The 71,049-nt window shown below is 43.1% G+C and overlaps 2 protein-coding genes across 4 annotated transcripts; both read left to right on the plus strand.

The window, feature by feature from the left end:
- The first annotated feature begins 1,115 nt into the window (after positions 1-1,115).
- Nono (non-POU domain containing octamer binding) lies at positions 1,116-27,158 on the plus strand. 3 transcript variants are annotated; one of them, XM_045140778.1, is made up of 13 exons: positions 1,116-1,244; positions 1,940-1,994; positions 6,838-6,891; positions 10,212-10,371; positions 12,106-12,299; positions 13,965-14,266; positions 18,831-18,926; positions 19,814-20,010; positions 20,946-21,030; positions 21,503-21,605; positions 22,459-22,498; positions 24,924-25,033; positions 26,155-27,158. In XM_045140778.1, exons 4-13 carry the CDS (start codon positions 10,221-10,223, stop codon positions 26,287-26,289), a joined length of 1,413 nt encoding a protein of 470 aa, XP_044996713.1. In that variant the 5' UTR covers positions 1,116-1,244; positions 1,940-1,994; positions 6,838-6,891; positions 10,212-10,220; the 3' UTR covers positions 26,290-27,158. The 3 variants fall into 3 exon arrangements, with proteins under 3 accessions (XP_044996713.1, XP_004661000.2, XP_044996714.1); XM_004660943.3 differs by lacking the exon at positions 6,838-6,891 and having other exon boundaries at positions 1,117-1,244; XM_045140779.1 differs by lacking the exons at positions 1,940-1,994; positions 6,838-6,891 and having other exon boundaries at positions 1,123-1,244.
- A 610-nt stretch (positions 27,159-27,768) lies between these two features.
- Positions 27,769-34,161, plus strand: Itgb1bp2 (integrin subunit beta 1 binding protein 2). The gene is made up of 11 exons (XM_004660942.3): positions 27,769-27,832; positions 28,085-28,134; positions 28,222-28,278; positions 28,357-28,499; positions 31,140-31,234; positions 31,851-31,909; positions 32,025-32,095; positions 32,193-32,292; positions 33,129-33,242; positions 33,476-33,538; positions 33,820-34,161. The coding sequence occupies exons 1-11, from the start codon at positions 27,769-27,771 to the stop codon at positions 34,045-34,047; spliced, it is 1,044 nt and encodes a 347-aa protein (XP_004660999.1). The 3' UTR covers positions 34,048-34,161.
- The last annotated feature ends 36,888 nt before the right edge of the window (positions 34,162-71,049 follow it).

Raw genomic sequence — 71,049 nt, forward strand, 5'->3', positions numbered from 1 at the left:
ACCCCTATATCCAATCCTTAGTTCTGCCAATACACAGTTCCTCATGGGTTAAATTCACATTTCAAGTTCTCCATGGCCACATGTTAGTCCTGAATGCAGGCAACAACCTTTCCATCATTGCAGGAAATCGTTATCAGTCAGCACAAGTCTAGGTCCTTGTGTACTCACATAAGGCGGTGCCATTTGAACTACTATGTCAGAGAGAGTATGAATTAATTTGTAGGGATTAACTACTAATACTTACAGGTGAGCCTTGTAATTCCTTGGTTAACTCACCCAGGTAAATTAGGTTTTACCAAAACAATGAAGGTCAGATAAGCTTCCTATGGGATACAGAGTAGGTCTGATGTGGAGACTACCACCACCACATCCGTGGTACTGACGACCAACCTGTTGAATCGAATCTTAGTACTGTTTGTGCTAGTAAGGTTCTGTGGTTACTATGGACATGAGGGCACTGGATACAGTTCTAAGTAATCACACAGAGATTAAGATGTCAAAATCCCTTGCTCCTTTCTATAACCATAACCGTTGTAGTTGCACTTCCCGGATACCCCTAGCTGCAGAAGAAATTGGAAAGATACAGAATGTCAGAGTGTAAGCTCTAACAAGGAAGTGTGAAAAAAGAAACATGGCGGGGAATTCTTTTTCAATAGCAAATGGCTAGACCTGCTTCATTGAATACAATGACATTGTTAGCCTTGATTCTTGCACAGGCGCAGTGCAGGAATCGTGAACGCACGCCTACGCGCGCATTTTCTCCTCTTTTCTCTCTCTTTTCACTTTCCTCCCCCCCCTTTTTTTCCCCCTCCTTTCCTTTCCCCCTCCCACTACTTGGTCTTTCAGTCTTTTCGTTAAGTCCTTTTACGTCTCTCCTTCCGACCCCCTACCCTCCAGGCCTGCTCCCCCTCCCCCCTTCCTTTTCCGTCTCTCTCGCGCACCGCTTCTTGAGCATGCGCAAATGCTACAAAGCCTAGCTCTTTGTCCCCATCTGCCGTTCACACGAACCCAAGTCTCTGGTATTCGGTAGCCAATAGGATCTAAGAAATGGCGGTAAAATGATTCCGCCTCTGGAGATAAACTTTGATTGGCAGTTCATTTAACCAATTGAGGCTGTAACATTGTATCCCTTGGGAGGCACTGAGCTCCGTCGTCTGGTTTCCGGCGGTCGCGCGCTCTTTTCTCGGGACGGTAGAGGCCGTGCAGCGTCGCTGTTACTTTGAGCAGAGAACTGTCGGTAGGGGGTGAGTTTGGGGACGGCTTGATGCTCGTTTTGGGAGGGGAGGGGGGTTTCTTGAGAAGATCGGCGAAGGAAGAGGCTCGGGCGAGCGTTCCTTGAGAGGATGTTGCTTGCTAGGCCCCATGAGGCCTTGTCCTCGCCGCCGCCGCCTCGCGGTCTCCACAGCCAACCCGCGGGGCCGCAGAGCTCCCAGCTCGCCTCGCGCGGCGCTTTAGCCCCGTTCCCCGTTTCCTTCCCCACCCGGTTTCTTTGTCCTACTCATCCCGGAATGTTTGCGGTGGGAGCAAGTTCGCGGCATTCCAGCCGCCCTGGGCCTAGGGTGTGGGGTCTATTATGCGAAAGCCCTGAAGTCGTGGTTCGGGGGGGAGGAGGAGGAGGAGGAGGAGAAGGAGGAGGCGCTAGGTTGGGACGCTCCTCCTTCCAAGCCCCGCGAGGCCATTAATTCAGAATGGGCAAGTGGGGCCCCTCGAGCGATGTTTCTTTGTCAAAACTCTTCGCTGGGAAGTTCTGCTAATTTATACCCCGTGGCCTTTGCAGCCAAGTTCTTCCGCGCCACCCAGCTTTTTCTCTTAGCTTTTCCAGCCATTTATGGCATCGCTTTTCTAAATGAAACTTAACCGTTAGGGCTTTCCTGCCGAGTATTTCCCACTTTGAGGAAGTCTTGCTGTAAGCTGACACCTTTTCTTTCTTTTTTAACAGAAGGCGAGTTTAGAGAGGACTGGGAGGCACTTTGTTGTATTCAATTGAAGTGAAGGTACGTAGAGGGGTAGGGTTACCAGATAAAAGTGCAGGGTGCTTAGCTGAAAAAAATCTCACAGAGACAAGTTAATTTTTATTACACATTTCGTGGTGCTTATGCTGGACCATTTTTAAAATATTTGAAATTAAAATGTAACTGTGACCTGTGTCTTTTATTTGCATTCATTTATTGACATCTCCGGGGCGCAGTGGTTAGATTTACACTGTATGTTTGTCCAGCTGCCTTATTACAAGAAAAGTCCTACAAAACTCTTAGCAAAGGACCATACTATGTATTTTACAGTTTCCATAGTTCCCAGGTGGCCATTTCAGTCTGGTAAATTTACACTAGAATTCTCCAGCATTGTTCACTAGATTTGATCTTTTTCCTAAAAATTGAGGGAAGCATTGATTTAGTTTTCTGTTATATTTGCTTAGTGTTTGGTCCTGTACCTAAACATTTGTACAGTTTAATTGATGACATTAACTGGAACACCCACCCTATATAGAAACAGGGGTGGTAGTTGCCTTCATGGACAAGTGCTTAATTTGTACCTGAATGCGAGTTAAGTGCTGTTTAGCGTTATCTCATTTAGGTCTTAAAGTAACCTGGCTTGTATGGTCAGTTGAAGGTTTATTTGCTGCATAATAGTTATGAGTTTTAGAGGTTAATAGACTGGATTCCATGGGTAAAGTATTTCTCTAGACATATGGTTTCCATATACAAAAATAACAATAAATAGAAGCACTAAATGAGATAATACAGACTAGCACATTGCTTGGATTTTAATGGTCGATAAATATCTGGCATTATCATTTGACTTGCAGACTATACTTTAAAAAGACAAAATAGAACTTCCCTTGAAATAAATGGTTAGAATAGCCTAACATTTTTGCACCTAACATTGGTTTTTAGGAGTTAGGTTGTATTTACTAGCAAATGTTGTAAATACAGGGTTTTAGGCCATGAAATTTTGCATGGATCTCCAAGATTTTGTTTTCAGATCAGATCTCATTCTGTAGCCTAGTTGGCCTTGAATTTGACACGGCTGCTACTGTCTCCAGAAGTTTGGGAATATGGAATGGTGAGACCAAGCCTGGCTTCTATAAGGATTTCTATTAACATGTAAATATAGGCTGGGCGTGATGGCAAATTCCTTTAATCACACCAGGAGGATCCCTGAGGCCAGCCTAGACTACAGAGTGGTTTCCAGGTCAGACAGGGCTAAGGTGAGACCCTGCCTCACAAAGAGTCAAGTGTGGTGGCTCTCCCCTTTAATTCCAGCACTTCAGTGGGCAGAAGTAGGTAGATCACTGAGTTCAAGGCCAGCCTGGGACTACAAAGTGAGTTCCAGGTCAGCCTGGGTTAGAGTGAAAAAACAGACATGTAAATATATGTTGTCAGTTCCTGAAAGTAATATAAGCTCTGGAGACTGGAGCCACTAATTCCTAAATAAAAGGCTTGGGGAAAATCCAAAAGGTTCCTTGGGTTCTAACCTGACATAAGAGGTAAGATTTAATAGGAGAAATGACCGTGCAGATTATGTGGTTCTGCTGTTGGTCAGTTTGGGGGCCATTGGAAGGGGAATATTTAATTACCTGGATTGGAACAGAAAAAAATAATTTATTCCAATGTCTACCCATCTCTGACTGTTTCTGGGGTGAACTTTAATTTCCTACTTTTAGATTTTTTTTGGTTTATTTTTATTTATTTGAGAACGACAGACAGAGAAAGAGGCAGAGAGAGAGAAAGAGAGAGAATGGGCGTGCCAGGGTCTCCAGCCACTGCAAACGAACTCCAGATGTGTGTCCCCCTTGTGCATCTGGCTAACGTGGGTCCTGGGGAATCGAGCCTTGAACCGGGGTCCTTAGGCTTCACAGGCAAGCGCTTAACCACTAAGCCATCTCTCCAGCCCCTACTTTTAGTGTTTTGTGTGTTTCGAAGTAGGATTTTGCTCTAGCTAAGGCTGACCTGGAATTCACTATGTAGTTTCAGGGTGATGTAGTGGTCCTCCTTCTTTGGTCTTCCCTCTTCCCAGTGTTGGGATTAAAGGCTTGTGCCACCATGCCCAGCAAGAGTCTTGCTCTCTTGAGACATTATGCCAAGTTGGCCTGAGAGGAGAGACTCATTCTACTATCTTAGCCACTTCAGTGTTGAGTTTATTGGCAGGTGCCACCACACCTGGATTTATGAGAGACTAGGATAAAACTCTAGACCTCATGGATGCTAGACAAGCAGTCTACCAACTGAGCCATGTACCTAGCCCTTAGACTTGAGAGAAAGGGGCAGAGAGAAAGAATGGACATGCCAGGGCCTCTAGCCATTGCAAATGAACTTCAAACACATGCGCCCCCTTGTGCATCTGGCTTACGTGGGTCCTGGAGAATGGAACCGGATCCTTTGGCTTTGCAGGCAACCACCTTAACTGCTAAGCCGTCTCTCCACGCTCCCTCTTTTTGCTTTTTCCAAGGTAGTGTCTTGGGCAGGAGAGATGGCTTAGTAATTAGGCACTTGCCTGTGAAGCCTAAGGACCTAGGTTCAATTCTCCAGGTCCCATGTAAATAATATAAGCACAAATTGGCACATGCGTCTGGAGTTCATTTGTAGTGGCTAGAGGCCCTGGCATGTTCTTTCTCTCCCACTCTCTGTCTTTAAAAAAAAAAAAAGGAGTGTCTTGCTCTAGTCAAGGCTGACTTGGAATTCACTATGTAGTCTTATGGTGGCTTCGAAACATGATTTTAAGAAATACACATTTGCTATTAAATTTTCTACATTTGAGCTGGGAGGTAGGAGGATCGCTGTGAGTTAGAGGCCACACTGAGACTACATAGTGAATTCCAAGTCAGCCTGGGCTAGAGTGAGACCCTACCTCGAAAAACCAAAGTAAGTTTAAAAATTACTTTGTGAGCAGAGAGACCTTGGTAAGTCAGGCCTTTAGTGCTTTTTAAAGACAATGAGGCACACAGAATATGTGCACACCAGGACCTCCTGCTACTGTAAACCTGTAGACATGGGCTGCTTTGTGCATCTGGCTTTATATGGGTACTATGGAACTAAACCCCCAGGCCATCAGGGGCTTGCAAGCAAGCACCTTTAACACTGAGCCATCTTTAGCCTCAATTTTTTTTTTTTTTTTTTGGAGGCAGGGTCTCTGTAACTATAGTTACAGGCTGGTTTCAGACTCATGGTAATTCTCTGCCTGCCAAGTCCTGGGATTAAATGCATGCGCCATTACACTGGGCGAAAAGCTAAAAGTAAGAAGCAAAATAAAAACAAAGCTAAATAGTAAAAGCAACCAAAACTGTGATGGTAGGGAATCATTTAGTAAGTTTTTGTATATCCAGGTGGACTTTATATAGCCATTTAAAATTCTTTTAACACAGAAATGATGAACAGCTGAACATCCAAAGTGCATTATACCAGTTACTGAAATGATAATGCATTGAAAAGCAAAAAAGGGAAATAGTGGCAAAATAATTTAATTGCAGATATGCCCAAAGCTTTATCTGATTACAATGGTGGAAAATTGGAAGCAACTTGTGTACAACATAGAAGGGGCTTGGTTGGCAGCTGAATACTATGTCTATTAATAGTAAAGGTTTCATGGAAGTTGTTGATGTATCATAAAGAAGGAAAAGGCCAAAAAAAGAGAGAAGAAATAAAGCCGGGTGTGGTGGCGCACACCTTTAATCCCAGCACTCAGGAGGCAGAAGTAGGAGGATCGCCGTGAGTTCGAGGCCACCCTGAGACTCCATAGTGAATTCCAGGTCAGCCTGGGCTAGAGTGAGACCCTACCTCGGAAAAACAAAAAAAAAAAAAAAAAAAAAAAAAGAAGGAGGAAAAGGTAGAGAGAAAAAAAGAAGGAAAAGTGTTACAGAATAGTTTCTAAGCTGCCATGGTGGCTCAAACCTTCACTTGGGAGGTTGAGGTAGGATTGTTGAGTTCAAGGTCAGCCTAGGTTAGAGGGAGACTTTGCCTCAAAAGTGTCACTCAGCCATTTCAGGCAGTTGAACAATTGAAAAGCCTACCAGTCAGCCACCCACATAAAGCTGGGTGCAGAAAAAGTGGTGCATGTGTCTGATGTTCATTTGCAGGAGCAAAAAATCCCAGACACATACAGTCCAAGCAAGGCAGAAGTATAGAATCACCGAGTTCAAGGCCACCCTGAGACTACATAGTGAATTGTAGGTCAACCTGGGCTAGAGCAAAACCCTACTTTAAAAAAGCCAAAAAGAAAAAAAGTATAGTCCCATATATTCAACTAAAACCAACAGTTAAGGCTTTATCACAGTTCCTTCATCTGAGAAGTAATTTCCTCTTGTGAAGATATAGAATGTTACTAATGCAATATTTGTAAAAGGGTGCTTTTTTGTTTGAGTGCATATCACATCATGTTTGTGGCAGTCAGGACAGCTTGAGTGTCTTAAACCTTGTTTTCAAACAAGGTTTTTATTTTATATTATTTTTGAGGTAGGGTCTCATTGTGGCCCAGGCTGGCCTGGAATTCACTATGTAGTCTTAGGGTGGCCTCAAACTCATGGCAATCCTCCTACCTCTGCCTCCTGAGTGCTGGGATTAAAGGCGTGTGCCACCGCACCCGGCACAAACAAGGTTTTAAAACATGCTTTATAGAATGTTTGTGTCTCATACCCATGAAAGAATACGTTTTTATTCTTTCTTTTCCTTCACATTACCACATACAACTAGGGTCAAGTGGAGGTCTCACAGATACCACATCTGTACACAGTTGCACTGAAACTGTTAAGTTGGCTTTTAAGTCTTCTCAAATGTAAAAAGGTTAATTTGGCTTTTAAGTCTTCTCAAATGTAACAAGTATTTTTTTTCAATATACAACTAGGGTCAAGTGGAGATCTCATAGAGACCACATCTGTAACACAGTTGCACTGAAACAGTTAAGTTGGCTTTTAAGTCTTCTCAAATGTAAAAAGGGTTTATTTTTTTCCCCAATATTTATTTACTAGAGAGAATGGGCAGGGTGGAGTCTCTAGCCATTGCAAGGAACTCCAGAGGCATGCACTACCATGTGCGGGTACTAGGGAATAGAACCTGGGTCCTTAGGCTTTACAGGCAAAGTGCCTAACTGCTAAGCCGTCTCCAAGCATTATAATGAGGTTTTAAAACATACTTTATGAAAGCAAGACTTATTCTCTCTGAATGCCAGGCTAGCTGGTCTCTGAGCTTCTGGGTGATTCTCTTGTCTCTGCCTCCCTTCTCACTGAAGGTATGCAGGGATTGCAGATGCTAGGGCTTTTACATATGTGTTAGAATCTGAATTCAGGTACTCACACTTGTATAGCAAGTGACTTTATCAATTAGGCTATCTCATCACACAATCTTCAGTTTTTAAGTGATGAGTTAGAAATTTCCCTTTTTCGAATTTCAAAGGGGAAAAAGGGGGAGGGGGTATTACCATGGGATATTTTTTATAATCATGGAAAATGTTTAATAAAATTGAGAAAAAATTAAAAATATAATTAAAAAAAAGAAATTTCCTTTTTTCCTTCCTTTTTGCTTTTTCCAAGGTAGGGTCTTAGTCTAGCCCACACAGACCTAGAATTTACTATGTAGTCTCAGGCTGACCTTGAACGCATAGAGATCCTCTGACCTCTGCCTCCCAAGTGCTGGGATTAAAGGCATATGCCACCATGCCCGGCTCATGTACCACTTTTTGTGTCTTGCTTTGCATGGGTTCTGGAGAGTTGAAGCTGGGATGGCAAACTTTCAAGCAAGTGCCATTAACCTCAAGAGCCGCCTCCTCAGCCCCCAAGATTTTCATTCTAAAATTGTCATCCAGTTGGGTGTGGTGTTATACACCTTTAAACCCAGCTCAGGAGAACTTGACTCAGGAAGAGCTTCATGAGTTAAAGGCTAGCCTGGGTCACAGAGTTCCATATCAGCCTAGGCTAGGCAGGGGTGAGACCCTGCCTCTAAAAAAAATAAACAGATTTAGTGGGGCACACCTTTAATCCCAGTACTCTGGAGGCAGAGATAGTAGGATCAATAAGTTCAAGTCCAGCCCGAGACTACATAGTAAATTCTAGGTCAGCCCGAGCTAGAGTGAGGCCCTACTTGAAAAACCAAAAGGAAAACAGTCATTTTTTAGCCTGGTGTAACGTACATGTTTATAATCCCAACATTTGGGAGATGGAGGCAAGAGTATCAAGGTTTCTAGGCCAGGGGCTGGAGAGGTGATTCAACAGTTAAGGCACTTGCTTGCAAAGCCTAATGGTTCAGGTTCAGTTCCTCAGTAACCCATAAAGCCAGATGCACAAAGTGGCACATGCATCTGGAGTTCCTTTGTAGTGGAGAGAGACCCTGTTATGCCCATTCTCTCTGCCTCTCTCTGCAAGAGTTCTAGGCCAGCCCCTGCTACATATCAGGTTTTATAAGTTCTATCCCTACCCTGGTCACTAACCCTAGTGAGATGCCTATGATATATGTTTTTTTTTTAATATTACTTAGGTAGTCAGGTGTTTATTTAGTGCTTACTATATCCTAATGAGTTAGTGTTTCACATTCCCATAGCCATATTCAGAGATTGGTATTTATTTTTTATTTTGGGTTTTTGAAGGTCGGGTCTCACTCTAGCTCAGGCTGACCTGGAATTTACTATGTAGTCTCAGGGTGGCCTTGAATTTATGGCAATCCTCTTTCCTCTGCCTCCCAGAGTACCAAGATTAAAGGCATGCACTACCACACCCAGCTTGTGTTTAGCTTTTTGAGATAGGGCTTCACTCTAGCCTAGCCTGACCTGGAATTCACTATAGAGTCTCAGGTTGCCCTCCAACTCCTACTTCTGCCTCCCAAGAGCTGGGATTAAAGGCATGTGTCTCCATGCCTGGCTGAGACAGATTTTTAAAATATATATTTATTGAGAGAAAGAAAAAAAGAATGGAGGTATGCCAGGGCCTCTAGTCACTGCAAACAAACTCCAGATGCATGTACTACCCCATGCACCGGGCATTGTGTGGGTACTGGGAAATTAAACATGGGTCTTTAGGCCTTGCGGGCAAGTGCCTTTACCAACTGAGCTCTCTCTCCAGCCTGGAGACAGGTATTTATCTGCTGCTTTATGATATCAGAAGAAATGAGTATAGAATTACTATATAATACATCATATTATATAGTATTAGGCCCTTGATTCATCCAAACCTAAGTCTGTTAAACGCACAACCCATACTTTCCTCACTGTTTATGGTGAACTTCCTTTGGATTGTGTTTGGTGTTAGAGAATAAGACTTGATGAGTCATCATGTTTCAATTTTGTTTTTCTTTTGCTATTACATTTCTTTGTCTTAGGTTGGCTTGGAACTCAGGATATACTCCAGGCTGACTTCAAACTCATAATAATCTTGCCTCTAGAGATCTGGGATTATGGGGAAGATGAGCCACCATGCCTGGCTAGCTTTTATTTTTAAAATGCTCTTTAGAGCCTGGCATGGGAGCTCACACCTGTAATCTCTGCACGCAGGAGGCAGAGGTAGGGGAATTGCCACCCTGAGACTACATAGTGAAATCCAGGTCAGCCTGAGCTAGAGTGAAACCTTACCTCAAAAAGCCCACTCCCCCCAAAAAGGCTCTTTGATGTGTAATAGCGCCAATTTTGTAGAAATATTTTTTTGAGACCAGATCTTAAATAGTCCAGGCTGGCCTAGAACTCAATCTTGCTTTCGCTTCCTGAATGTCTCAACATTTCAAGTGTTGGGATTGTAATGGTATATCACCATACCTTGCCAGAGAGTTCTTCGAATTAAAGTAGTTTTTATTTGAGAGCAACAGACAGAGAGAGAATGGGTGTGCCAGGGCCTTCAGCCACTGCAAACTCCAGACGTGTGCACCCCCTTGTGCATCTGGCTAACGAGGGTCCTGGGGAATCAAGCCTCGAACCAGGGTCCTTAGGCTTCACAGGCAAGCGCTTAACCTCTAAGCCATCTCTCCAGCCCATAAAGTAGATTTTTTAAGTCATTTTACAAAATGTGCCTACCCAGTACTACCTACTTGGTTTTAGGTTAAGTGTTATAGACTGAACTCGGAGCCTTGTTCATGTATTTTTAGATTTTCAAATTGTACTTCTTTGCACTAGTTGTTGAGGATAACCCATTGTTCGGATCAGGCAAAAGGTGCCAAAAGTGATTGAATGGCATACATATTAATTATCAAGAAAGTGACTATCACTTTGAGTATATTTGAATGTACACTTTTTCATTTTAGGGTGCAAAAATGCAGAGCAATAAGACTTTTAACTTGGAAAAGCAGAACCATACTCCAAGGAAGCACCATCAACACCACCACCAGCCACACCACCAGCAGCAGCAGCAGCAGCCACCACCACCCCCAATACCTGCAAATGGGCAGCAGGCCAGCAGCCAAAGTAAGTAGATGCTAGGTGATGGTATACAAGTAGGTTCCCTGTTGATTTCTTTTCTCTCAGGTATATGTGAATACGCCTTTATGGCTCACCATTTATTTAATGGGCAATATGATGAAAAGGGGCTGATCCCTGAAGTAAAGGGAGCCATTTTAGGACAACAGTAGAATATAACATGCTCTGCCTTATTGGCACAATGTGCTACAAAACAGATGGCTATATGTAGTGTGGTTTTTTCAGATAGTACTCAGAGAACATAGAACAAGTCTTTAATGCTTACTGGGGAGCTGCAATAACTACTAACCATAAGGCTTAGCCTGGGGCCTGTGCCAGCCCTTTTTAAATTTTTTTTTTGTTTATTTGAGAATGACAGAGCGAAAGAGGCAGTTAGAGAGAGCCAGGGCCTCTAGCCACTGCAAACGAACTCCAAACGCATGCGCCCCCTTGTGCATCTAGCTGACGTGGGTCCTGCGAAATTGAGCCTCGAACCGAGGTCCTTAGGCTTCACAGGCAAGCGCCTAACCACTAAGCCGACTCTCCAGCCCTATTTTTCTTTTTTTTTTTTTAAAGTTTTATTTTTTGTTTTTTCAAGGTAGGGTCTCAACTCTAGCCCAGGCTGACCTGGAATTTACTCTGTATTCTCAGGGTGTTCTTGAACTCATGGCAATCCTACCTCTGCCTAGCAAGTGCTGGAATTAAAGGGTGTGACACCACACTGGGCTAAAAGAAACTTTTTTTTTTTTTTTTCGAGGTAGGGTCTCACTGTAGCCCAGGCTGACCTGGAATTCACTATGGAGTCTCAGGGTGGCCTCGAACTCACAATCCTCCCACCTCTGCCTCCCAAGTGCTGGGATTAAAGGCATACACCACCACGTCCGGCTAAAAGAAACATTTTTTGAAAGAAATATTTATTTGAGAGAGAGGCATAAAAAAAGAGGGACAGAATGGGTGTGACAGGGCCTCTAGTAACTGCAACTCAAGACACATGTGCCGCCTTGTGCTTCTGGCTTATGTGGGTCCTGGGAAACCTGGGTCCTTTGGCTTTGTGGGCAAGCACCTTAACTGCTAAGCCAACTCTCCAGCTCTAAAAAAAAAAAAAAACAACAACAACAAAAAACGATTCTTTTGTTAAACTTTTTTGTTGTTGTTTTTCGAGGTAGGGTCTCACTCTAGCCCAAGCTGACCTGGAATTCACTATGGAGTCTCAGGGTGGCCTCGAACTCATGGCAATCCTACTACCTCTGCCTCCCGAGTGCTGGCATTAAAGGCATGTACCACTATGGCCGGCTAAACTTTTTTTTTTTTTTGACAACTTCCAAATCTGATTTTTTATTCAAGGTAGGGTTTCACCCTAGCCCAGGCTGACCTGGAATTCACTGTGTAGTGTCAGGGTGGCCTTGAACTCACTTAAATCCTTCTACATCTGCCTCCCAACTGCTGGGATTAAATCCATGTGCCACCATACCCAGTGAAAGAGGACTCTTTAAATTGCTTAATTTTTTTTCCTCTTAGGCTGGTAGCTTCTGTGTTGTGCCTGTCTTAGCTTGGTTTCTAGCCCATAGTAGAGCTGTTGAGAAGTTATCCCAGGTGTCTGCATACTGCATTCACATTCTAAGATGGAATTTGCTAATGAGTTGGATAGACTACATTGGGAAGTAGTGTTTGTCTTCTATATAGCAATTATGTTGACTGTGCTCTCTGAGAATTTGTGATTTTTCTCCCTAATTTTTCTCTCAGATGAAGGCTTGACTATTGACCTGAAGAATTTTAGGAAACCAGGAGAGAAGACCTTCACCCAACGTAGCCGTCTGTTTGTGGGCAATCTTCCCCCTGACATCACTGAGGAGGAAATGAGGAAACTATTTGAGAAATATGGGAAGGCAGGGGAAGTTTTCATTCACAAGGATAAAGGCTTTGGCTTTATTCGCTTGGTAAGCAGCTGTCAGCCTTGGGAAGGGGCAGGAGAGATGGCTCAGCAGTTAAGGCGATTGCCTGAAAGGTAGGAGAACCTGGTGAGTGATAAATAGGGAAAAGGAGGCAGTGGAAAGAGTTCTTAGATTGTGTTAATAGCTTGCTTTTAATAAAACAAAAAGTAGATTTATTGTCTTCTGTTTGTTTTATTTGGTTTTTCTTTTTTTTCTTTTTTTGTTGTTCATTTTTTATTTATTTATTAAGACTGACAGACATAGGAAGAAAGACAGATAGAGGGAGAGAGAGAGAATGGGCACGCCAGGGCTTCCAGCCACTGCAAACGAACTCCAGACGCGTGCGCCCCCTTGTGCATCTGGCTAACGTGGGACCTGGGGAACCGAGCCTCGAACCGGGGTCCTTAGGCTTCACAGGCAAGCACTTAACCGCTAAGCCATCTCTCCAGCCCTTTATTTGGTTTTTCAAGGCAGGTTATTGCTCTAGCCCAAGCTGGCCTGGAATTCACTATAGTCTCAGGCTAGCCTCAAACTCACAGCGATCCTACCTTAGCCTCTGAGCATTGGGATTAAAGGCATGCACTACCACACGCTGCTAGATTTATTTATTTGTTGTTTTGTTTTTCAAGGTAGGGTCTCACTCTGCCCAGGCTGACTTGGGAATTCACTTTGTCCTGTCAGGGTGGCCTTGAACTCAAGGTGATCCTCCTATCTCCCAAATGCTGGGATTAAAGGCATGCACCACCACACCCAGTTATTTATTTTTGAGGTAGGATCTCACTCTAGCCCATTCTGAGCTGAAATTCACTATATTGTCTCAGGCTGGCCTGGAACTCACAGAGATCTTCCTGCCTCTGCTTCTGCCTCCCTGGTGTTAGGATTAAAGGCATGTACCACATGTCCAACAAATTTATTTTTAACATTTTTATTTTTTGTTTATTTTTATTTATTTATTTGAGAGCGACAGACAAAGAAGGTGGTGGGGGGAGAGAGAGAGAATGGGTGCCTCAGGGCATCCAGCCAGTGCAAACGAACTCCAGACACGGGTGCCCCCTTGTGCTTCTGGCTAATGTGGGCCCTTGGGAATCGAGCCTCAAACTGGGGTCCTTAGGCTTCACAGGCAAGCGCTTAACCACTAAGCCATCTCTCCAGCCCCCAACAAATTTATTTTTAATTGAGAAAAAAATTAATTGGACTGGAGAGATGACTTAGCAGTTAAGGCTTGCAATTCCTCAGGACCCATGTAAGCCAGATACATGAGGGGATGCATGCATCTGGAGTTTGTTTGCAGGGGCTGGAGACCCTAGCACGCCCATTCTCTCTCTCACACACACCTTCTCTCTGCCTCTGTCTTTCAAATGAACAAATAAAAAATAATAAAAAAGTATTTATTTGTGTGTTGAAAGAGAGAATGGTGAAGCCAGGACCTCTAGCTACTGCAAGTGATCTGCACACCTTGAGCATTTGGCTTATGTGGGTCCTGGGAAATCAAACCTGGGTCCATTGGCTTTGCAGGCAAACACTTGAACTGCTAAGCCATCTCTCCAGCCCTTCCTTATTTTTTTTTTAACATGCTTATTGTCAGTTTGGGGGAGAGTGAGACTTTTTTTGATAGCTGCTCAGATAGTCTTTGTTAAACTGAGTAATTCTTATTTTCCTTTTTCCCTTTAGGAAACAAGAACCCTAGCAGAAATTGCTAAAGTGGAGCTAGACAATATGCCGCTCCGTGGAAAGCAGCTGCGTGTGCGCTTTGCCTGCCATAGCGCATCCCTTACAGTTCGCAATCTTCCTCAGTACGTGTCCAACGAACTGTTGGAAGAAGCCTTTTCTGTGTTTGGCCAGGTTGAAAGGGCTGTTGTTATTGTGGATGACCGAGGAAGGCCCTCAGGCAAAGGCATTGTTGAGTTCTCAGGGAAGCCAGCTGCTCGGAAAGCTCTTGACAGATGCAGTGAAGGCTCCTTCCTGCTAACCACGTGAGTAGAGTTTTTCAGAAATAAACCTTGGAAAAAACAAAAACAAACAAACAAACAAAAAAAAAGAGAAATAAACCTTGGGTTCCATCCCAGCTTGGTGGCACACACCTGTAATCACAACACTTGGGGATGGAGTCAAGAAGATCAGAAGTTTAAGTACATAGCAAGTTTGAGGGCCAGTCTGTCCTTCATGAGACACTGCCTCAAAAAAGACTTGGGTGGGGCTGGAGAGATGGCTTAGTGGTTAAGCGCTTGCCTGTGGTGCCTAAGGATGCTGGTTCGAGGCTCGATTCCCCAAGAACCACGTAAGCCAGATGCACAAGGGATCACATGCATCTGGAGTTTGTTTGCAGTGGCTGGAGGCCCTAGTGTACCCATTCTCTCTCTATATCTGCCTCTTTCTTTGTCTGTCGCTCTCAAATAAACAACAAAAAAAAAATTAAAAAAAGACTTGGGTGTGGGATGCTAAGAGATGGATGAAAGGTTAAAGACACTTGCAAACTCTGCTGGCTCAGGTTCAGTTCTTAAGCCACCCATATAAAGCCAGATACAAAAATTAACACACAGGTGTGGCTTTCCATTGGCAGCAAGAAACCTTAATGCATCATTACACACGTGTGTGCAAATAATTTTTTTCTTTGTTTTACCTTGTTTATTCATTTCTTTTCCTTCAAGGTAGGATCTCACTCTAGCCCAGGCTGACCTGGAAGTCACTATGTAGTCTGAGTCTGGCCTCGAACTTTCAGTGATCTTCCCTAGTGCTGGGATTAAAGGTGGGCACCACCACACCTGGCTTTATTTTTTCATTTCATCTTTCAAAATTTATTTATTTATTTGAGGTGGTACCTCATTCTAGCCTAGGCTGTCCTGGAATTCACGCTGTAGTTTCAGGGTGGCCTTGAACTCACAGTGATCCTCCCAAGTGTTGCGATTAAAGGCATGTGCCACTATGCCTTCTGTTTTTTAATTGACACCTTCCATAATTATAAAAAATAAGCCATGATAATTCCCTCCTCCAGCAAATATTTTTAAACTTTATTTATTTATTTGAAAGAAAGAAAAAGAGGCAGAAAAGAGAGGGAGAGAGAAAATGGGCACACCAGGGCCTCCAGACACTGCAGACAAACTCCAGATGCATGCACCCCCTTGTGCATCTGGCTTACATGGTTCCTACAGAATCAAACCAAGGTCCTTTGGCTTTGCAGGCTAATGCCTTAACCCCTAAGCCGTCTCTCCAGCCTGCAAATAATTTTTCTTTGTTTGACAGAGTCTCACTCTAGTCCAGACTGGCTTTGAACTTATAGCAATTCTCCTACCTATGTTTCCCAAGTGCTGGGATTAAAGGCCTGTGCCGCCAGGCCTGGTGCAAATATTTTTTGTTTTGTTTTGTTTCTTTTATTGTTTTTTTTTTTTTTTTTTTTTTTTTTTTTTTTTTTTTTGAGGCAGGGTCTTAACTGTAGCTCAGACTGACCTAGAATTTACTATGTAGTCTCAGGGTGGCCTTGAATTCACTGCAGTTCTCCTACCTCTGCCTCCCGAGTGCTGGGACTAAATTTTTAAATTTAAAGACCTTATACTCGGTTTTTTCTTAGTGTTGTCAATATAGCCTTAAAATTAGTGGAAGTGCTATGAAGATAAAGAACACTAACCTTTTCACTGGGCATAGTGACATATACCTAATGGGAGCATTTGGGAGTTGGAAGCAGGAAAATCATGGATTCAAGGCCACCCTATGCCACATAGCAAGACCCTGTCCTAAAAAGCCAGGCATGGTGATGCCTGTCTCAGCATTTGTGAGGTAGCGATAGGAGAATCTGGAGTTACAGGTCACCCTTAGCTACATGGGTTTGAAAATTAGCCTGGGGTATGTGAGACCCTGACACAAATAAAAAAAGAGATAAAACACCTTTCCTTTAGCTATTTAATTAGTATTAAGTCTCTCTTTACTTGGAAGTTTTAGAAGTTTGACAAAATTATTTGTGAATATAATATCTCTTAATCTAATTTTTTCTGGCATTGTAAAGATAGTAAATGCTTAATATACACTTATATTTTTTTCATTTTTCAAGGTAGGATTTCACTACATAGTTCCACTTGAATGCTGGGATTAAAGGCATGAACCATCATGCTTGGCTACCTATCTAGGTTTTTTTTTTGGGGGGGGGTTCCAAGGTATCTTAGGCTGACCTGGAATTCACAGTGTAGTATCAAGGTGGCCTCGAACTCTCAACGATCCTCCTACCTCTGCCTCCGGATTTCTGGGATTAAAGGTATGTGCCACCATATTTTTTGTTAAATTTTTTATTATTATTATTATTTATTTGAGATAAACAGAATGGGCATGCCAGTGCATCCAGCCACTTCATGGGTAAGGGGGAATCAAACCCTGGTCCTTAGGCTTTTCAGGCAGGTGCCTTAACTGCTGAGCCATCTCACTAGTCCTACTTTAAACTTTTTGAGGTTATATTTAGAGATCTGAAACCCAGCTCTCTCTGAACCACTAAAGGCTTGGTTATGTGGTGGGCAGAAAAACTACTTCAGCTTCAGAAAGCTGGGTATGATGGTGCATGCCTTTAATCCCACCATTTAGGAGGCAGAGGTAGGAGGAATAGCCGAGTTTGAGGCTACTCTTAGAATTCCTGGTCAGCCTGAGCTAGAGTGAGACCTTACCTCAATACCAAAAGAAAAGAAATGAAAACTACTTCAGAAATAATGTTTAACTTGATGTGGTTTGTGTATCTTATCCTAATACTTGGGAGGCTTAGCATTACTATAGGAGTAAGGGCCAGCCTGGGCTATATTATGAACTCCTAAGACTCCCCTCCCAAAAAATGTTTTTTTCCTTTGAGGAAGGCTAGTTGAGGCTGGCCTTCAACTTGCTCTGTAGCCCAAGGAAGGCAGCAGACCTACGGTGAATTCTTCCTATGTGCTGGGATCAAAAGCATGTACCACCACCACACCTGGCTGTTGTTTTTTAAGAGCAAAGTGATGGTAAAGCTTTGAATACACTGACAAATGAGCAGTGGACCACTGAAGTAGAAGATACTCAAGGACCCCAAGAGTATCTTTTTCAGGGTGAAGTAGGGTCTTACTATAGCCCAGGCTGGCCTCAACTCAGAACAATCTTACTTTGCCTCTCAAGTGCTGGGATTAATGTCCCACCACATTTGCCTACAAAAGTGTTATGTTTATTTTTTCTTCCACTGAGGCGTTTTATTCAGTCCTGCTTTCTTTACACATCTAGAAAAAGAATCACAGGATTTTCCCTCCTGTGTGTTTTGGTCTTGGTTCATCATGGTCCATGATGCCAGCTGAGGTTGTCAGTACTCATAATGAAACCAAACTGACGGGATGGCAGCAGATTATTCTGTCATTTTCTAAATCTTTGAGTTGTATATCAAATCTGGGGTTGATCACTCCACACTTGTTTAACCTGCTGGTGAGGCTTACAACAATTTTCCCAGTTCTGTGATCATCACTGATTTCAAACTTGCCAATGTAACCATGCTTCATGATCACTGTTAGAAGCCAGACAAGGACTTTGAAGCACAGCCTAATAAGGACCTGGCATTTGCCTGCCCCCCCCACTTTGGTTTTTTGAGGTACGGTCTCATTCTGGTCCAGACTGACCTGGAATTAACTATGTAGTAGTCTCAGGGTAGCCTCGAACTCACGTGATCCTCCTCCCTCTGCCTCCTGAGTGCTGGTATTAAAGGCATGCACAACTACGCCTGGCTGCCACTCTGTTTTTTAAAATATATTTTATTTATTTATTTGAGACAATTGGAGAATAGGCATGGCAGGGCCTCCAGCCACTGCAAAACCGAACTCCAGATGCTCCCTTGTGCATCTGGCTTACATGGGTCCTGGCGAGTCGAACCGGGGTCCTTAGGCTTCGCAGGCAAACGCCTTAACTGCTAAACCAGCTCTCTCCAGCCCTCTTTATTTATTTGAGAGCGACAGACAGAGAAAGAGGCAGATAGAGAATGGGCACACCAGGGCCTCCAGCCACTGCAAACGAACTCCAGACACATGCACCCCTTGTGCATCTGGCTAACGTGCGTTATGGGGAATTGAGCCTCAAACCGGGGTCCTTAGGCTTCACAGGCAAGCGCTTAACTGCTAAGCCATCTCTCCAGCCCCCTCTTTAAAATAAATAAATAAATAAACTTTTATTGGGTAAAAAAGAAAAGAAGAAAGTCTGGTGTATCAGGCCTGCATCCCAAAGGTCAGGATCTCAGGCATGATGATGGCATGGAAAGATGGTGGAAAGAGCACAAAAGTGTTTTTTTTTTGTTGTTTGTTTGTTTTTTGTTTTCTAAGGTAGGGTCTCACTCTAGCTCAGGCAGACCTGGTATTAGTCTCAGGGTGGCCTCAAACTCATGGTGATCCTCCTACCTCTGTCTTCTGAGTGTTGGCATTAAAGGTGTACACTACCACACCCATTCAACAAAAGGTTTTAATTGTCCAGTTCTGACCTCTTATTAATTCATTGTGCCAATTGCAGGCATAGTGAGGATACCCAGTAGGGGTGGTTTCATTAACACTGACTTTCTTTTCCCAGATTTCCTCGCCCTGTGACTGTGGAGCCCATGGACCAGCTAGATGATGAAGAGGGACTTCCAGAGAAACTGGTTATTAAAAACCAACAATTTCACAAGTATGTGGTCCCAATAAATTCCTTATTTGGTATTTTCCTATTTGTTTTGTATGTAGTGATATGAATTAAATACAGGGCCTACGTGTTCATCGTATATTCCACCACTAAGCTATACTGTCAGCATCTAGGTGTTTGAAGAAACATATTCTTTAGTAGTGTGAGAGAGTGGGCACACCAGGGTCCTCTAGGCACTGCAAATGAACTCCAGACACGTGTGCCACCTTGGATATCTGTTGTACGTGGGTTCTAGGGCATTAAACCTTGGTCCTTGGCTTCTCAGGCAAGTACATTAATCTCTAAGCCATCCTTCCAGCCGTGAAAAGACTTAAAATTGTGTTTAAGCTGTGTGCAGTGTTGCATGCCTTTAATCCCAGGACTCAGGAGGCAAAGGTAGGAGGATTGCTGTTAGTTTGAGGCCTGACTGGCACTACAGTGTTAATTCCAGGTCAGCCTGGCCTACAAAAATGTGTTTAAAAGTGGCAAGTATTAGCTGGGCATGGTGGTATATGTTTTTAATCCTAGCACTCAAGAGGCAGAGGTAGGAGGATTACCATAAGACTAGATAGTGAATTTGATGTCACCCTGAGCTAGAGTGAGACCTTACCTCACATTCCCCCACCCCTAAAAAATAGTGGCAGGTCTTAAGCTGAGCATCCACCTATATTCCCTATGTCTTGAGTGGCCGAGGTTGGAGGATCACCCTGGGCTACAGAGTGAATTCCAGGTCATTCTGAACTAGAGTATGGCTTGGTTTCAAAACAGCAACAAACAAACAAACAAAAGCAAGGTCTTTGCTGTATGTGTTTACTGACACTCACTTGGCCCTCAGAAAGAATTTGATGTTTGAAGTCTTGAACAAAATTGGTAATTCCGAATATTATCTATAGGGAGCGAGAGCAGCCACCCAGATTTGCACAGCCTGGCTCCTTTGAGTATGAGTATGCCATGCGCTGGAAAGCACTCATTGAGATGGAGAAGCAGCAGCAGGATCAGGTGGACCGTAACATCAAGGAAGCTCGTGAGAAGCTGGAAATGGAGATGGAAGCAGCTCGCCATGAGCACCAGGTCATGCTAATGAGGCAGGGTAAGTTTAGGCCTACAAATCTCAAAGAAAGTGTCATAGCTCCTCTCCACCCCCACAGAAGTTCCTTTGTGTCCCTCAGTTTAAAAAAAAAAAAAAAAGGATTTGCCAGGTGTGGCAGTGCACATCTTTAATCCCAGCACTTGGGAGGCAGAGGTAGGAGGATGGCCATGAGGCCACCCTGAGACTACATAGTGAATTCCAGGTCAGCCTGGCCTAGAGTGAGACCCTACCTCAAAAACAAAATAAAACAAAAAAAGATTAGGGGCTGGAGAGATTGCTTAGTGATTGATTGAGGTGTTTGCCTGCAAAGCCAAAGGACCCAAGTTTGATTCTCCAGGACCCACGTTAGCCAGATGCACAAGGGGGTGTATGCATCTGGAGTTTGTTTGCAGTGGCTGGAGGCCCTGGTGCGCCCACTCAATCTCTCCCCCTCCCTCTTTCTCCGTCAAATAAATAAAATATTTTTTAAAAGATTAATGCCAAGTATGATGGTGCACACTTAGGAGGCTGAGGTAGGAAGACCAAAATGTGTTTGAGGCCAGCCTGAGGCTGCATAGTCAATTTTAGGACAGGTTGGGCTAGAGTGAGACTCTAGTGAAAAAAAAAAAAGACTTAAGCACCCACCCTCCCTCCAGCTCCATCCCCCCCCCCCAAAAAAAAAAGCCCTTAAATCTCCTTTTCTCTGTGTGTGTTTTTGTGGTAGTGTAGCACAGGCTGACCTGGAACTCACCCTGTAGTCCTGGGATGGCCTCACTCACAGCAGTTCTCTTACCTCTGCCTCCCAAGTGTTGTCTCCCAAAGTGTGCACCATCACACCCAGCTTTCTGACATTTTGTTGAATGGTCGCTAGGATTATATAACCTCTTTACTGTCTTAATGTTTATGGGAATTGAGCATGCATGAAGAAAATGAAAAGTGCTCTCAATGTTCTTCAGACTTGATGAGGCGCCAAGAAGAACTTAGGAGAATGGAAGAGCTGCATAACCAAGAAGTTCAGAAGCGAAAGCAGCTGGAACTCAGGTAACTCATTTACTTGAACCCTCTTTTTTTTCGGACAAATCTAAAAGTTAATTTCTCTTTCTGGCTACCACCATACTGCCTAATACACTTCGAAAATTTTGGCAAGATTTTTTTTTTCAAGCTAGGGTCTCATTCTGGCCCAGGCTGACCTGGAATTCAGTATGTACTTTCAGGGTGGCCTCAAACTCACGGTGGTCCTCCTACCTCTGCCTCCCAAGTGCTGAGATTAAAGGCATGTGCCAACATGTCCAGCTGTTGGCAAGATTTTTTCTTCCCAGCTTTAAGAATTAATTAGGTGTGCCCTAAAAAAAAAAAAGCAGCTGATTTATTTTGTCTTTTGATTTCTTTGTGAATTGTTTTGGTTCTCAGTGAGTTGTAATAGTTTTCAGTAGGCTTGTCTTGGCTCAGTCTTCTATTACAGTAATCTCATGTTCTGGAATACCTTTATCTTAAAATACCTCTAACCCTATAGGCAGGAGGAGGAGCGCAGGCGCCGTGAGGAAGAAATGCGACGGCAACAAGAAGAAATGATGCGACGACAGCAGGAAGGATTCAAGGGAACCTTCCCTGATGCGGTATATACCCAATATGTCCATGGTGTGCTAGACCAGTCATGATATAGCAAACATACCATAAAATAGCTGTTAACACACAAGGTTATGACCACCTCTTTTAAAAAAAAATATTTGAGAGAGAGGGAAAGAAAGAGGCAGATAGAATGAATGTATCAGGGCCTCGAGCCACTGTAAATGGACTCCAGATGCATGCACTACCTTGTGCATCTGATTTTACGTGAGTACTGGGGAATTGAACCTGGGTCCTTTGGCTTTGCTGGCAAGTATCTTAACTGCTAAGTCGTCTCTCCAACCCCATGACCACTTTTTCTGTGTAGTAAAACTTCTTTTAGATAGAAAAGTTGGTAGGGAAGTGATTTAAGTAAGATTTAAAGTGGGGAGGTTGCTTGACTCTGGTGGGATGAAAAACTGGGACCACTGTATACCATGCATACCCAGTAACCATAGGATGAAGTCAGTTAAGTCCTGTTATTGACTTGGCTAGTCTAGTCTGCTGGATACCTAGGAGAAATGAACTGTCAACTTCTTGCTGCACCTGTTTTTTCATAATAGGAAATTATTAAGAAAGTATGGAATGGGCATGGCAGGGCCTCTTACCACTGCAGATGAGCTCTAGATGTATGTTCCACTTTGGGCATCTGGTTTTACATGAGTACTAGGGAATTGAACTTGGGCCAGCTGGTTTTATAAGCAAATGCTTTTAACTGCTGAGCCATCTTGTTAGCCTCCTAATGGGAAATTCTAATCTGTTGTAGTAGATGTGTAACCTTAATTCACTGTACAAGTAGCATGGGTGTATTAGTGTTCTTAGTTTGGTCTCTGTATAGAGTGCATGGTCTGTTTTATTTTTCAGAGAGAGCAAGAGATACGGATGGGCCAAATGGCTATGGGAGGTAAGGACCTAAGTAAAATGGTTCTGTTTTTTTCAAAGAAAAACCCAAGATAAGGGTGTGTCGTCTTCTTAGTCATTGTGCTTAAAGTGTTTTATAATTTTTTTTTATTAGTTTTGTACTCAGCGTATACAGTCAAGTTGGTACCATTGTTAGCCTACTCCCTGTGCTCCCCCTTATATCATTTTTTTGATAGTTGCACAATTTTTTTCTCAATTTTTATTAACATCTTCCATGATTATAAAAAATATCCCATGGTAATACCCTCCCTCCTCCACTTTCCCCTTTGAAGTTCCATTCTCCATCATATCCCCTCCCCATCTCAATCAGTCTCTTTTTTTATTTTGATGTCAATATAATCTTTTTTAAAGATAGGGTCTCATTCAAGTCCAGGCTGAACTGGAACTCATTCTGTAATCCTAGGCTGGCCTCATTCATTGATCCTCCTTATCTCTGCCTCCCAAGTGCTGGGATTAAAGGCATGTGCCACCACACCTGGATTTTCTTTTTTAAAATATTTAATTTTATTTATTTACTAGAGACTGAGACAGGGGGAGAGAATGGGTGTGACAGGGCATCCAGCCCCTGCAAATGAACTCCAGATACATGCATCCCCTGTGCTTCTGGCTTACGTGGGTCCTGGAGAATCAAACGGGATCCTTTGGGTTTACAGGCAAATGCCTTAACTGCTAAGCCTTCTCTCCAGCCACTTAATTTCATTTTTTAACAATTTCATACATGTAATCGTGTAGTTTGATCATATTTAACACCATTACCCTCTCTTATCTCCTACTTTCAAAAAAATTATCTATTTGAGAGAGAAAGAGGCAGAGACAATGGGTGCTTCAGTACCTCTAGCCACTGCAAACAAACTCCAGACAAATGCACCATCTTGTCCATGTGCCTCATGTAGGCACTGAGGCTTCACATGCAAGTGCTTAACTGCTAAGCCATCTCTCCAGCCAGCCCTCTCCATATTAAATATTTTTATTTTGGGGGGGGTTTGTTTTTCGAGGTAGAGTCTCACTCTACCTGAGGCTGACCTGGAATTCACTATGGAGTCTCAGGGTGGCCTTGAACTCTTGGCAATCCTTCTACCTCTACTTCCCAAGTACTGGGATTAAAGGCATTCATGTACCACCATGCCTGGCCTTAATATTTTATTTTATTTATGTATTTATTTGAGACAGAGAGAATGAGTGTTCCAGGAGGGCTTCTAGCCACCGCAAACAAATTACAGATGCATGTGCGACATTGTGCCACTGGCCAATGTGTGTCCTGGGGAATCCCCTTGGGTCCTGTGGTTTGCAGGCAAGTGCCTTAACCACTAAGCCATCCCTCCAGTCCTCCTTCCCAGCTAACTTTTTTTGCCATTTTCATGTGTATGTAAGTGTAAAACCCACTGATTTTAATTAGGATTGCCTGCATGATTGTGGGTAAGGGATTATTTAATGCGCCATAGGCAACTTCCCAGTGACTAAAACACTGAAAAACATGCCTCTCTAGCAAGTATTAACTACCAGTATGCTCTTGGTGGGCACACAGGGCAGCAGGTGGCGTATGAGCCTCTCCCCCTTCATCGTGATAGAGGAAACCTCAGCTGATGTGAGTTCATCATGGCCATGTTGCTTCCAATAGATAGCATTCCACTATAACTCCTCACCATCCTTTGGCTGGAAATTCTTTTTGCCTCCTTTCTTTGAGCTTTCTGGAGACTCAGAGGGTATGGTTTATATGTTCCAGTTAGTTCCAGAACAGTCATCTTAGCATTTTTTTTCGAGGTAGTCTCGGGGTGGCCTCACACTCATGGTGGACCACTGACCTCTGCCTGCTGAGTGCTATGATTAAAGGTGTGTGCCACCACGCCTGGCTTATTCTTACCACTTTTGACAGTTGTGCGTCATTATTAGCTCTTGCCAAATGCAGAAAGAAACTGCAAAACGTCTGTGATTGAGGCTGAGAAGAGCACTAATTTACGAATATAGGCATAAATACTTAGAAGATATAAAATAACTTCAACTAAGACCCCAACTGTTGGGGGGTAGTGGCACATACTTTAATCCCAGCACTTAGAAGGAAGAGATAAAAGGATGATCTCAGTGAATTCAAGACCACCCTGAGACTGTAGAGTCAGCCCAGGCTAGAACAAGACTCTACTGTGAAAAACCAATAAAATAAAATAAAAACAACTGCTTCAGAAGACAAAAGGAGAGCAAACAGGCACAACAGTAATAGAACTGTCTGATTTTTGGGGGGTTGGACCTAGAGAGCTATTTAGCTTCTCCTGCCTAGTCCAAGTTTAAATTACCAACATTTTCAGAAACATTGGTAAAGGACGGATTGCCATCCTTTATATGTAAATCTCATAAAATTGTTTGGTATAGAGAGACTAACACTATCCTATATAACTGATAATTGTTCTTTTTAGGTGCTATGGGAATAAACAATAGAGGCGCTATGCCTCCTGCTCCTGTGCCAACTGGTACTCCAGCTCCTCCAGGACCTGCCACTATGATGCCGGATGGAACCTTGGGATTGGTAATAAATTGTACATCCTTGTAGTGACCATAAATGGTGATAGAAGAAAAGGCTTTACCTTTCCAACTCCTGGGTTTATTTTGATTTTGCTACAGATATTCATGGAAGCATGAAATGTAATATTCAGATCTTGGGGGTGGGTATCTAGAATTGAATCCAGGATATGAGTACTTGAAGTACTAGATCTATAATATGCCATATCCCTGGTCCTTAATTTTTTTAATAAATTTTGAACAAATTCTGTATCAAATTTGATATTTTCATCTTAGACTTCAGCAACTGCCTCTGTCTGACTGCCAGCCTGATTATTTGCTCCCCTTGGTGTTCAAGTTTTATTTTGGAGGAAAATCAAGGAAGGCATTTTCACATAAAAACAGTGTGAGGGCTGGAGAAATGGCTTGGTGGTTAAGCGCTTGCCTGTGAAGCCTAAGGACCCACATTAGCCAGATGCACAAGGGGGCTCATGCGTCTGGAGTTCGTTTGCAGTGGCTGGAGGCCCTGGCTTGCCCATTCTCATTGTCTCTTTCTGCCTCTTTCTCTGTCACTATAAAATAAATAAAAATTTTAAAGTATATTTAAAAAAGTGTGAGCCAGGGGTCATGGTGCACACCTTTAATCTCCTCACTCCAGAGGCAGAGGTAGAAGAATCATGAGTTCAAGGCCAGCCTGAGACTATAGAGTGAATTCCAGTTCTGCCTGGACTAGTGCAAGACCCTACTTCAAAACACCCTTCTAAAAAAGTGTGAATTCAAAGGCTTCATGGCTCCTACAGTTAAAAAGTTCTGATTCTAGTGTCAAACTGGATAGGTTTAAAAGATTGCTAGAGAGTGATGGCCTACCCTTCCTACCTCAAAATAATATGTAGATAGAACATAGCCAACTTAAGGATTTAGTGGTGATACTTAGTGAAAAAACACAGATAAAATGTTACAGATAGGATGATTGTGTGGCCCCATGGCTGACCTTATCCACTAGAGCTCTAAACAGACTTGGCTACCAACTTCTAGAATTTAGGAGCCTTTAATAGTTTAGTAGAAATGGCTTCCAGTGGCAAGATCATATGAAAAGGAAGCTCAGGACTGACAAGTTCTCTTGTAACATTGCTCTATTTCTCTTTTAAGACTCCACCAACAACTGAACGTTTTGGCCAAGCTGCTACAATGGAAGGAATTGGGGCAATTGGTGGAACTCCTCCTGCATTCAACCGTGCAGCTCCTGGAACCGAATTTGCTCCAAACAAACGTCGCAGATACTAATAAAGTTGCAGTGTCTAGATTCCCACACCCTTAAAAGAAGGACCCTTTTTGGACTAGCCAGAATTCTACCCTGGAAAAATGTTAGGGATTCCTCCCAATAGATAGGTCTTCCCTGCCTGTATTACTCTAGGGAGTATGCTTGGAGGCAGAGGGCAAGGGAGGGTGGTATGTAACAAACCAAGATCTGTGTGGTGTACTATACTGTTCAATCAATTCTGTGTGGTGCATTCCTGAAGTTTTGTGATTGTTGAGGAGCTGGGGAACCATAGGAAAGTGGACTCAGAACCCCAGTAATCGTAATCATTCCTTGTTTTGTCCACCATGTTTTAATTGCTTTTCCATCTTTATACCCCTGAGCCCTAGAGACACTGCCACATATGCCACAAAATCAACATCTCCCCATGACCTAGCCCCATTCCTCCATTTGCTCCCAGGTGAGAATTCAGACAAATGTCCACAGAGGTTACAGCACACACACGGTTCTGTTATCTCCCATATATTTCCCCTTCATGTCCTAAGGAAGACATTTTCTCTTAGATTTTCATTTTAGTATATCTTAAAAAAAATCTTTGTGTTAACTTGCCTCTTTTTCTTGGGTGATAAACACCCAAGAATGACCCTTTTGTGTCTATGATGTTGCTGTTCGCAGCTTTTCTTGATAGGCCTATTACAATCTTGGGAACAGGGTTGCTGTGTACTGAAGGTCTGACAGTAGCTCTTAGCCTTGCCTATCTTAGGTAGTTATGCTGTGCATTTTTTTATTGGTGTACCATGTTTGATTTGTCCCTGATACCTTACATTTGGAGTTTTTCTGAGAAATTGAGCAGTAATGCAGCATTACCTTATTAAAATACATTTAAGCCTTTTAATTTTCTGTGCGCTTTTTGAAGGGGAAGGGAGGGAGGGGAATATTGTCTTGGGATGAACAGCAGGTTGTATAAAGGTAATTCTTGATCTTTTGATTGAAATCTATATGGACAAGCATGGAGACGAGATGGGTGAAATGCAGGTAAGGTTAACAGGGATCAGTGCTGTTGGATCACATGGAAGTAGCAATGGCGGGAAAGCTCTGAAAGGAAGGCATTATGTCTACATGGAGTTGTGTATGTTGGGGGGGGGGCGAAGAGTCTCAACTAATAGTTGTTTCTGAGCAGCTGCTGGTATGTCAGAGGCTTGGAATTGGTAACATCTAAAACTGTCCCAGTAATGGTTAGCTGACCTCACCCAAGTTCCAAGGCCTACTTTGCTTGATCCATTTTTCCTGAGCCTCAGAGCTAAAATGCTTTGGAGCTCTTTTCCATTGGCTGGGAAGACCAACTGAAGTTCCCTTGCCCATGTTAGGAGGTGTACGCCTCCTGAACTAAAGATAGAAACAGCTGGCTCTTCCAAGCAGCTAAAAGCCTCCAGACTAAGAGGTGTTCCCCATTCGGCAGCCAGACTCCTTGAAATACCCTTTCAATAAATTCTACCAACTCCACCATGTCTCTACTCTGCCATAACAAAGGCTGTGGGCAACACTTTGACCCAGATACCAACCTCCCTGGTGAGTAAAAATTCCTGTCCTAGCCCAGGTCATGGTGGTGGCAGGGGTTGTTCAACTGTGGGGTTGTATGTTAAAGGAGGGAAGAATTTATTTTTTTTAAAGACTAGTGTAATTTAATTGATTTGGGTGACTTTCAGCCTTTGTTAATTTACTGTAAACATCCTATGAAAAAAAAGCAGGAACTTGGAGAAAAGATGAGAAAGTATATTTGGTATAGTTAACTTTCCTTGATCTTTCTACTGGTATCTGCAGATTCCTGTTGCTATCACCCTGGGGTCCCAGTCTTCCATGATGCACTGAAGGTGAGGAGTAGGTGAGGGGCATTGCAGGAGCATTTCCAAAGGAAATACACCCAAGAATCTAAGCTGATCTGGGTCTCTTGTTATCAGGGTTGGTCCTGCTGCCGAAAGCGAACTGTAGATTTCTCTGAGTTCTTAAACATCAAGGTAAAACCTTTACTTCCTTGGATTTTATGGCCAATAGAAGAATTCTACTTCTAATCCTTATCTTCTTATCTGTGCTAGGGCTGTACTGTGGGACCACACTGTGCTGAGAAGCTTCCTGAGGTCCCTCAGCCTGAGGCCCCTGCTACAAGTTCACTTCAGGAGCAAAAACCTCTGAATACAATTCCAAAGTCAGCAGAGACCTTGCGCCGAGAAAGGCCTAAGTAAAGAGAAGGCCCCTGGTTTTTTTTCTGTATCTATGCAGCTTCCTAGAAATAATATAATGGTTGGAGTTGGGAAACTAGGGGTTAGACATGTGAAGAGGGTTGCCATCACTTTCTATGGTTCTATTTTATGCCTTTTGGGAACATTTCTGGCTAGAAAATGTCCTTTAGTATGCAGATGATGGACTAGATCTATTCTCAGGAGTAGATGGCTCCTCACAAATGCATATTTAATAAAACAAGTGGTCTAGAAAGATGACTTAGTGGTTAAGACACTTGCCTGTGAAGCCAAGGACCTAGGTTTGATTTTCCATTACCCACATAAGCCAGTTGCATGAGGTGATGCCTGCGTCTGGAGTTGGCAGTGGCTGGAGGCCCTGGTGCACCCATTCTCTCTATATCTGACTCTCCTCCAGCCTCAAATAACAGGAGTGACAAACTTTTTACATTTTGTTGAGGCAGGTTCTTTATCTCAGGCTGTCATTGAACACTTGATTCTCCTGCCTTAGCCTCCCAGTACTAGCGTACAGGAATTGCATCACTGTGACTGACTTCCAGGTAAGGTCTCGCTCTAGCCCAGGCAGACCTGGAATTTACTATGTATTCTCTGAGTGGCCTCAGACTCATGGTGATTCTCCTACCTCTGCCTCCTCATTGCCAGGAAGGATTAAAGATGTGTGCCACCATGCCCAGCTAACATGAACTTTCTTGTGTGTGATTATTTTTCTTTTAAAACTATTGACAGCTTCAATAAGTACAGACAATAAACCGTGATAATTCTCCCCCTCTGATTTTCAATGCTGAGGACTCAAGCGCAGGCCTTGCACTTGCTAGGCAAGCACTCATTCAACTGAGCTAAATTCCAACCCCATGATTTTTTTTTTTCCCGTTTGTTTTTCGAGGTAGGGTCTCACTCTAGCCCAGGCTGACCTGGAATTCACCACCACGCCCGGCTGCCAAAATATTTTTTTAAGATAGGTATAGCACATGTCTTTAATCCCAGGAATCTAGAATCAGAGGTAGGAGGATCGCCATGAGTTTGAGGCTTCTCTGAGACTACACAGTGAATTCCAGGTCAGCGTAGGCTAAAGTGAGACCCTGCCTTGAAAAATAAAAAAAAAAAAAAATTGATTTTATTATGACATTTTAGTAATATATTGTGCTTTGCTTATATTTGCCCCTCCATTCCTTTGTCCTTCCCTCTTTACCTTTCATTTGCCTATTTTGTTTCTGGAAAAGCTTTAAGATAAATCTTACAGCCAAGTATTTTGGTTCTTACCTGTAATCCCATTACTTAGGAAACAGTGAATTTGATGCCAGCCTGGGATATAGTAAGTTCTAGTCCAGCAATGGCTACATAGCAAGATTCTGTCTCAAAAAACTAATTTTTTTTTGAGGCAAGCCCAACAGACTGGCCTTTTATTGTTTTTGTTTTTGGGTTTTGTTGGTTTGGTTTTGTTTTGATTTTTCAAGGTAGGATCTCACTCTAGCCCAGGCTGACCTGGAAATCACTATGTAGTCTCAGGGTAGTGTCAGACTCACAGCAATCCTCCTACCTGGAATTAAAGGCATGTGCCACCACACTCAGCTGCCTTTTTTTATGCAGAAGAATGAGAATTGGCATGCCAGGGCCTCCAGCCACTGAAAGCAACATTGCATGCTTGTGTCACTTTTTATGTCTGGCTTATATGAAACCTGGAGAGTCAAACGAGTCCTTAGGCTTTGCAGCAAGTGCCTTAACCACTAAGCAATCTCTCCAGCCCAAAAAGCTAAATCCTTTATTAATATAACATAGTCTCATGTAGCCCAGACAAGCTTTGGACTTTCTTAAAAAAAATAATCTTAGCCATACGTGGTGGCACATACCATTAATCCCAGCATTTGGGAGGCAGAGGTAAGAACACCATGAGCTTAAGGCCACCCTGAGACTACATAGTGAATTCTAGGTCAGCCTGAGCTACAGTGAGACCCTACCTCCAAAAACAAAATAACAAAATATTTGATAGAATGAGTGCATCAGGGCCTCTAGTCACTACAAACTTTGTGCACCTGGCTTTAGGCGTGCGTACTGGGAAATTGAATCCAGATCCTTAGATTTTGCAGGCAAGTGCCTTAACTGCTGTCACTTCCTTAACTGCTGAGCAGTCTCTCCTACCCAGCCTTCAACTTTCTGTGTAACCAAGGTTGACCTTGAACTCCTGATCATTCTGCCTAAGACTCCCAGGTGTTAAATTGCAGGTGTGTGCCACCACACCTAGTAGAAGGCTATATCATATCAATGAAAGGAAATACTATTGGTAGCCAGGAAGCTTCAGAGAATAAATTTTGTGAGAATAAGGTGAACAGCGGAGGAAAATCATGCTAGGTCCACAATCAAATGGAGGTGAAATGATGCAGTTCTGCAGAAAAAATGTGGTTGGATTTAAAGTAACTGGAAGATGAATAAGAGATGTCCCAGGCATTGCCCCAGGCTTCTAGGGTTTGGAATATCCATATGAAAATTGTCAATGGGGTTACTACCCTTCTCCAACCCTGACTCACTTTCACCAGGCATATTTGACTGTTGCCATGGGTGGGAGTGTTGAAACTAGCAATCATGGTTAATGGGTCAAAAGTAAATGACCTGCCTATAACCCCTAGGTCAGAGTTGCCACCAAAGCTGCTGCCATTAAATATATCTCAAGCCCTGGAAGTGGCATTGGAACAAAAGGAGCTGGATGAGGAACATGGAGCAGGTAAGTGGGTCTTTAAAAGAACAGGTTTCAATTTAGCTAGGTTTAGTAATGCATTTCTTTAATCGCAGCACTGGAGAGGCTGAGGTAGGAAGATTACTATGAGTTTGACGCCAATTTGGAACTGCAGAGTGAGTTCCAGGTCACCTGGGGCTAGAGTGAGACCCTACCTTGAAACAAAAAGACAAGGCTGGGCGTAGTGGCAGAAGTAGGAGGAGGAAGGCAGGAGTAGGAGGATGGCTGTGAGTTCCAGGCCACCCTGAGAATACATAGCGAATTCCAGGTCAGCCTGGGCCAGAGAGAGACCCTACCTTGAAAAACAAAAAGCAAACAAAAAAAAAGGAGTCAAAAAGTGCTGGAGAGATGGCGTAGCAGTTCAGGTGTTTGCCTGCAAAACCAAAGGACCTTGGTTCGATTCCCCAGGACCCACGTAAGCCATATGCACAAGGTGACACAAGCGTCTGGAGATCATTTGCAGTGGCTGGAGGCCCTAGCGTACACATTCTCTGTCTGCCTCTATCCCTCTCACTCTCAAAATTAATTTTAAAAAAAGAAGGAAAAGAAAAAATATCCCTGTAATTTAGTATAAATAGCAAGTGACTCCTTTTCCTTTGCTCAGGACTTGACAGTAGTCTGATCCGAACTGGTTCCAGCTGCCAGAACCCTGGATGTGATGCTGTGAGTGAGAATCTTGGAAGGCCCAAGTGTGTAGCTGAGAGGGATGGCTGGGTATAGATAAGAGTTTCAGTGGGATATGTCTTAACATGACTTGACCCTCCTTTGTCCTTGTTAGGTTTACCAAGGCCCTGAGAGTGATGCCACTCCGTGTACCTACCACCCAGGAGCTCCTCGATTCCACGAAGGGTGAGGGAAAGGATTGTGTGGTCTGTGAGACAAATTTCTCCCAGTAGTGATTAGAGGAGGTTTGGCAGAGAATTTAGGTGAATTATCTTCCTATCAGGATGAAATCTTGGAGCTGTTGTGGTATCCAGACCTTGGATTTTGGGGCATTCCTGGCACAGCCAGGATGCAGAGTTGGTAGACATGACTGGGGAAAGCAGGTAAGCTCCACCTTTACTAAATTCCACAAATGAAACTTGTCAATGGGATTGCTTTTTAAAAAAATTTAATTTTATTGAGCTGGGTGTGGTAGCACAGCCCTTGATTCCCAGCACTCAGGAGGCAGAGGTAGGAGGATCGACACAAGTTCAAGGCCACCTGAGACTACATAGTAAATTCCAGGTCATCCTGGGTGAGAGATCCTACTTTGAAAAACAAAAAAAGATATTTATGTGTATGTGCATGCATGTGTGTATCAGGGCTTGCTACTGCAAACAAACGCCAGACACATGCACCACTTATTGTTTCTGGCTTTATGTGGGTATTTGGAAATTGAACACAGGCTGCCAGACTTTGCAAGCAAGCACCTTTCTCTGAGTCATCTCCCTGGCCCCGTAAACTCTTGAATTTAGCCCAGTTCCAGAGATAATGTCTCTGCCCTGTAACCTCATGGCCAATCTCCCTATCTTCTTTCTTTAGTACAAACCAAAATTCTACCCCTTATCCCTCTATATATAGCCCAGAGGCTTTGCCATGTGAAGTAGTGTTAATCCTTCTGAGACTGTGCCTTCTCCACACACTCTGTGAGAACTATCTTTGGTTCATTCTCTCTCTCTCTCTCTCTTATTTATTATTTATTTATTTTTATTTTATCTTTTATTTTTTTTTTTTTTGAGGTAGGGTCTCACTCTAGCTCAGGCTGACCTGGAATTCACTGTGTAGTTTCAAGGCCAGCTTGAAACTCCTACCTCTGCCTCCCAAGTGCCGGTATTAAAGGCGTGAACCACGACGCCCACCAATAGTTGATTCTTACCATGCTCATTTCACATCTCTTTAGCTTTCAGCATCTTGCCGACATGATTGGCACCAGACAGATTCCTTAGTAGTACTGACTGTATATGGCCAGGTTCCACTTCCTGCGTTCAACTGGGTGAAGGCCAGTCAAACTGAGGTGAGAAATAATCAGGCAGCATGGGAGGCTAGTGAACTGTGTCATATTACTATCTTATGGGTAGAAATGCTGTATACTGTATCTTTAAGCACTATGGTCCCCTAAGAGGAAAGGAAAGCTATTAAATAGGGTTATGTGCCTGATGACCTGTTGATCACAACTCTGGCCTAGTTCTGTCATGACTTTTTCTGACCTTCTGGAATTAATGCTATGCTTGTAATCCTTTCTCTCAGCTTCATGTCCACATTGTCTTTGATGGGAACCGGGTGTTCCAAGCACAGATGAAGCTCTGGGGGGTAAGTGAAGAGGCAGAGGAGAGGGAGGCCAATGGGTAAAAGAAGGGTCAAATTTAAGTGATTAGAGGAAGAGAGTTGGAGTGGGAAAACACGATTTCCTTTCATTTTCATTTTCCCTCTTCCTTCTTGCCATGTTCCTTGTCTTCCCTCCCTCTCCCATTTTGTTCCTATGTTTCTTGATCTTGTTCAATTTTTTTCTTTTTATTTCTCACCACTTCATCAATACCCTTTGATTTCTTAATTTTTTTTTCTGTGTCCCTCAATCTTTCCCTCCTCTTCAGGTCATAAACGTGGAGCAGAGCTCTGTCTCTTTGATGCCATCACGGGTTGAAATCTCCCTGGTCAAGGCTGACCCAGGATCCTGGGCCCAGCTGGAGCACCCCAGTGCACTTGCTGAGAAGGCTAGAGCAGGGGTTGTGTTAGAGATGGATGAGGAAGAATCTGAGGAGTCAGATGATGATCTGAGCTGGACAGAGGAGGAAGAAGAAGAGGAAGCAATGGGGGAATAGACAGTTGAGTGTCTAGGCAGGACCTCAATGACTTCCTCAGAATCTTCCAGGTTATGGTTGACCATGGAGTGTCATTGAGCAGCAGAAGGCTGAAGAAGAAGAGAAGCAGCCTGTCCAGACCATGGTGCTTTTTCATTAAATAAACCTATTCTGCAGTTTAACATAGTGTTCGTTCTCTCACCTCACTATGTAAACTTGTATGTATTCTCCCACTCACTGTGTATAAAAAAAATAAGCACTTACATATTCACTCTATTCCTCCCCAGATACCTGGCATTTACTAAGTACTTTCTGTGTGCCCACTTATGTATTATGGAGGTTAGAGCTATCTCAGAAGACACATCTTTAATCCTGGAATAGAATGAGATCCTGCCTCAAAATACCAAAAGTGTTTTTTTTTTTCTCGTTAAAGAAATAAATAAATATACCTCAACAAGGAGGGGCCAATGGGGAGGGGATAGGTCATGGGTGAGCCTAATAATGGTACTAAACTGCCTGTACATCCAGAGTAGAAAACTAATAAAAATAAATAAATAAATAAATAGGAGCCAGGTGTAGTGGCACATGTCTTTAGTCCCAGCACTCGGGAGGCAGAGGTAGGAGGATCACTGAATTCAAGGCCACCCTGAGACTACACAGTGAATTCCAGGTCAGCCTGAGCTACAGTGAGACCCTACCTCAAAAAAAAAAAAAAAAGAGAGAGAGAGAGGACTGGAGAGATGGCTTAGCAGTTAAGGCACTTGCCTGCCAAGTGAAAGGACCAGGTTTGATTTCCCCAGGACCCACTTAAGCCAGAAGCACAAGGTGGCACATGCATCTGGAGTTTGTTTGCAAAGGCTGTAGGCCCTGGTGCCTGCATTCTCTCTCTGTCTGCTTCTTTATCTCTCTCGCTCACAAATAAAATAAATAGCCTGCCATGGTGGTGTACACCTTTTGTCCCAGCAGGAGGATCACCATAAGTTCAGGGCCACCCTGAAACTACAGGGTGAATTCCAGGTCAGCCTGAGCTAGAGGGAGACCCTACCTCAAAAAAAAAAAAAAAAAAGCAACAGGGCTAGAGAGATGCCTTAGCGGCTAAGGTGTTTGCCTGCAAAGCTAAAGGACTCAGGTTTGATTCCCCAGGACCCGTTAGCCAGATGCACACACAAGTCTTGAGTTCATTTGCAGTGGCTGGAGAGGGCCCATTCTCCCTCTTAATCTGTTTAAATAAATAGTAGCAGGGCTGGAGAGATGGCTTAGCGGTTAAGCGCTTCCCTGTGAAGCCTAAGGACCCCGGTTCGAGGCTTGGTTCCCCAGGTCCCACGTTAGCCAGATGCACAAGTGGGCGCACACGTCTGGAGTTCGTTTGCAGAGGCTGGAAGCCCTGGCACGCCCATTCTCTCTCTCTCCCTCTATCTGTCTTTCTCTCTGTGTCTGTCGCTCTCAAATAAATTTAAAAAAAAATAGCAACAAGAAAAAACCTGGGGCTGGAGAGAGATGGCTTAGCAGTTAACACTTGTCTGTAAAGACTAACCACCTGACTTCCAGTAGCCATGCAAAGCCAGATGCACAAAGTTGTGCATGCATCTGGAGTTTACCTACAAAGTCTAATGATCTGGGTTTGATTCTCCAATACGCTTGTGGAGCCAGATGTATGTGGTATGAGTTAAGGATTGACCTTTATGTGTTTGTGGTAGATACCCAATAATTTCAGCACTGTCAGAAAAGCTATTTCTCCCTTGAGTTGTCTTGGCACCACAGTTGAAAATTGACATAAATATGAGGCTTAACAAGTATTTGCACTGGAAATTTGAAGGATGAGAAATTTATCTGGGTTCCAGACTCAGGCAAGAAATTTTTCACGTTTTTTTCCCAAGGTAGGATCTCACTCTGGCCTAGGCTGACCTGGAATTCACTCAAGGTGGCCTCGAATTCACAGCAATCCACCTACCTCTGCCTTCCATGTGCTGGCACTAAAGGAGTGTTCTATTTTCAGTTACAAAAGTAAGAGCCAGCCATGGGGAATACCTGCAGCCCCACTGAGGAGAGCCCCCAGGAGAATGGGGGCAGGAACAAGGGAAAGGATGGTACCAACACCTGATGTATCCATAAGTGAGTTTCAGGTCAGCCTGGACTAGAGTGAGAGAGACCTTATTTTGAACCCCCCCACAAAAAAGTAATGCATGATCATCTTACAAAGTTTCAATGGCTGGATGTGGTGGGAGACTGAGGAAGGAAGAAGGTGAGTGAGTTCTAGGCCAGCCTAAGGCTACAGAGTTAGTTCCAGGTCAGTCTGAGCTAGAGTGAAACCCTATCCCCACCTACAAAATAAAGGTTCAATGTACTGCAGGTTGGAGAGAAGGAACAGTGGTTAAAGGAACTTGTTTGCAAACCTGCTGGCCTGAGTTCAAATTCCTCAGCACCTGTGAAAAAGCTGGACACAAAGTCCCATTAAAGGATGAAGTGAGAATGGCTGATTCCTTTAAGAGGAAGGAAGTAGGTACAAAAGTTTCAGTTTTGGGTGCTTACCTGCAAAGTCTAATGATGGGTTAAGTCCTCAGTACCCACATAAAGCCAGATGCATAAGGTGGTACATGCATCTGGAGTTCATTTGCAGTCGATGCAGGTCCTTGCATGCCCATCCTCTCCCTCTTGCTCACTTAGTTTTTTTTTTTTTCAAACCTTATTTTTTATTATTTTAAATGCATCCTTTTTTTCTCATTTTTTATTAACATTTTCCATGATTATAAAAAATATCCCATGGTAATACCCTCCCTCCGTCCCCCACTTTATCCTTTGAAATTCCATTCTCCATCATATCCCCTCCCCATCTCAATCAGTCTCTCTTTTATTTTGATGTCATGATCGATCTTTTCCTCCTCTTATGATGGTCTTGTGTAGGTAGTGTCAGGCACTGTGAGGTCATGGATATGCAGGCCATTTTGTGTCTGGAGGAGCGTATTGTAAGGAGTCCTACCCTTCCTTTGGCTCTTACATTCTTTCCGCCACCTCTTCCGCATTAGACCCTGAGCCTTGGAAGGTGTGATAGAGATGTTACTCAATACTCCAGTCACTTCTTTTCAGCACTGTGATACCTTCTGGGTCATCCCAAGGTCTGTGCCATCTGAAAAGAGAAGATTCTCTACCAAAAGTGAGAGTAGCATTAATATAAGGGTATAAATAATAAGAGAAGTGCTTACTGGGCAGTTTGATAAGCTTAGTATATACATTTTTCCAGACATCAGCAGATGTTACACCCCTAGGGCTCATGACTACCCTGTTTTGACTTTTCAGTATCAGGGATGTATTCCCCCCCCCATGGAGTGGGCCTCCAGTCCAATTGGAAGGCAGTTGGTTTCCACCATGACAGATGTGCCACTATTGCACCCATTAGCTCATTTGGCCTGGCTGGCCAAATATAAGGCTTGCAGTGTTCACTGTTGAGTATCTTCGCTATCTTTCCCATTGAACTTCATGTAAAATAGCTTCTTCCAGCTTTCTGTCAGCTGGTCTACATGGAGGAGGTTACCAGCTCAGTTCTAGCAGGATTTTTCAGTAGCCTTACAGCCCAAGTATGTGGAGTCTTCAGCAATAGGGTCTTACCATCGATTCCTGGTGGGAAACCAAGGGCCTTGGCAATGGCCTATAATGTTTTGGGGGCATGAGGGACCTCCCTGGCCAACAACTCACTGGAGGTATCCCATTCCTGGAACTGAAAATTTTCTAACAATGGTTTATGGCTCCTGAGTGTTCCATTGTCCAAAACTGGAAGATTCCATACGATTTATTTGTATCCTCTTAGATTTTGATTAGCTGTCCCTCCACCTTTCCTTTACTCAATCTCTTCCCCTGACCTCACTTTGGGCCTTTTCACCCCCGTTAATCTATTCTTCTACTTAAATATATGTAATACCTCTTCCCTTTCTCTTCCCTTTATATCTCCTTTTTAACTTAATGGTCTCTGCTGCTGGGTTTTTTCCTTCTCACACAGAAACCCAATCATCTGTAGCTAGGATCCACATATTAAGGAGAACATGCAGCACTTGGCTTTCTGGGCCTGGGTTACCTCACTTAGTATAATCCTTTCCAGATCCATCCATTTTCTGCAAACATAACTTCATTTTTCTTTACCGCTGAGTAGAACTCCATTGTATAAATGTGCCACATCTTCATTATCCACTCATCAGTTGAGGGACATCTAGGCTGGTTCCATTTCCCAGCTATTATAAATTGAGCGGCAATAAACATGGTTGAGCATGTACTTCTAAGGAAATGGGATGAGTCCTTAGGATATATGCCTAGGAGTGCTATAGTTGGGTCATATGGTAGATCAATTTTTAGCTTTCTTAAGAACCTCCACACTGATTTCCACAATGGCTGGACCAGATTACATTACCACCAACAGTGTAGAAGGATTCCTCTTTTTCCACATCCCTGTCAGCATTTTTGATCATTTGTTTCCATGATGGTAGCCAATCTGACAGGAGTGAGATGGAATCACAATGTAGTTTTAATCTGCATTTCCCTGATGACTAGGAATGTAGAACATTTTTATACGCTTATATACCACCTATATTTCTTCTTTTGAGAACTCTCTATTTAGTTTTTGTTTTTTGAGGTAGGGTCTCATTCGAGCTCAGGCTGACCTGGAATTCACTGTGTAGTCTCAGGATAGCCTCAAACGCACAGCAATCCTCCTACCTCTGCCTCCTGAGTGCTGGGATTAAAGGCATGCACCACCACACCTGGCTTTCTTTTTTTTTATTGACAACTTCCATAATTATAGAAAATAAGCCATGGTAATTCCTTCTTCTACTACTTTCCCCTTCACAACTCCACTCCCCATTTTATCCCCTACCCCCCAATCAGTCTCTCTTTTATTTTATTTATTTTTTTTTATAAAACGTTTTCTTATTTATTTGAGAGAGATAGAGAAAGAGGCAGAGAGGGAATGGGCATACCAGGGCCTCCAGCTACTGCAAATAAACTCCAGACACATGCGCCACCTTGTGCATCTGGCTTATGTAGAAATTGAACCTTGGTCCTTTGGCTTTGCAGGCAGGCACCTTAACTGCTAAGCTATCTCTCCAGCCGCTAAAAAATATAATTTTTTTAAAAAACGATTTATCTTGGCCCAGTGTAGTGAAGCACACCTTTTTTTTTTCTTTTCTTTCTTTTTTTTTTAATTTTTATTAACATTTTCCATGATTATAAAATATATCCCATGGTAATTCCCTCCCTCCCCATCCCCACACTTTCCCGTTTGAAATTCCCATTCTCCATCATATTACTACCCCATTACAATCATTGTAATTACATATATACAATATCAACCTATTAAGTATCCTCCTCCCTTCCTTTCTCCACCCTTTATGTCTCCTTTTCAACTTACTGGCCTCTGCTACTAAGTATTTTCATTCTCACGCAGAAGCCCAGTCATCTGTAGCTAGGATCCACATATGAGAGAGAACATGTGGCGCTTGGCTTTCTGGGCCTGGGTTACCTGACTTAGTATAATACTTTCCAGGTCCATCCATTTTTTTTTTTAATTTTTTTTTATTTATTTATTTGAGAGCGACAGACACAGAGAGAAAGACAGATAGAGGGAGAGAGAGAGAATGGGCGTGCCAGGGCTTCCAGCCTCTGCAAACGAACTCCAGACGCGTGCGCCCCCTTGTGCATCTGGCTAACGTGGGACCTGGGGAACCGAGCCTCGAACCGGGGTCCTTAGGCTTCACAGGCAAGCGCCTAACCACTAAGCCATCTCTCCAGCCCAGGTCCATCCATTTTTCAGGTCCATCCATTTTTCTGCAAATTTCATAACTTCATTTTTCTTTACCGCTGAGTAGAACTCCATTGTATAAATGTACCACATCTTCATTATCCACTCATCTGTTGAGGGACATCTAGGCTGGTTCCATTTCCCAGCTATTATAAATTGAGTAGCAATAAACATGGTTGAGCATGTACTTCTAAGGAAATGAGATGAGTCCTTTGGATATATGCCTAGGAGCGCTATAGCTGGGTCATATGGTAGATCAATCTCTAGCTGCTTTAGGAACCTCCACACTGTTTTCCACAATGGCTGGACCAGATTGCATTCCCACCAGCAGTGCAGAAGGGTTCCTTTTTTTCCACATCCCCGCCAACATTTATGATCATTTGTTTTCATGATGGTGACCAATCTGACAGGAGTGAGATGGAATCTCAATGTAGTTTTAATCTGCATTTCCCTGATGACTAGTGACGTAGAACATTTTTTAAGATGCTTATATGCCATTCATATTTCTTCCTTTGAGAACTCTATTTAGCTCCATAGCCCATTTTTTGATTGGCTTGTTTGATTCCTTATTATTTAACTTTTTGAGTTCTTTGTATATCCTAGATATTAATCCTCTATCAGATATATAGCTGGCGAAGATTTTTTCCCATTCTGTAGGTTGCCTCTTTGCTTTTTTCACTGTGTCCTTTGCGGTGCAAAATCTTTGTAATTTCATTAGGTCCCAGTGGTTAATCTGTGGTTTTATTGCCTGAGCAATTGGGGTTGTATTCAGAAAGTCTTTGCCAAGACCAATATGTTGAAGGGTTTCCCCTACTTTTTCCTCTAGCAGTTTCAAAGTTTCCGGTCTGATGTTAAGGTCTTTAATCCATTTGGACTTAATTCTTGTGCATGGTGAGAGAGAAGAATCTATTTTCATCCTTCTACAGATATATATCCAGTTTTCCCAACACCATTTGCTGAAGAGGCTGTCTCTTCTCCAATGAGTATTTTTGGCATTTTTATCGAATATCAGGTGGCTATAGCTACTTGGGCTTACATCTGGGTCCTCTATTCTGTTCCACTGATCTACATGTCTGTTTTTGTGCCAGTGCCATGCTGTTTTTGTTACTATGGCTCTGTAGTATAGGTTAAAATCAGGTATGGTGATACCACCAGCCTCTTTTTTGTTGCTCAGTATTATTTTAGATATTCGAGGTTTTTTGTGATTCCAAATGAATTTTTGGATTGTTTTTTCTATTTCCATGAAGAAAGCCTTTGGAATTTTGATAGGGATTGCATTAAATGTGTAGATTGCTTTAGGTAAGATTGCCATTTTCACGATATTGATTCTTCCAATCCAGGAACAAGGGATGTTTCTCCACTTTCTAGTGTCTTCTGCAATTTCTCGCTTGAGTGTTTTAAAGTTCTCATTGTATAGATTCTTTACTTCCTTGGTTAGGTTTATTCCAAGGTATTTTATTTTTTTTGATGCAATTGTGAATGGGAGTGATTCTCTGATTTCATCCTCTGTGTGTTTGTTGTTAGCATATATGAAGGCTACTGATTTCTGTGTATTTATTTTGTATCTGCTACATTGCTGTAGGTTTTGATCAGCTCTAACAGCTTGCTAGTAGAGTCTTTAGGGTCCTTTATGTATAGAATCATGTCATCTGCAAATAATGATAACTTGATTTCTTCCGTTCCAATTTGTATCCCTTTTATGTGTGTCTCTTGCCTTATTGCTATGGCTAAGACTTCCAAAACTATATTAAATAGAAGTGGGGACAGTGGACACCCTTGTCTTGTTCCGAATTTTAGTGGAAAAGCTTCCAGTTTTTCCCCATTTAGTAATATGTTGGCTGTAGGCTTGTCATAAATAGCCTTTATTATATTGAGATATGTTCCTTCTATTCCCAGTCTCTGTAGGACTTTTATCATGAAGGGATGTTGGATTTTGTCAAATGCTTTCTCTGCATCTAATGAGATGATCATGTGATTTTTGTCCTTCAACCCGTTTATGTAATGTATTACATTTATAGATTTGCGTATGTTGAACCATCCCTGCATCTCTGGGATAAAGCCTACTTGGTCAGGGTGAATGATCTTTTTGATATACTCTTGTATTCTGTTTGCCAATATTTTGTTGAGAATTATTGCATCTATGTTCATGAGGGAGATTGGTCTGTAATTTTCTTTTTTTGTTCTATCTTTGCCTGGTTTTGGTATCAGGGTGATGCTGGCCTCATAGAAGGAGTTTGGTAGAATTCCTTCTTTTTCTATTTCCTGGAAAAGCTTAAGAAGCAATGGTGTTAGCTCTTCCTTAAAAGTCTGGTAAAATTCAGCAGTGAATCCATCCGGGCCTGGGCTTTTTTTAGTTGGGAGATTATTGATAACTGTTCGGATCTCCATGTTTGTTATAGGTCTATTTAAGTGATTAATCTCATTTTGATTTAATTTAGGTAGGTCATATAGATCAAGGAAATCATCCATTTCTTTCAGATTTTCATACTTTGTGGAGTATATGCTTTTATAGTATGTCCCTATGATTTTTTGAATTTCTCTGGAATCTGTTGTGATGTTACCTTGTTCATCTCTGATTTTATTAATTTGTGTCTCTTCTCTCTTTCTTTTGGTCAGATTTGCTAAGGGTTTATCAATCTTGTTTATCCTTTCAAAGAACCAACTCTTTGTTTCATTAATTCTTTGGATTGTTCTTTTTGTTTCTATTTCATTAATTTCTGCCCTAATCTTTATTATTTCTTCCCGTCTACTGATTTTTGGTTTGCCTTGTTCTTCTTTTTCCAAGGCTTTAAGGCGAAGCATTAGGTCGTTTACTTGTGACCTTTCTAATTTCTTAATATAGGCACTTAAGGCTATAAATTTACCTCTTAGAACTGCCTTCATTGTGTCCCAGAGATTTTGGTATGTTGTGTTCTCATTATCATTTGACTCTATATATTTTTTGATTTCCTTTTTGATTTCTTCATTGACCCACTCATCATTTAGTAGTGTATTGTTTAGTTTCCATGATTTTGTGTATGCTCTATAGCCTTTCTTGCTACTGATTTGTAGTTTAATTCCATTGTGGTCAGATAGAATGCAAGGAATTACTTCAATTTTCCTGAATTTGTTAAGATTTGCTTTGTGTCCTAATATATGGTCTATTTTAGAGAATGTTCCATGTGCTGCTGAAAAGAATGTATATTCTGCAGCCTTTGGATGAAATGTCCTGTATATATCTGTTAGGTCCATTCCTTCTATGACCTCATTTAGTCCAGATGCCTCTCTGTTTATTCTTTCCCTGGATGACCTGTCAATTGATGAGAGTGGGGTGTTAAAGTCACCCACCACCACTGTGTTTGGTGTTATCTGAGACCTTAGTTCTAATAGTGGTTTTTTTGACGAATTTGGGAGCCCCCATGTTAGGTGCATATATGTTTAGGATTGTAATGTCCTCCTGTTGGAGTGTGCCCTTAATCAATATAAAGTGACCTTCCTTATCTTTCTTGACTAATGTCGGACTAAAGTCTACCCTGTCTGATATTAGGATAGCAACCCCTGCTTGTTTTCTAGGCCCATTTGCTTGAAACACCGTCTTCCAACCTTTCACCCTAAGATAATGTCTATCCTTTGTAGAAAGGTGAGTTTCTTGGAGACAACAAATTGTAGGATCCTGCTTTTTAACCCAGTCTGCAAATCTATGTCTTTTCGTTGGGGCATTGAGACCGTTGATATTAAGAGATATTATTGAAAGGTGTGTATTTATGTTTGCCATTTGTGTGTGTGTGTGTGTGTGTTTCTGGTTCTACCTGTGCTCTCTTCTGTTAACTGGTATTTGAGTATAGCTTGTTTTTTCTAGGTTCCTTATATGTGTGCTTTTCCTTTTGTTCAGCATGGAGGATTCTATCAAGTATTTTCTGTAGAGCTGGTTTTGTCTTCAAATACTCCTTTAACCTGCTTTTGTCATGGAATGTCTTTATTTCTCCATCTATTTGAATGGATAACTTTGCAGGATAAAGTAACCTTGGTTGACAGTTGTTATCTTTCAGAACTTGGAATATATCATTCCAAGCCCTTCTGGGTTTAAAAGTTTGTGTTGAATAATCTGCTGTAATCCTGATGGGCTTGCTTTTGTAGGTAACTTGATTTTTCTCTCTAACTGCTTTCAATATTTTTTCTTTGGTGTGTGTGTTTGGAAGTTTGATTATAATATGGCGAGGAGAGGTTCTTTCTGGGTTTTGTCTGGCTGGGGTTCTAAAGCCTTCCTGTATCTGTATTGGCACCTCTTTCCCAATTTGGGGGAAATTTTCCTCTATGATTTTGTTGAAGATGCCTACTATGCCTCTGGAGTGGAGTTCTTCTCCTTCTACTATGCCCTGAATTCTTATATTGGATCTTTTCATAGTGTCCCGAATATCTTGAAATTCCCACTCATATTTTTCTATAAGTTTGTCTTTCTCTTTGTTGGACTGCATTAGGTCTGCCACCAGGTCTTCTAGCTTAGATATTCTGTCCTCTCCCTCATCCATCCTACTGGTGAGATTTTCTACAGAGTTTTTTTATTTCATTAACTGTGTTCTTCATTGCTAGTAATTCTGACTGGTTTTTCTTTATTATTTCTATTTCCCTATTTATGTCTTGTATTGCCTTCTTTATTTCATTAAATTGGTGTCCTGCCTCTTCTTTGATTCCTTTGATTTCCTCTTTGATTTCCTCTTTGATTTCTTCTTTGATTGTTTTCATGTGTTCTTTGACCTCTTTGAACATATTTATAATTATTCTTTTGAACTCTTTCTCAGGCATTTCCTCTAACTCTTTCTCACTGGAGGACATTTCTGATGCATTAATACTTTTAGGTGGATTTATATCGTCTTGCTTTTTAGTGTTTCTTGTGTTATAATGTATATATTTTTGCATCTTGGATTAAGTTAATGCTTGGATTTTCTAGCTAGCTGTGTATTCTTAGCAATTGATTTGATGTAATATATTTTCAGGGAAGTACTTTAAGGTATTAGGTGTGGCTCTTAAGACTCTCAGAGTATCTACAAAGATGTTCTTAGGGGTTGAGTTTCCCTGCTATAGGAGTATTCAAGCAGGCTGAGTGGAATAAAATACAGGTAGATTCTAAAATTTAACTAAACACTGTACACATTCAATCAAAAACAGCCCCGAGTATGTATGCAAGAGTAGTTATTATAATGACCAGATCCTCTATCAACAAAGAGGTTTAGATTTCTGTTCTGTTGAGGGATCCAAGTCAGCTTGTGACCAAGTGAGACCCTTCCCTGGTGCAATCCCAGTTACCTTGGGTGATTTTGGTCTCAATCAAGTTGCTGCCTGGGTCGCCGGGCTGCTGTTCTGATTTCTGGAGCTGGGCACTTGCTTTTCCTACGGGGCAAACCGAGCCGCTGCTGCTGCCTCTGCTGCTGCCGTAGCTGCCACCACCGGAGCCAACCCCGCTGCTGAAGCTGCCGCTGCCGTGTCCACCGCTGCTGCTCCCCCCGAAGCCGCTGCTGCGGGATCTGCCGCCGCTGCCGCTCCTGGGTCTGCTGCTGCTGGGGCCGCTGGTACCGGTGCTGGAGCCGCTGAAGTTGCTGCCAAACTCTGCTCCTGCTTGGGTCCCGCTGTCAGCCCAAGTTGGCGTGGCCGGTTCCGGGCCGCTGCTGTGTTCGCTGGAGCTGGGTTCAGGCGGTGGGGGAGGGGAGGGAGCCGGGGCTGCTCAGGTTGTCTCGCTGCTCCATGTGTTCTTCTACCTCGCGGTCTTCTCCTCTGCTGCTCGCTGCCACTCTCCCCTCACGTTTTCCGAGTTGCGGAGAGCGCGGTGTGAGGGGAAAATCCCGCACCTGGCTTTTCCTGCGGCTCGAGCCGAGTCTGGCGGTTTTCTGCTGCGCAGCGGCCGTGGCAGTTGGCCGAGCTGCTGGAGCCGCTTTTCCCACCTGTGCAGGCTCTGGATGCTCTATAACTCTTCTACTTCTCCACTGCCACTTCAATTTCCTGTACACCTCAGTTTTTAGTAAAAGTGTGTATTTTGCTGAGTTTTTTGGGTCTTTTTCCCCCCTAGGCTGCTTTGGCGTGGTGCCTATGCCGCCATCTTAACCGGAAGTCTCTCTTTTATTTTCATGTCATCGTCTTTTCCTCCTATTATGATGTCTTGTGTAGGTAGTGTCAGCCACACTGCAAGGTCATGGATATCCAGGCCATTTTGTGTCTGGAATACTGCATTGCAAAGAGTTCTATCCTTCCTTTGGCTCTTACATTCTTCCTATCACCTCTTCTGTAATGGACCCTGAGCCATGGAAGGTGTGATAGAGATATTTCAGTGCCGAGAATTCCTCTCTCACTTCTCAGTACCATGGTGCCTTCTGAGTCATCCCAAGGTCATTTCCATCTGAAAAGGGGAGCTTCTCTAACCAAAAGTGAGAGTAGCATTAATATATGGGTGCGAATATTAATAGAGGTGCTACTAGGCAGTTTGGTGAACATAGCATATATGTTTAGCCAGATACCAGCAGTTGTTACAACCCTAGGGCTCATGACTTCCTCTATCATAGGTTTTCAGTATCAGGCATGTATTCCCTCCCGTGAAGCAGACCTCCAGTCCAATTAGAGAGCAATTGTTTTCCCCTATAACAGACATGCCACTATTGCACCCATTGGCCCATTTGGCCTAGCTGGCCAAATTTAAGGCTTGCAGTGTCCATTTGCAGTGGCGATTTCTCTCTCTCCCATGGAACTGCATGCAGCATAGCTTTTTACAGCTTTCTGTCAATTGCTCTACACAGAGGAGGTTTTTAGCTCAGCTCCATCAGGATTTCTTAATGGCCTAAGTATGTGGAGTCTTCAGCAATAGGGTCTTACCATCTATTCCTGGTGGGAAACCAAGAGCCTTGGCAATGGATTGTAATGTTTTGTGGTACATTAGGGAACTCCCTAGCCAACAACTCACTGTAAGGTCTCCCATCTTTGGCACTGAAATTTTTCTAGTAACAATCTATGGCTTCTGAGTGTTCCGTTGTCCAAAAAAGTTGGTTTCCATATGACATTCATATCCTCTTATATTTTGATTAGCCTTTACCCCACCTTCCCTTTGCTCAATCTCCTCTTCTGACCTCACTTAGGCCTTTTCACCCCCATTAATCTGTTGTACTTACATATATACAATACCATCCTATTTAGTCCCCCCCTATTTCTATTCCCTTTCTATTCCCCTCTCTAGCTTATTGGCCTCTGCTACTGACTTTTATTCCAATTCACATACAAGTCCAAACATTTGTAGCTAGGATCCATATATGAGAGAACATGCAACTTTTGGCACTCTGGGAACTTTTAAGTTTTTATTTTTATTTATTTATTTTATTTTATTTATTTTGGGGGGGTTTTCTGAGGTAGATTCTCACTCTAGCCCAGGCTGACCTGCAATTCACTATGTAGTCTCAGGGTGGCCTTGAACTTTCGGCAATTCTCCTACCTGTGACTCCCAAGTGCTGGGATTAAAGGCACGCGCTACCACGCCCGGCTAAGTTTATATTTTTTAAAAAGTATTTATTTGAAAGCCAAGCATGGTGGCGTACGCCTTTAATCCTAGCACTCAGGAGACAGAGATAGGAGAATTGCCGAAAGTTCGAGGCCACCCTGAGACTACGTAGTGAATTCCAGGTCAGCCTGGGCTAGAGCAAACCCTATCTCAATAAAACACAAAAAAAATTATTTGAGGACTGGGAGATGGCTTAGCGGGTAAGGTGCTTGCCTGCAAAGCCTAAGGACTCAGGTTCAATTTCCCAGTACCCACATAAGTCAGATGTACAAGGTGGCACATGTGTGTGGAGATTGTTTGCAGTGTTTAGAGGCCTTGGCATACCTATTCTCTCTCTATTTGTCTCCTCTCTCAAATAAATAAATAAAACACTAAAATATTTATTTGAGAGAGAATGGGCATGATAGGGCCTCTTGCTGCTGCAAATGAACTTTGGATGCATGCACTACTTTGGGGGTTTGAACCTAGGTCCTTAGGCTTTTCAGGCAAGCACTTTAACCACTGAATCATCTCTCCAACCCTACGTTTTTGTTGTTGTTGTTGTTGTTTTTCATGATAGGGTCTCAATCTAGCCTAGGCTGACCTTGAACTCATTCTGTAGTCCAAGGATAACCTCAAACTCACCTTAATCCTCCTACCTCTGCCTCCCAAGTGCTGGGATTAAAGGCATGCACCACAGTGTCTGGGAAAAGGTTTTTGTGTATTTTTTTTCCCCCAGGTAGGGTCTTTCTCTAGCCCAGGCTGACCTGGAATTCACTGTGTAGTCTGTGGGTGGCCTCAAACTCACAGCAATCCTCCTACCTCTGCCACCTAAGTGCTGGGATGAAAGGCGTGTGCCACCACACCTGGCATAATTTTTTTTTAAATAGTCATAAATAAAGATGGTGTTACAGAAATTCTCTGGAAAGATCACTCCAACACCAGTATGATTGAAAGAGGAGTTTATTTATCTGGGGGCCAAAGAGCTTGAGATAGCCTTCCAAAGAAGCTCTGGTAGAGCTGAGGTTTTATTTCCATTTTATACCTTTCATAGCCAAGGGGGAGGCAAGTGAACAAACCAGATGTGGCAATTTGAATATCAATAATTTCTATAGTCAGGCCACCCTAACAATGAACTCCACTCTAGCTCAGTCTGTCCTGGAATTCATTATGTAGTCTCAGGGTGGCCTCCAACTCTTGCAGGTCCTCCTGCCTCTGCCTCCCAAGTGCTGGGATTAAAGATGTCCGCCACCACATCCGGCAAGTCCCTTGCTTCTAATTGAATCTGTCAGTCCTAGTTCAATGCCCAGCCATCTACATAAAGCTTGACGTAAAAAGTGACACAAATATCTGGTTTGTAGCAGCAATGTGAGACTTTTCCAAACCTCTCTGATGTATCTCATCACCTGATCTCTAACCTCAGTGGGCCCCCTCACCACTGCACCTCACTTCCTCTACATCAAGAAATTAACTCCCAGGTATATTTGATTCCTCCCCTACTTCACACTCTTGGGCAGACACTTTGTAGCATTAACTGTCTCTGGTCCTCCCACATCCACTGTCCTCTCTTCCTTTCTGCTCTCAGTGCCCCAGGTCACTGCTAAGGGTATAAACAAGCAGACAAATATAAATTCATGCTGTACTATTTCAATTTGGCCTTTGCAGCTGCTCAGCAACCCTTATATTTGTCTCATACATTCCCTGGCACTCTTCCACTGGGCTCTTCAGAACTTACTCATCTTAAATTCTAGCTTCTCCAATTCTATTCTTTCACAGTAATATCTATACTTTTCTCCCATGCTTGAAAATTCCATGACATTGTTATATATATTTTTTTCTGAAGAACTTAAATGAATGCATGGACAAAAGTATACCCAGGCATGGTGACGAATGCCTTTAATCCCAGCTCTCGGGAGATAGAAGCTGGAGGATCACTGTGAGTTTGAGGCCAGTCTGAGACTGCATAGTGAATTCCATGTTAGCATGGGCTAGAGCGAGACTCTACTCCAAAAACCAAAAACAAAAGAAAAGAAAAAGTAGACAGAATACCATAATAACTCATTTACCCAACACTGACTTGGTAAAGTTAGTATCAAATCCTAGGCAAATATATCATTCCATGCCCAAACAGTTCAGTGTGTGTGTCTAAAAATTTAAAAATCCCTTTATTATTTTTTTAAAATTTTGTTTATTTATTTGATAACAACAGACAAAGAGGGAGGGAGGGAAGGACAGAGAGAGAGAGAGAGAGAGGGAAGGAGGTAAGGAGGGAGAGAGAGAGGGAGAGAATGGGCACACCAGGGCCTCCAGCCACTGAAAATGAGCTCTAGATAGATGCATGTGCCACCTAGTGCTTTGGCTTACACAGGTCCTGGGTGGGGAATTAAGCCTCAAACCAGGGTCCTTGGGCTTCACAGGCAAGCACTTAACTGCTAAGCCATCTCTCCAGCCCTAATTTTTTTTTGTTTTTGTTTTTTCAAGGTAGGGTCTCTCTCTAGGCCAGGCTGACCTGGAATTCACTATGTAGTCTCAGGGTGGCCTTGAACTCATGGTGATCCTCCTATCTCTGCCTCTGGAGTGCTGGGATTAAAGGCGTGTGCCACCATGTCCAGCTAATTTTTTTTTCTTATTTATATATTTGAGACAGAGAATCAGAGGGAGGGAGGGAGGGAGAGCACACCAGGGCCTCTAGCCACTACAAACTAACTCCAGATGCATGCACCACTTTGTGCATCTGGCTTTACATGAGTACTGCAAAATTGAACCTGGGTCCTTAGGCTTTGGGAGCAAACACCTTAAGTGGTAAACCCTCTCTCCAGCCCTAAATCTTTTTTTTTTTTTTTTTTTGGTTTTTCAACGTAGGGTCTCACTGTAGCTCACACTGACCCGTAATTCACTATGTAGTCTCAGGGTGGCCTTGAACTCATGGTGATCCTCCTACCTCTGCCTCCCAAGTGCTGGGATTAAAGGCATGAGCCACCACCCCTGGCTTTTTATTTAAAGAAAAATATTTTATGTTCTTATTTGCAAGGAGAGAAATACAGGCAGACACACATACAGAGAGAAAGTATGTATACTAGAGCCTTCAACCACTGCAAATGAACTCTAGATGCATGTGCTGCTTTATGCATTTGGCTTATATGAGTACTGGGGACTCAAACCTGGGTCGTTAGGCTTTGCAGGCAAGTGCCTTAACCACAGAACAATCTCTAGCTCCTTAAAAATCCTTTGTAAAGAAATATATTAGCTGGGAGTGGTTACACACACCTTTAATCCTAGTACTCAGGAGGCAGAGGTAGGAGGATCACTGTGGGTTGGAGGCCACCCTGAGACTACATAGTAAATTCGAGGTCATCCTGCACCAGACTGAGACCCTACCTTGAAAAACAAACAAAAAATATATGTAGTTTTAGCCAGGCGTGGTGGTGTATGCCTTTAATACTAGCTCTCCAGAGGCTGAGATAAGAGGATCACTATGAATTCAAGGCCACCCTGAAACTACATAGTAAATTCCAATTCAGCCTGGGCTAGAAAATTCCAAAGAATATATAGGTTTTTTTATTAGTTAGTTTTGTACTCATCGAATACAGTCAATCTGGTACCATTATTAGGCTCATCCATTACCTACCCCCTCCCCTTGGCTCCTCCTTGTTGAGGTATATGGGTCATGCATTCTGGAGTTAGCCCACAGTTATGGGTAAGATAAATGTCTGCATATCATAAATAAAATACCATGGAATAACGGTAACCAAGGAAGTGAAAGATCTATACAATGAAAACATAAAAACACTCAAAAAAGAAATTGAGGAGGACTTGAGAAAATGGAAAGACCTCCCATGCTCCTGGATAGGCAGAATTATCATTGTGAAGATAGCAATCTTACCAAAGGCAATATACAGATTTAATGCAATTCCAATTAAAATTCCAACAGTGTTCTTCACAGAGATAGAAGAAATGACCTCAAATTCCATATGGAAAGGCAGAAGGCCTCACATATCCAAACATATCCTCAGCAAAAGAAATACAACTGGAGGCATCACCATACCTGATCTAAAGCTATATTACAAAGCCATAGTAATAAAAACAGCATGGTGAAACAGGAGTATAGACCAATGGAATAGACGTGAGGACCTGGGCTTTGGGTCAAACAACTATAGCTACTTGATATTTGACAAAGGCCCTAAAAATATAGGCTGGAAAAAACACAGCATCTTTAACAAATGGTGCTGGACAAACTGGATAACCATATGCAGGAAACTGAAACTTGATCCACACATTTCACCATGCACTACACTCAAGTCCAAATGGATCAAAGACCTCAATATAAGACCAGAAACTCGACTACTACTGGAAGAAAATATAGGAAGTACTTTCCATTATATAGGAATGGAAAAAAACTTTGTGAACAAAACCCCAGTAGCTCACGATCTTAAACAGTCACTCAACCAATGGGATCACATGAAGCTGAAGAGTTTCTTTACAGACATGCATACAATAAGCAAAGCCAATAGATTACCCACAGAATGGGAGAAAATATTTGCTGGTTATCCAAATGACAGAGGCCTAATCTCTAGAATCTACAAAGAACTAAAAAATCTAAAACAGTAAGAAGTCAAACACCCCACTCACAAAATGGGGCAAAGAGCTCAACAGAAAGTTCACAGAGGAAGAAATACAAATGTGAAACACACACTTGAATATATAGTTTTAAAAATTATTCAGGGCTGGGGAGATGGTTTAGCAGTTAATGTGCTTGTCTACAAAGCCTGAGGACCCATGTTCCTCTCCCCAGACCCCATGTAAGCCAGACACACAAGGTGATGCATGCACAAGGTCACACATGCACACAAGATGGTGCATGCATTTGGAGTTCAATTACAATGGCTGGAGGCCTGGGCGTGCCAATTCCCATTCTCTCATAAAAAAAGACCAGCCTGTTGGGCTTGCATCAAAAATACCTTATTTACCCCACCCCACCCCCATTATGACATACTGTTGCTCTCACAACTCATAACCTACGTCTCCATGCTCCATGGTGATTACCAGCAATCCCACTAAGGCTTTCTGTGGAGTGGGGGCAGGGAGGAGGAGAATGATGGTACCAACACTTGATGTAGCCAATGTTTCAACTTTTTTTTTTGAGATAGGGTCTCACTCTAGCCCAGGCTGACCTGGAATTCACTATGTAGTCTCAGGGTAGCCTCAAGCACATGGCATTCTTCCTACCTCTGCCTCAAGAGTGCCGGGGTTAAAGGTGTGCATCACTACTGTAGGCCTGGCCCCAAAGTTTCAACATAATTTAAAAAAAAAATGTTAAAAGCCAGGCATGGTGGTGCATGCCTTTAATCCCAGCACTTGGGAAGCAGAGGTAAAAGGATCACCATGAGTTCGAGACCACCCTGAGACTACATAGTGAATTCCACAACAGCCTGAGCTAGAATGAAACCCTCCCTTGAAAAAGTAAAGCAAACCAGGCGTGGTGGCGCACGCCTTTAATCCCAGCACTCAGGAGGCAGAGGTAGGAGGATCGCCATGAGTTCAAGGCCACCCTGAGACTACAGAGTTAATTCCAGGTCAGCTTGGACCAGAGTGAGACACTACCTCGAAAAACCAAAAAAGTATATAAATAAATGAAATTCTTTTCTCCTGCCTCAGTCACCTGAGTGCTGGGTATCACCATGTCCAATTTTATTTTTTTTTCTTTTTTGTTCAAGGTAGGGTCTCACTCTAACCCAGGCTGACCTGGAACTCACTCTGTAGTCCCAGGCTGGCCTTGTACTCACAGAAATCCTTCTACTTCTGCCTCCCAAGTGTACCACTAGGCTGTCCAACTTTTTTTGTTGTTGTTTGTTTTTTTGAACTAGGGTTTCTCTGTAGTCCAGGCTGACCTGGAATTCACTATGTGATCTCAGGGTGGCCTCGAACTCATGGCGATCCTCCCACCTCTGCCTCCCAAATGCTAGGATTAAAGGCATACGCCACCATGCCTGGCTTAGGCTGTCCAACTTTTAAAAATATTTTATTTATTTACTAGAGAGAGAAAGAGAGAAAGAATGGGTATGCCAGGTCCTCCAGCCACTGTAAATGAACTCCAGACACATGTGCCACTATGTGCATCTGGCTTATGTGGCTCTGGGGAATCGAACCTGGGTCCTTAAGCTCCACAGGCAAGTACCTTAACTGCTAAACCATCTCTCCATCCCCTGTCCAACATTTTTTTGTTGTTTGTTTTTTTGAGGTAGGGAATCACTCTAGTTCAGGCTGACCTGGAGTTCATTATGTAGTCTCAGGGTGGCCCTGAACTCAAGGTGATCCTCCTACCTCTGCCTCTCAAGTGCTGGGATTAAAGGTGTGCGCTAGCATCCCTGTCTCTCCCTGTCCAACATTTTTAAAATCAAAGAATAGAACTATTTTTCTATAGTTTCACTACCTGGGTTTTGTTGGTTGAATCTATATTGCTTTGTTTAACCTCTTTGTGTTATATCTACTGATCTTTCCAATGTACCATTTATATTGTGTTGTTATTAGTGGCATGGAGAAATTATCCACGTGACAAAGGAAATAGAAAGATCACTCACTGGCTTGGAGAGTGACTCAGGAAAGAGCTGGAACCTCTTTTAGCAGGACAGTTGGTTGGAGTGAAAGCTAAATAAATAGTAACAGAGATCCAGGGAGGATAGAATGGCTGAGGGGCCTTGTAGTATCTGATTTCCACACAGCTGGTATGTAGACCAGGAAAGGCAGGGAAGCAATCAGACTGAAGTCAGAAGTACAAAAGGAGAAGTAGCAGTTGAGGCAGCAGCTGGGATTATTTTTCAGGGGATTACTCTACTCAATATACCCTGCTTTCTAAATATATCTTAGTCATTCCTACTTCTGTGCCTTTGCCTAGGATCATTCCTCAGTTGGATATCTCCTTGCCACATACCCAAATCTTCCTATGTTTAGTAAGTAATGCAAGTGCCTGTTGCCATGTTTGTAGACAGGGTCATAGAATAAGAAGGATAAATGACAAAAATAATGTTGATTGATTTTCTAGGAAGGTAACTGGATGGATAAAGGGTAGGCCTGGAAGGGAGAAAGGAATTACTAATTTGCTGCAGGAGGGACAGTTAATGAGATGAAGATATTTAATATAGTCTTATTTAAGAGTGAGGCAGGAATTTGTAGTTTCAAAATGAGGAGGAAAGTCTGAACAGCCTCGTGGGAGAGTGCCAGGGAATGTATGAGACAAATAAAAGGGTTGCTGAGCAGCTGCAAAGGCCAAGTTGAAATTGGACAGCATGAATTTATATTTGTCTGGTTGGTTATCCCCTTAGCAGTGACCTGGGGCACTGAGAGCAGAAAGGAAGAGAGGACAGTGGATGTGGGAGGACCAGAGACAGTTAATGCTACAAAGTGTCTGCCCAGGAGTGTGAAGTAGGGGAGGAATCAAATATACCTGGGAGTTAATTTCTTGATGTAGAGGAAGTGAGGTGCAGTGGTGAGGGGGCCCACTGAAGTTAGAGATCAGGTGATGAGACACATCAGAGAGGTTTGGAAAAGTTTTGAATTAGTGTAAGATATCACTGGTGAGGGACTCCCTGGTTCCTAATTCAGCTTGTCAAAAGGACTCTACTATGTTAGAGGTGAATGGTATCAGGTTCCTCTTCTAAGATCCCTGCTAGAGTCTTAAGTTTTGCATGTTCCCATGTGGCCCTAAGACACCTCTTAGCAATAAGTGAGGTTTTAAGCAGATGCATTTCTTTCTTTCTTTCTTTTCTTTGGTTTTTCAAGATAGGGTCTCACTCTAGTCCAGACTGACCTGTCATTCACTATGTAGTCTCAGGGTGGCCTCAAACTCATGGCAATCCTCCTACCTCTGCCTCCTGAGTGCTGGGATTAAAGGCATGCAACACCACACCCGACTCTTTTCTTTTTTTTAAGGTAGGTAGGATCTCACACTAGCCCAGGCTGACCTGGAATTCACTCTAGTTCCAGGCTGGCCTCTAACAGTGATCCTCATACCTGTGCCTTCCAAGTGCTGGGATTAAGGGCGTGTGCCACCATATTCAGTTTTTCTTTCTTATTTGTACTGGGGAATCAAGCCTGGTTGTTAGCCTTTGCAGGCAAGTGCCTTGACTGTTGAGCCATCTCTCCAGCCTGTAGATGCATTTCTTTATTGGACTGGAGTTTCTGTAAGGGCCATAGTAGTAGTTATTGAGCCTTTAGTATGATCCAGACAATGTGATTTATACACATAAACATGTTTTGTTTTCTTTGTGCATGTATTCATTTATTTCTCATTTAATTCCAACACAAAGTGTTTAAAATCTTAATACATGCTTGGCTTGTGACACATGGCTATAGTTCCAGCACTAAGCATAAATGGATGCAGGAGGTTTGTGAGTTGGTGACTAGCCTAGGCTACTTAGCCAGGTCAAGGCAAGTATGGTTTATATGGCAAGATTCTGTCTCAAGAGAAATAAAACGGCCAGGGATGGTAGCACACGCCTTTAATCCCAGCACTTGGGAGGCAGAGGTATGGGGATCACTGTGAGTTTGAGGCCACCCTGAGACTACATAGTGAATGACAGGTCAGTCTGGGCTAGAGTGGAACCCTACCTTGAACACCCCCCCACCAAAAAATAAAGAAAGTGCCAGGCATGGTGGTTCACACCTTTAATCCCAGCACTTGGGAGGCAGATGTATGAGGATTGCTGTGAATTCAAGGCCACCCTGAGACTACAGAGTGAATTCCAGGTCAGCCTGGGCTACAGTGAGACCCTACCTCAAAAAACCAAAATAAATAAATAATAAAAAAGGCAGGTGTAGTGGTGTATGCATTTAATCCCAGCACTCAGGAGGCTGAGATTGGAGGATTGCTGTGGATTTGAGGCCAACATGGGACTACAGAGTGAGTTCCAGGTCAGCTTGGACTAGAGTGAGACCCTGCCTCAAGTAATAAAAATTAAAAAATTATGGCTGGAGAGATGGTTTAGTGGTTAAGGCTCATGCCTGCAAAGCCTAAGGACCCCAGTTCGATTCTCCAGGTCCCATGTAACCCAGATGCACATGGTGGCACATGCGTCTGGAGTTCGTTTGCAGTGGCTAGAGGCCCTGGAGTGCCCATTCTCTCTTTCTCGCTCTCTCATAAGTAAATAAATAAAATATTTGGAAAAAAATCAGAGCTAAGACTCTAATCTGCTTCTGACAACAAAGCCTTTGTTCTTGGTTTAGACCAAAAACATTTCCACTGGGTACTCTCCTCCATTGAAGTAGTCTTTTTTGTTTGTTTTTGTTTTTTAAAATATGTTTTTATTTATTTGAGAGAGAGAGGTAGAAAGAGAGGGAGAGAATGGGCATGCCAGGGCCTCCAGCCACTGCAAAGGAACTCCAGATACATGTGCCCCCTTGTGCATCTGGCTTGCGTGGGTCTTGGAGAATTGAACCAGGATCCTTTAGCTTTGTAGGCAAATGCCTTAACCACTAAGCTATTTCTCCAGCCTGTCTTTTGTTGTTTTGAGTTAGGGCCTCTGTAACCCAGGCCAGCCTGGAGCTCCATAGGTGTACACCAGGCTGACCTCAAATTCTCAATGACCCTGCTGGCTAAGGTATTTAATTACATTTTCTCCTTTATTTTCTTTTTAAAAAATATATTATTATTATTATTTTAGTTTTTGGTTTTTCAAGGTAGGGTCTCGCTCCAGCCCAGGCTGACCTGGGATTCACTATATAGTCTCAGGTTGGCCTCAATATCATGAAGATCCACCTATCTCTGCCTCCCAAGTGCTGGAATTAAAGGCATGTGTCACCATACCCAGCTTATTTATTTATTTACTGGAGAGAAAAAGATAGAGAGAGACAGAGAGAATGGGCATGCCAGGGCCAACAGCCACTGGAAATAAACTCCAGATGCATGTACCGCCATCTGACTTACATGGGTTCTGGGGATTCGAACCTGGGTTCTTAGGCTTCTCAGACAATCACCTTAACTGCTAAGCCATTTCTCCAGCCCTCCTTTATTTTTTTTAATATTTTATTTACTTAGTTAGTTATTAGAAAGAGGCAAATAGAGAGAGAATGGGCACACCAAGGCCTCTAGCCATTGCAAACAAACTCCAGACACATGTGCCACCATGTATATTTGGCTTATGTGGGTACTAGGGAATTGAACCTGAGTCCTTAGGCTTTGCAGGCAAGCACCTCAACCACTAAGCCATCTCTCCAGTCCACCTTTCTTCCTTCCTCCCTCCCTCCCTCCCTTCCTTGTTTTTGAGGTAGGGTCTTGCTGTAGCCGAGGTTGACTTGAAATTCACTCTAGTCTCTGACTGGCCTTGAACTCACAGCGATCCTCCTACCTCAGCCTTCTGAGTGCTGGGATGAAAGGCGTTGTGCCACCATACCTAGCTGCTTTTTAATTTTTGAAACAAGGTCTTGCTATATAGCCCAGGCTGGCCTGGAACTCACTATTATAGACCAGGCTAACCTTGACTTTGTAGCAGTCCTCCTGCCTGTGCCTCCTGATTGCTGGAACTACAGTTATGAGAAACTATGTCTGGTAATTTTTTGCCAATGTTTCCATATAACCCAGGCTGGCCTCCACCTCACTTTGTAGCTGAGAATGACCTTAAAGTCCCTGGTCTTTTTTGCCTCCTTTTCCCAAAGGCTGAGATTACAAGCATGTACTTTCCGTTTCATTAATTACATCTTATCTTGCTGGTGATACTTTTAAAATCATCCATGTGTTTTCATCAAAAATTATGGATAATTGAAAGTTTTTGGTGATTGAATGAATGTTTAATTTATTTATTTATTAGAGACAGCCTTGTGCATCTGGCATTACATGGGTACTGGTGAATCAAACCTGGGTCCTTAGGCTTTGCTTAACTGCTAAGCTATATCTCCATTCCCTAATTTATTATTTTTTTATGAGACAGGGTCTCCCTATGTTGCCCAGGCTGGCCTTGAACTCTTGAGTATTCTCCCCAGTAGCAGGGACTACATGTGTGTACCATCATGCCCAGCTGAACTGGGTTGAGTAAGGTGGAATGGACGTTTGGAGGCTTTGAAACCAGTTGAAGATAATTATATTGGTCCAAGGGAAAACCACACTTTCTTTGTGTGAGGTAGGGTCTCATTCTAGCCCAGGCTGACCTGGAATTCATTCTGTAGTCCCAGTCTGGCCTAAAACTCACAGTGATCTTCCTACCTTTATTTCCCAAGTGCTGAGATTAAAGTGGGTCACCAAACCCAGAAGAATTTAGCAGTTAAGTTGCATATTAATTAGATAGCACTGTTTGTTTTTAATTTTTCAAATATTTTATTATTTCTTTATTTGACAGAGAAAGAGGGAGAGAGAGACAGACAGAATGGGCATGCCAGGTCCTCCAGCCACTGCAAATTAACTCCAGATGCGTGCTCCCCCTTGTGCATCTGGCTAACGTGGGTACTGGGGAATTGAACTTGAGTCCTTTGGCTTTGCAGGCAAATGTCTTAACCGCTAAGCCATCCCTCCAGCCCCTTTAAAAATATTTTTTAAAGCCAGGCATGGTGCTACACACCTTTAATCCCAGCATTTGAGAGGCTGATGTAGGAGGTTTGCCATGAGTTTGAGGCCACCCTGATTCTACATAGAGAATTCCAGGTCAGCCTGGGCCACAGCAAGAACTTACCTCAAAATGAGTATATTTTTAGGGGTGGAGAGATGGCTTAGTGTTTAAGGTGCTTGCCTCCAAAGGTTAACAACCTGAGTCCTATTCCCTAGTACCCACATAAAGCCAGATACACAAAGTGGTGCATACATCTACAGTCCATTTTCAGTGTCTAGAAGCCATGGTGTGCCTATTCTCTTTCTCTGTTTCTCCTCTCTATCTCTCTCAACTTGCAAAAAATAAAGAAAAAATATGTTATGTATTATTTATTTATTGGTGTGTGTGAGAGAGAATTGGCACACCAGAGTCTGTAGCCACTGCAAAGAAACTCCAGACGCATGTTCCACCTTATGCATCTGGCTTTCCATGGATACTGTGGAATCCAACCTGTGTCCTTAGGCTTTCCAGGCAAGTGCCTTAACCTCTGAGGCATCTCTCCAGCCCCTCAACTTTTTATTTTTTTATTTGCAAGCAGAGAGACCTAGAGAGAAGAGAGACAGGGAGAATGGGCTTGCCAGTACCTCTAGCCACTTCAAATGAACTCCAGATGCATGTGTCCCTGTATGTATCTAGTTTACATAGGTAATGGGGAATTGGACTGGGGTTGTTGGACTTTGCAGGCAAGGACCTTAACCATTGAGCCATCTCTCCAGCTCAGGAATGTGTCTTCTTCTTTTTTTTTTTTCTTTTTGATTTTTTGAGGTAGGGTCTCACTCTAGCCCAGGCTGACCTGGCATTCACTATGGAGTCTCAGGGTGGCCTCAAACTCATGACAATCCTCCTACCTCTGCCTCCCTAGTGCTGGAATTAAAGGTGTGTGCCACCATACCCGGATAGGAATGTGTCTTCTTTACAAAACTTCTAAAAAATAAATGGAAAATTCTGGAATAGAACATTTCCCTCTCCCCCACTTAATTTTTTTTTTAAGAGAGATTGAGAATTGGTGTGCCAGGGCCTCAGCCACTAAAATTGAACTCCAGATGCTTTTGCCACCTGTTGGACATGTGCAACCTTGCACTTGCCTCACCTTTGTGCTTCTGGCTTATGTGGAATCTAGAGTGGAACATGGGTCCTTAGACTTAGCAGGCAAGCACCTTAACTACTAAGCCATCTCTCTAGCCCCTTCCACTTTTTGAGGCTTTAGCCTAGGCTGCAATGGAACTCATTCTGTGTAAGTCAAGCCTGACCTCAAACTAATGGCAATACTTTATACCTCAGCCTACCAAATGCTGTTAGTAAATGCACCAACCACCACTATGCTTGGCTAGATCATTGTCATTTTTTAACCTGTCAAATTAGGTTTAAAACTTGTCTCCTCCATTTACTAGCTATATGTCCTTAAACTATTTATGATCTATATGCCTCAATTTCCCTATAAAATGGGAATAATAGTTGAGTCTAATGGTGTGCACCTTTAATCCCAGAACTGGGGATAATGAGGTTGGAGGATCTCTGTGAGTTCGAAGTCAGCCTGGGACCTCAGAGTGAGTTCCTGGTTAGCCTGGGCTAGAGTGAGACCCTGCTTTAATGAAACCAATAAACAGGGCTGGAGAGAAGGCTTAGAGTTGAAGGCGCCTGCAAAGCCTAAGGACTCATGTTTGACTCTCCAGATCCCACATGAACCAGACATACAAGGTGACACAAACCCACAAGGTGGGGCATGCTCACAAGGTGGTGCACGTGTCTGGAGTTCGATTGCAGTAGCTGGAGACCCTGGCACACCAATTCTCTCTCTCTCTCATAAAAAAATTTAAGGGGTTGGAGGGATGGCTTAGCAGTTAAGTTGTTTGCCTGCAAAACCAAAGGACCTGGGTTTGATTCCCCAGGACCCACATTAGCCAGATGCACAAGGGGGCACATGTGTCTGGAGTTTGCAGCGTCTGGAGGTCCAGGTGTGCCCATTCTCTTTCTCTCTGTCTCCCTCTTTCTCTATCAAATAAATAAGTAAATAAAATTAAAAAAAAAACAAGCAAACAGAAAGTGTTTTTGAAATATATTTTATTCATTTATTTATTTGAGAGAGAGAAAGAGGGAGAGAGAGAAGAGAGAATGGGTGTGCCAGGGCCTCCAGCCACTGCAAATGAACTCCAGATGCATGCGCCCCCTTGTGCATCTGCCTTACATGGGTCCTGGAGAATCAAATCAGGATCTTTTGGCTTTGCGGGGAAACACCTTAACTGCTAAGCCATCTCTCCAGCCCAAAAGTGTTTTTCTTTTTCTTTTTCTTTTTTTTTAAAGAAGCTGGGTGTGGTGGGACATGCCTTTAATCCCAGCACTTGGGAGGCAAAGATAGGATTACTGTCAGTTGAAAGCCAGCCTAGGCTAGAGTGAGACTCTACCTTGAAACAAACAAAAAAATTCTTGAGCCTGGTGTTGTGGCCTACACCTTTAATCCTAGCACACAGGCGCAGAGGTAGGAGGATCACCGTGAGTTTGAGGCCACCCTGAGACTACATAGTGAATTCCAGGTCAGCCTGAGCTAGAGTGAGCCCTGCCTCAAAAATAAAAACAGAAAATAAATAAATAAAATAAAAATTGTGTGCTGAACAGATTGTTCAGTGGTTAAGGAGCTTGCCTGCAAAGCCTAATAATCTGGATTTGATTCCCCAGTACCCACGTAAAGACAGATGCACAATATGGTGCATGCATCTGGAGTTCATTTGCAGTAGCAGAAGCCCTGATGCACCCTTTCTCTCTCAAAAAATAAAAATAAAAAAATGCACCACAAAAACAAAAAGAAAATATTGCTGAAGATTCCACATACTTAGGCTGCAAGGTCACTGAGAAACCCTGCTGGAGTTGAGCTGAAAACCTCCTCCATGTATACCAGCTGACAGAAAGCTGGAAAAAGCCATGCTGCATCCAGTCCAATGGGAAAGAGAGAAATCACCAGTTAAAATACCCAACAGTGGACACTTGCAAGCCTTATATTTGGTCAGCCAGGTCATATGAGCCAACGGGTACAATAGTGGCACATCTGTTATGGGTAAACCAACCACCCTCTAATTTGACTTGAGGCCTGCTCCATGGGAGAGAATACATTCCTGATACTGAAAACCTACAACAGGAGCTGGGCGTGGTGGTGCACGCCTTTAATCCCAGCACTTGGGAGGCAGACGTAGGAGGATCGTCATAAGTTCGAGGCCACCCTGAGATTCCATAGTGAATTCCAGGTCAGCCTGGGCTAGAGTGAGATCCTACCTTGAAAAAACAAACAAACAAAAAAAAAAACCTACAACAGGGGTAGTCATGAGCCTTAGGAGTGTAACGTCTGCTGCGGTCTGGCTACAAGTATATACTATGCTCACCAAACTGCCTGGTATATTAATACCCATATATTAATGCTACTCTCACTTTTGGCTAGAGAACCTTGGTTTTTTTTGGTTTTTTTTTTTTTTTTTTTTTTTGAGGCAGGGTCTCGCTCTAGCTCAGGCTGACCTGGAATTCACTATGGAGTCTCAGGGTGGCCTCGAACTCACAGCGATCCTCCTACCTCTGCCTCCCAAGTGCTGGGATTAAAGGCATGCACCACCACGCCCGGCTTCCAGTCACTTCTTTCCAGCACCATGATACCTTTTGAGTCATCCCAAGGTCACTGCCATCTGAAAAGAGAAGATGCTCTACCAAAAGTGAGAGTAGCATTAATATAAGGGTGTGAACATTAAGAGAAGTGCTTACTGGGCAGTTTGATAAGCACAATATATACATTTATCCAGACATCAGCAGACATTACACCCCTAGGGCTCATGACTACCCCTGTTTTAAATTTTCAGTATCAGGAATGTATTCCCCCCCCCATGGAGCGGGCCTCCAACCCAATTAGAGGGCAGTTGGTTTCCACCATGATAGACATGCCCCTATTGTACCCATAGGCTCATTTGGCCTGGCTGGCTAAATATAAGGCTTGCAGTGTCCACTGTTGAGTATCTTCACTGGTGATTTCTCTTTCTCCCATTGGATTGCATGCAGCATGGCTTCTTCCAGCTTTTTGTCAGCTGGTCTACATGGAGGAGGTTATCAGTTCAGTTCTAGCAGGATTTCTCAGTGGACTTTCAGCCCAAGTATGTGGAGTCTTCAGCAATAGGTTCTTACCATCTTTTCCTGGTGGGAAACCAAGGGAGGCCCAGGTTTTTGATTCCCGAGTACCCACCACATAATGCCAGGTGTACAAAATGGTGCATGTGTCTTGAGTTCATTTACAGTGGCAGGAGACCCTGGGCTCAAATTCTTTTTCTGTGTCTCTGTCTTTCTCTTACAAACAAATAAAAATAATTTCTAAAAAGTTTTACTATTTCCACTGAGCACACACTTTTACTCCCAGCACTTGGGAGGCAGAAGTAGAAGGATCGAGGATCGCCATGAATTCGAGGCCACCCTGAGACTACATAGTGAGTTCCAGGTCAGCCTGGGAAAAAAAAAAAAAAAGTGTTACTATTCCGGTGTTGTGGCGCACACCTTTAATCCCACTCAGGAGGCAGAGGTGGGAGGATCACTGTGAGTTCAAGGCCAAACTGGGATTACAAAGTGAGTTCCATGTCAGCCTAGAGTGAGACCCTACCTCAAAAAACAACAACAAACCGAGTTACTGCACTAGGTAGTTGCCTCAGCAGTTAATAGTGCTTGAGGGCAAAGCCTGATGGCCCAGGTAAGATTCTCCAGATCCTATGTAAGGACAGATACACATGTGTCTGGAGTTTGTTTACAATGGCAACTGGCACATCCATTCTTTCTCTCCGCTAGTAAATAAATAACATATTTAAAAAAACATTTTATTTTTAATTTATTTATGAGGTGGGGTACACTAAACAAAGTCGAGATGTATGCACCACCATGTTCCTCTGGTTTATGTGGTTCATCTGGCTTATGTGGGTTCTAGGGAATCGAACCTGGGTTCATAGGCTTTGCAGGCCAGCACCTTAACCACTAAAACATCTCTCCAAGCCGGGCGTGGTGGCGCACACCTTTAATCCCAGCACTCGGGAGGCAGAGGTAGAAGGATCGCCATGAGTTCGAGGCCACCCTGAGACTACATGGTGAATTCCAGGTCAGCCTGAGCCAGAGTGAGACCCTACCTCGAAAAACAAACAAACAAAAAAAAAACATCTCTCCAGCCCTCAAATTTATTTATTTGAGAGAAATAAAGAGGGAGAGAGAATGGGCACACCAGGGCCTCCTGCAACTACAAACAAACTCCAGATACATGTACCACCTTGTGCATCCAGCTCACATGGATACTGAGGAATTGAACCTGGGCCCTTAGACTTCGAAGTCAAGCGTCTTAATCACTAAGCTATACCTCTAGCCCAATAAAATATTTAAAAAACATAAAAAGTTGCCGGGAGTGGTGGTACATGCCTTTAATCCCAGCACTTGGGAGGCAGAGGTAGGAGGTGAGTTCAAGGCCACCCTGAGACTACATAGTGAATTCCAGGTCAGTCTGGGCTAGAGTGAGGCCATAGTTCAAAAAAAATTAAGTTACTTACATGGGGGGTGGATAACTATGGACAGTTGTTTTTTCTAATTTGCTAACTTTTTGCTCTAGCACGGGCTGAACTGGAATTTAGTATGCAGTCTCAAGCTGGCCTCCAATTTACAGCAATCCTCCTTCCAAACTTGGCCTCCCAACTAATATTAAAGGAGTGTGCCACCAAGCCAAGGATTTTTTTATTATTATTATTTTTATTTTTACTTATTTGAGAGCGACAGACAGAGAGGGAAAGAGAAAATGGGCCCATCAGGGCCTCCAGTCACTGCAAACGAACTTCAGACACATGCACCACCTTGTGCATTTGGTTTACATGGGTCCTTAGGCTTCACAGGCAAGTGCATAACCATTAAGCCATCTCTCCAGCCTAAACCAGGGTTTTTTTTTGTTTTTTTTTTTTTTTTTTTGAGGTAGGATCTCACTCTAGCCCTGGCTGACCTGGAATTCACTCTGTAGTCTCAGGGTGGCCTTGAACTCATGGTGATCCTCCTACCTCTGCCTCCTGAGTGCTGGGATTAAAGGCGTGCGCCACCACACCCAGCTCTAAACCCTACCTCGAAAAAAACAAAAAAATTATTGGCAAAATCCTGCTTTTTATAGCCTCTTAGTCTACAGGAAATATTAGTATAAACCTGGTCTTAGAGCGCTATCTAGTGTTGAAATAGCAGAAGTAACTACAGGTATAAACAACACTAGGCACAGACAAAACCAGATCCAGTTATTTTTATTGCCTTTTCCTTCCTTCCTTCCTTCCTTCCTTCCTTCCTTCCTTCCTTCCTTCCTTCCTTCCTTCCTTCCTTCCTTCCTTCCTTCTTTCTTTCTTTCTTTCTTTCTTTGGTATTTTTTTGAGATAGGGTCTCGCTCTGGCCCATGCTGACCTGGAATTCACTCTGTATTCTCAGGGTGGCCTCGAACTCACAGAGATCCTCCTACCTGTGCCTCCCAAGTGCTGGGATTAAAGGCGTGTCACCACGCCCCGCTCATTTTTATTTTTCTTTAAAGAGGATTTTTGTTTTTGATTTTTCGAGAGGTTTCACTCTAGCCTAGGCTGACCTGAAACTCACTCTATAGATCCAGGGTGGCCTTGAGCCCATAGCTAGCCTCATACTTCTGCCTCTTGAGTGTTGGGATTAAAGGTGTGCCACCCCACCCGGTCCTTATGGAGGATTTTGCTGGTTTCAGAAAACATTATCCAATAGTGAGTGAGAAGTCTGGCTTGTTCTTCTGCAGTCTGGCACATAGAACAACTACAATGGAATTACTATACTATAGCTAGAGTTCAGAGGACTAGCCTCACTACATGTATGATCCAATTTAAGTAAAGAACTTTATAGAAAGAATCATAAGTTGCCTGAGTGTGGGAAAATGGGAAACGGAAACAGGCTTTTTTGAGAGCTAATAAAAATGTCCTGATCTGGAGACATTTCTCCTACCCATAACTGTGGGCTAACTCCACAACCCATATACCTCAACAAGGAGCGGCCGGGAGAGGGGGTAGGACATGGACCAGCCTAACAATGCTACCAACTTGACTGTATTCACTGAGTCCAAAACTAATAGGGGCTGGAGGGATGGCTTAGTAGTTAAAAAGGTGTTGGCCTGCAAAGCCAGATGATTCAGGTTCGATTCCCCAGGACCCACATTAGTCAGATGTACAAGGGGCTGCATGCGTCTGGAGTTTATTTGCCATGGCTGGAGGCCCTGGCGTGCTCGTTCTCATCCTCTGTCCCTCTTTCTCTGTCAAATAAATAAATATAAAAATTTAAAAAAACTAATTAATAAAAAATAAACTGATTAAAAATTTAAAAAAAAAATCTGAGCTGGAGAGATGGCTTGGCAGTTAAGTGCTTGCCTGTGAAGCCTAAGGATCTTGGCTCAAGGCTTGATTCCCTAGTACCCACGTTAGCCAGATGCACAAGGTGGTGCATGCATCTGGAGTTCGTTTTCAGGGGCTGGAGGCCCTGATGGGCCCTTTCTCTCTCTTTCTCTCTTTCTTTCTCTCTCTCTCTCTCTGCCTCTTTCTCTCTGTTTGTCTGTTGCTCTCAAATAAATAAATACAAATAAACAAAAATTAAGCTGGGCATGGTGGCACACGCCTTTAATCCCAGCACTTGGGAGGCAGAGGTAGGAGGATCACTCTGAGTTCAAGGCCACCCTGAGAATACAGAGTGAATTCCAGGTCAGCCTGGGCTAGAGTGAGACTCTTCCTCACACACACCCCCCCAAAAAAAATTCTAGGGATCACACAAAAAATGTTCTAGGGGCTGGACAGATGGTTTAGCGGTTAAGGCAGTTGCCTGCAAAGCTTAAGAACCCACGTTCGATTCCCCAGCACACATGGAAAGCCAGATGCACAAGGTGGCATAAACATCTGTAATTCATTTGCAGTGGCTAGAGGCTCTGGCACCTCTCTCTGTGTCTCTCTCTCTCTCTCTTTCTCTTCCTCCCTCCCTCTCTGCCTCTCTCTCTCTTTCAAATAGTAATACACAAATAAATAAAAAACCAGGACTCATCTTTTAAAATAATGTTCTAGCTGGACATGGTGGCACATGTCTTTAATCCTAGAGAGAGAGGTAGGAGGATTCTGGTGAGTTCTAGACCCCTCTGAGACTGCATAGTGAATTCCAGGTCAGCCTGGGCTAGAGTGAGACCCTTCCAAAAAAAAAAAAAATTTCTGAGATAATGGGACTAAGGAGATTGCTCAATGGTTAAAGGTGCTTGTTTGCAAAACCCGCTGTCCCAGTACCAACATAAAGCCAGATGTAAAAAGTGGCACATGTGTCTGCAAGCAAGAGACCCTGGTGCCTGGTGTATCCATTCTTTCTCTATCTCTCTCATAAATAAGTAAAACTATTTTTAATGCTGGAAAATTTATTTATTCATTGATTTAGGCAGTGCATGTGGTGGAGGGAATGGTAAGGTCTGCCTCTCTCTCTTTTGAAGTAGGGTCTTGCTTTACCCCAGGCTGACCTAAAATTCACTATGTAGTCTCAGGGTGGCCTCAAATTCATGGCGATCCTCCTACCTCTGCCTCCCAAGTGCTGGGATTAAAGGCATTGCCTGGCATATCAAGGTCTCTTGCCACTTCAAATAAGTGCTTTACATGGGTAGCTAGAGAACTGAACCTTCTGGCTGGGGAACTGAACCTTTGTTTAAAAATGTTCCAAGTAATGTTCATACCATTATATTAATGCTACTCTCACTTTTGGTACAGCATCTTCTCTTTTCAGATGGCAGTGACCTTGGGATGACTCAGAAGGCATCACGGTGCTGCAAAGAAGTGACAGGAGTGCTCAGCACTGCAATATCTCTATCACACCTTCCAAGGCTCAGGGTACATTGCGGAAGAGGTGGAAAAAAGAATGTAAGAGCCAAAGGAAGGGTAGGACTCCCTACAACGTGCTCCTCCAGACACAAGATGGCCTGGATATCCATGACCTCACAGTGCCTGACACTACCTACACAAGACCATCATAAGAGGAGGAAAAGATCGATCATGACATCAAAATAAAAGAGAGACTGATTGAGTGGAGGAGGGGATATGATGGAGAATGGAGTTTCAAAGGATAAAGTGGAGGGATGGAAGACATTACCATGGGATATTGTTTACAATCATGGAAGTTGTTAATAAAAAATAAGTTAATTGAAAATAAAATAAAGGGCTGGAGAGATGGCCTAGCGGTTAAGGGCTTGCCTATGAAGCCTAAAGACCCCGGTTTGAGGCTCAATTCCCCAGGACCCACGTTAGCCAGATGCACAAGGGGGGGGGGGCGCATGCTTCTGGAGTTCGTTTGCAGTGGCTGGAGGCCCTGGAGTGCCCATTCTCTCTCTCTGTGTCTCTCTCTTTCTCTTTCTGTTGCTCTCAAATAAATGAATAAAAATAAAATAATAATAAAATAAAAATTAAAATAAGATAAAATAAGATAAAAATAAAGTTTTTATTTATTGGGCTGGAGAAATGGCTTAGCAGTTAAAGCATTTGCCTGCAAGCCAAAGGACCTTGGTTTGATTCCCCAGGACCCACATAAGCCAGATGCACAAGGTGGAGTTCATTTACAGTGGTTGGAGGCCTGGCATGCCCATTCTCTCTCTGTCTGTCTCTTCCTCTCTCACTCTCTCAAATAAATAAATAAAAATTTAAAAACAATTAAAGTTTTTATTTATTGCAAGCAGAGAGAGACAGAGAAAGAAAATGGGTGTACCAAGGCCTCTAGCCACTGAGAAGGAACTGCAGATGCATGAGCCACTTTGTGCATCTGGCTTACATGGTCACTGGGGAAATTAAAACTGGGTAATTTTTTTAAATTTGTTTTTTTTTTAAAGTTTTTATTAGCATTTTCCACGATTATAAAAAAATATCCCGTGGAAATTTCCTCCCTCCCTCCCTACATTTTCCCCTTTGAAATTCCATTCTCCATCATATTACCTCCCCATCTCAATCATTGTACTTACATATATACAATATCAACCTATTAAGTACCCTCCTCCCTTCCTCTCTCTTCTGTTTATGTCTCCTTTTTAACTTACTGGCCTCTGCCACTAAGTATTTTCATTCTCATGCAGAAGCCCAATCACCTGTAGCTAGGATCCACATATGAGAGAGAACATGTGGCGCTTGGCTTTCTGGGCCTGGGTTACCTCACTTAGTATAATCCTTTCCAGGTCCATCCATTTTAATTTTTTTTTTTTGAGGTAGGATCTCATGCTAGCCCAGGCTGTCCTGAAATTCACTATGTAGCCTCAGGCTGACCTCGAACTCACAGTGATTCTCCTACCTCTGCCTCCTGAGTGCTGGGATTAAAGACGTGCGCCACCACACCTGGCAGAGTCATTTGACTTTGCAGGCAAGCGCCTTAACTGCTAAGCTATCTTTCCAGCCACAAGTTATAGATTTTCTTTCCTCCCTCCTTTCCTATCTCTCTTCCTTTCTTCTTTCCTTTCTTTCTGTTTGAAACCATATCTTGCTATTAATTAATTAATTAATTAATTGTTTTTTTTGAGGTTGGGTTCACTCTAGCTCAGGCTGACCTGGAACTCACTATGTAGTCTCAGCATGGCCTCAAACTCATGGCGACCCTCCTACCTCTGCTTTCTGACTGGTGGGATCAAAGGCGTGCACCACCATGGCTGGTTATAATTTTGCTATATAACTTAGACTGGCAGTGATCCTGCACCCTCTGCTGCCTTTCAAAATCAAAGTCAGGGCTTAGTGGTGCATACCTTTAACCCCAGCACTCAGGAGGCAGAGGTAGGAGGATCACTGTGAGCTCCAGACCAGCCTTGGACTACAGAGTGAGTTCCACTTAAGTCTGGGCTAGAGTGAGATCCTGCCTCAAAAAAAAAAAAAAATTAAAGTCAAAGTTGATATTGGAATTCCTCTAACCCAGAGAAACCTATAGGTCTCAAAATAATGATTTAAACATCCACTTTAGTAAATAGGAAAAGGAAAAACAAAACTCAATGTATAAGAACAGAAATAGGTGCTGGAGTGATGGCTCAGTGGTTATGGTACTTTCCAGCACCATGATACCTTTTGAGTCATCCCAAGGTCACTGCCATCTGAAAAGACAAGATTCTCTACCAAAAGTGAGAGTAACGTTAACATATGGGTATGAACATTAAGAGAAGTGCTTACTGGGCAGTTTGATAAGTACAGTATATACATTTATCCAGACATCAGCAGACGTTACACCCCTAGGGCTCATGACTACCCTGTTTTAAGTTGTCAGTATCAGGGATGTATTCCCCCTCATGGAGCAGGCCTCCAGTCCAATTGGAAGGCAGTTGGTTTCCACCATGACAGATGTGCCACTATTGCACCCATTGGCTCATTTGGCCTGGCTGGCCAATTGTAAGGTTTGTAGTGTCCACTGTTGAGTATCTTCACTGGTGGTATCTCTTTCTCCCATTGAACTACATGTAGAATGGCTTCTTCCAGCTTTCTGTCAGCTGGTCTACATGGAGGAGGTTATCAGCTCAGTTTCAGCAGAATTTCTCAGTGGCCTTGCAGCCCAAATATGTGCAGTCTTCAGCAATAGGGTCTTACCATCTATTCCTGTTGGAAAACCAAGCAGCCCTTTGTTTTGTTTTGTTTTTGAGGTAGAGTTTCACTCTAGCTCAGGCTGACCTGGAATTCACTATGTAGTCTCAGGGTGGCCTCAAACTCATGGTGATCCTCCTACCTCTACCTCCCGAGTGCTGGGATTAAAGGCGTGAACCACCATGCAGGCTGTTTTTTGAATACTTAGGTTTTTTTTGATTTTTTTTTTTTCGAGGTAAGGTTTCACTCTAGCCCAGGCTGACCTGGAATTCACTATGGAGTCTCAGGGTGGCCTCAAACTCACGGCGATCCTCCTACCTCTGCCTCCCGAGTGCTGGGATTAAAGGCGTGCACCACCACGCCTGGCAATACTTAGGTTTTTTAATTATTTTTTATTATTTTTATTTTTAGAGAGAACATGTGAGAGACAGAGAGAAAATTAGCATGCCAGGGCTTCAGCCACTACAGTTGAACTCAGACACTTGTGCCACCTAGTGGGCATGTGCATCCTTGTGTTTGCCTCACCTTTGCACATCTGGGTTTACCTGGGATCTGGAGAGTCAAACATGGGTCCTTTGGCTTCACAGGCAA

Source organism: Jaculus jaculus, chromosome X (assembly GCF_020740685.1).
Source record: "Jaculus jaculus isolate mJacJac1 chromosome X, mJacJac1.mat.Y.cur, whole genome shotgun sequence".
Taxonomy (NCBI): domain Eukaryota; kingdom Metazoa; phylum Chordata; class Mammalia; order Rodentia; family Dipodidae; genus Jaculus; species Jaculus jaculus.

Coding starts and splice junctions, on each gene's coding strand:
- Nono (XM_045140778.1), top strand. CDS start 10,221: ATGCAGAGCAATAAGACTTTTAACTTGGAAAAGCAGAACCATACTCCA. Junction 20,011..20,945: donor GGTCATGCTAATGAGGCAGG/GTAAGTTTAGGC, acceptor AATGTTCTTCAG/ACTTGATGAGGCGCCAAGAA. Junction 21,606..22,458: donor AGGGAACCTTCCCTGATGCG/GTATATACCCAA, acceptor TTTATTTTTCAG/AGAGAGCAAGAGATACGGAT.
- Itgb1bp2 (XM_004660942.3), top strand. CDS start 27,769: ATGTCTCTACTCTGCCATAACAAAGGCTGTGGGCAACACTTTGACCCA. Junction 28,500..31,139: donor TTGCGCCGAGAAAGGCCTAA/GTAAAGAGAAGG, acceptor TATAACCCCTAG/GTCAGAGTTGCCACCAAAGC. Junction 32,096..32,192: donor GCTCCTCGATTCCACGAAGG/GTGAGGGAAAGG, acceptor TCTTCCTATCAG/GATGAAATCTTGGAGCTGTT.